This window comes from Carettochelys insculpta, chromosome 17 (genome assembly GCF_033958435.1).
Source record: "Carettochelys insculpta isolate YL-2023 chromosome 17, ASM3395843v1, whole genome shotgun sequence".
NCBI lineage: Eukaryota > Metazoa > Chordata > Testudines > Carettochelyidae > Carettochelys > Carettochelys insculpta.
In genome coordinates this window covers 12,326,205-12,398,293 of record NC_134153.1, presented here as the reverse complement: position 1 = coordinate 12,398,293, position 72,089 = coordinate 12,326,205, and the positions used below count along the sequence as shown (strand labels likewise).

The window sequence follows — 72,089 nt, the reverse complement described above, 5'->3', positions numbered from 1 at the left end:
ACAGCCCTTAAAATAAACACCCATTCAGCAGGGGAAGCAGCAAGAGAGGTGTTCTTCTCAGCCAGTTAAATCCTGGGGATGGGGGTGGTGGGTCTGGGGCTGATAGGGGTTAAGCCTGGGGATGGGGGGGCTGGTTTTGGGGATGGGGGTTAAAGTGTGGGGATAGGATGGCAGATTTGGGGCTGGAGCAGGTAAAGCCTGGAGACGGGGGTAACAACTTTCTAACTGGTACAAATCATTGTGTGTGGGCTGCTCTTAAAATAGGGGTAACAGAAATTATAGTTTGACATTATTAACGACTGTCTCGTATTTACGTGCATTGCAGCTCCTGAAGTATAGATTTTGTAACTGAATTTGAAAAAAATGGCTCTTCTTGCTATTTCAGTTGCAGACCACTGGTTTAGAGGGTACTACGGCTTACTTAGATGATGGTTTGACATAGGGGAAAACGGTAGAAGACCATAAAAAGAGGTTTTGAACAGCAAATAACATACCAGGGCCAGAAGTTAACACAGTGAAATCACAATAAGGTCAAGACAGTCAATAATATGCGTATCACCCAAAACAAAGAAGGGGGTGCAAAGATTCCTTGGAATTAACTCTGTAGGGAAACTGGCACTCAATCTAACTGTCTGAATCACCAATTTGAGAGCACTGGATGCTCTAGAGACAGCACTAGACGCGCAAAGATGCCCAGTGGAAATAAGATGCACATCTAAATCAAGGATCTGAGAAACTGAAGGAATTAAAGGTCCCTAGTAGTAGGCATCCTTCAGTCTGCCTATGGATATAGACTATGGATCACGCCCTTTATAGTTTCAATTGAGGACTTCATTTACAGTGTCTACTGTGACTACGAAGACCCACACAAGAGTGACAGTCCTTGCTGCATCTCTTGCAGATGTGGTGGGTGTCTGGCAAATCCTTAGTGTGCTTTCTGTGTGCTCGCTTCTCCTCTGCTAGCTGTCTGATCCTCATCTCACCCTTGTGAAGGCCTTTGTGTAACCCCTGCCTCCATCTGCTGCGGTCGTCTGCTAGTTCTTCCCAGTTGTCCAGCTCGATGTCTACCTCTCTGAGATCTCTCTTGCAGACATCTTTGTAGCGCAACTGGGGGCGTCCGGGAAGTCTTTTGCCAGAGGCTAGCTCACCGTACAGGATGTCTTTTGGAATCCTTCCATCATTCATCCTGTGGACATGGCCAAGCCAGCGGAGCCGACGCTGCCTGAGGAGGGTGTGCATGGTTGGGATTCCAGCTTGCTCGAGGATGGCAGTGTTGGTCACTCTGTCCTTCCACGATATTCCAAGGATGTGCCTGAGGCAGCGTAAGTGGAAGACGTTCAGCCTCTTTTCCTGGCGGGCATACAGGGTCCAAGTCTCGCTGCCACAAAGGAGAGTGCTGAGGATGCAGGCTCTGTAGACTTGCATTTTGGTGTGAGTGTACAGCTTGTTGTTATTCCACACTCTGTTGCTGAGTCTGGACAGAGTTGTGGCCGCTTTTCCGATCCTCCTATTTAGCTCAGTGTCCAATGACAGGATGTCAGTGATGGTGGACCCGAGGTACACAAACTCGTGGATGGCCTCTAATGTATAGTTGTCAATTCTGATTGATGGGGATTCAGCAATATCCTGACTGAGTATGTTTGTCTTCTTTAGGCTGACGGAAAGCCCAAAGTCCTTGCATGCCTTGGAGAACTGATCCAGCAGTTTTTGAAGCTGGTCTTCTGTGTGAGACACTACAGCAGCATCGTCTGCAAACAGCATGTCTCTGATGAGGACTTACCACACCTTAGACTTAGCTTTCAGCCTTGCAAGGTTAAACAGTTTCCCATCAGATCTTGTGTGCAGCAAGATGCCCTCTGTTGAAGATCCAAAGGCATGCTTCAGGAGGAGTGTGAAGAAGACCCCGAACAACGTCGGAGCAAGCATGCATCCTTGTTTGACGCCGCTCCTGATTCTGAAAGCGTCCGATAATGCGCCGTCATATTGGATGGTTCCTCTCATGTCTTCGTGGAACGACTGGATCATCTTGAGTAACCGTGGAGGACAGCCTATCTTGTGGAGCAGTTTGAACAGACCATCCCTGATGACCAAGTCAAAGGCCTTGGTCAAGTCGATGAAGGCTATGTAGAGTGGCTTCCTCTGCTCCCTGCACTTCTCCTGTAGCTGCCTTAGAGAGAAGACCATGTCAACGGTAGACCTCTTTGCACGGAATCCGCACTGCGATTCGGGGTACACCCTCTCAGCAATCTTCTGGAGTCTGCCAAGGATGACGCGAGCGAACAGTTTACCAGTGAAGCTTAGGAGGGAGCTTCCATGGTAGTTGTTGCAGTCGCTTCTGTCTCCTTTGTTCTTATACAACGTTACAATGTTAGCGTCGCGCATATCCTGTGGAACCTCACCCTCTTTCCAGCACAGGCACAGTAGCTAATGTAGGGGTTCCAGGAGTGTGTCCGCGGCACACTTGATTACCTCTGGTGGTATACCATCCTAGCCAGTGGCCTTTCCTGCTTCAATGCTGTCGATGGCTCTCTTTAGTTCATCCACAGTCGGTTCTTCATCCAGTTCGTCCATTACTGGTAGGAGCTCGACAGCATCGAGGGCTGCGTCAACCACAACGTTCTCGCGTGAGTATAGCTCAGAGTAGTGCTCAACCCAGTGCTCCATCTGTTTGGCTTTGTCAGTGATGACTTCACCAGATTTGGATTTCAGAGGTGCCATCTTGTTCTGGGTGGGTCCTAAAGCCTTTTTCATACCCTCGTACATTCCTCTCACATTACCAAAGTCAGCACAGGTCTGGATACTGCTGCATAGCTGGAGCCAGTGGTTGTTGGCACAGCACCTGGCTGTCTGTTGTACTGTTCTTCTGGCCGCTCTAAGTGCTTGCTGGGTACTCTGGCTCGGTGAGTGTTTGTACTCCAGGAGTGCAGCGCGCTTCTTTTCAATGACTGGAATCATCTCCTCAGAGTTAGCTTCAAATCAGTTGTTCACGTTTCTAGTTCTTCTTCCAAACACCGACAAGGTCGTGTTGTAAACTGTATCCCTCAGATGTTGCCATTTGGATGTCACATCGGCGCCCCCAGGACCACAGCGCAGATTTTCCTGGAGGGTCTCTCTGAACTTTTCAGCTTTCTCCGAGTTTGCTGTCTTTCTGGCGTCAATGAGGGGCCTTCCAGCAGGTTTAGAGCGGTACAGCTTCTTGGGTCTCAGCTTGAGCTTGGAGAAAACTAGTGATTGATCTGTATCACAGTCAGCATGATAGCTGCGCATCAGAAGGACGTTTTTGAGGTTATTATGCCTAGTAATGACCACGTCTAGTTGATGCCAGTGCTTTGAGCGTGGGTGTCTCCATGACACTCTGTGCTGTGGCTTCGTTTGGAAGAATGTGTTTGTGAGGCACAGATCGTGGTGCATGCACAGTTCAAGGAGACGTTGTCCACTGTCATTTATTTTTCCCACACCAAAGTGTCCTAAGCAGGAAGGCCATGAGGCCCAATCAGCTCCAACTCTTGCACTGAAGTCACCGAAGATGTACAGTTGTTCATGAGCAGGTATTTGCGCTATAGCAGCACTAAGCATGTCATAGAACTTGTCTTTTACTTCTGGTGTGGCGTACAAGGTTGGAGCATAAGCGCTGATCAGGTGGACAGGACCGGCACAAGTTTGAAGCGTGATCCGAAGAAGTCTTTCTGATCCGCCCATGACTAATTCCACCATTTGTAGAAGGGTGTTTCTGACAGCAAAGCCAACACCATACTCTCTGGGTTCTTCTTGGGCTTTACCCTGCCAGAAAAAGGTGTAGTCCTTTTCCTTTAGAGATCCCGAATCTGCGAGCCGCGTCTCTTGCAGTACAGCGATATCAACTCAGCCTCTTCAGTTCCTCATTGATGACAGCGGTCTTTCGGGTGTCACTGATGGCCTGAAGATCTTCAGTCAAGCCGGTCAGCATGGTCCGCACATTCCAGCAAGCAAGCTTAAATTGTTGAAGGGCCCTACTCCTGAAGTACTGTTACAGTAAACACAAAACTAGGCTGTCCACAGATGTGTCCAAGGTAGTGTGGCCAAACAGCATTGCCAAAACTGGAGACTGGTGGCTTATGCATCATGGGTGAGAACAAAAATGAGCTGTTAATGTGCTTAAATAGAGGAAAAAGCTTCGACCTGAGTTCATGGATCCAGGAAGTTTTGTGTCTTTATTTGTGGGAGGTCTACATTAGCTGAAATGGACAATAAACCACTTACAAGAATTGTCAAAAGAGGTCTAGCAAACACAATCCCTATGTAGGCTATTTTTTCAATTACAAATATGTGAGCTGCAAATTGAATACAAACTTGAGAGAGCTTTGGTGATTGCGAGCTATCTCTAGAGTAATTTGACAGAAGTCCAAAGTTAGATTTTTACAAGTCAACATGATAAAAAACCTGCTCAGGCTCAAGTCCAATGTGTCCTGAGACTGCCAGAGTGATTGCTTAGGATAAGACTGCAGAACTTAATTAAGGCTATTACACAGCGCCCAGGACAGTATGTTCCCTAACATAAGCGAGAGATCTCGGTACTAGGTTGCATATTGTTTAATGGCACCAGGATGGTGACGCCTCAGTTGGTACAGAAAAATGTTAAAAAGAACATATGAAAGTCATTTAAGGATTGAAAAATAAAATCAAAGAGAAGGGCTAAAGCCAATTTATATCGGCCTCAAACGAACAGCAACATTGAGGAAGCTCTTTAGGCTTGTTATTTATGTCAAAAATGCAGGCCAAATAAAACAAAAGATCCCATTTTGATGGCAAAAGAAAAATCATCCACTAGATCAAAGTAGCCATAAGTTTATTTACACAGGCTGGGAAAACTGTGTACTTGTCCTAGAAAGTTTGTCTCACTTCCCTGAGATACCTTTACTATAAGAAACTACAGCTAAACAGAGGTAATAATGCATGTCAAATCTGTTTTTGCTAGACGGAGTATACATGGCACCACAATGGTATATTTGACAATGGCTCAGAATTCAGGGGGCACATGTGGGTAGCAGTTTGCAGTGAAGTACTAATTTAAAATTGTAATTGTTACTCTCCATTATTCCCAGTCCAATGGCAGTATCAGAATCCAGAATCAGAATAAAGCACTTACTGAACCGAGTCAGACTTTGATCCATTTTTAAACACTGCTAGCCAGGCTAACTGGGGGAAAGAGGCAAGAAGAGCAAATGTGGCCCAGAGATTCAAAGGGGCCCAGAGCTCCTGGAAGTTGCTGCCCAGGCCCCTTTGAACTGCCACCTGAGCACTGCTCTCCACACAGCCTTGCTGGCTGGGGGCAGGGGAGCACTATGGTCTGTATGGTGCTGAGGGCTGACTGCCCTCACCCCAACCCCTTCTGCGGCTCCAGAGCCAGGCCCCCTGAGGGCCCCCGGTGGCTGTCAGCCCCACTGCTGTTAGCTTACAGAACAGTACCCCAGATGCACAGGCTGTTATCTGCTGACATTTCACTGAACAGAAAACTGAGAAAAAGGAATATCTGCATTGTTAGAGCCTGATGTCAGAGTACCTGGGGATTTGTAAATACGTAGGGAGAGAAAGCAAGAGAATCAACCCAACATGATCTGGAGTCATAGGAATGACCAACACAAGAGAAATGACATTGTGCCTCTCTATGATGGGAAAGAATGGCTGCAAATAGCAGTGATGTCACGTGGGATTTCTTATGGTCACACAGACACATACTTCAGAGGAATAAGCTAATCCTAGTAAGGAGGGAGATAAGAGGCACTGAGCTATGCATTTTGCTTGAGAGTTCTCAGGCAGGCAATAATCACAGCAAGCTGAGATAACAGAACTCTAAGCCACGAAACAGCCAGAACTAGTGAACTTTATGTCTCTTGATAGCAGTAGTGCCCAGGAAAGCCACATAGGTTCAAGAGACACTGAACATTTCTAGTTTAATTGTAGCCAGTACTTTTTTTGTGCTGGTACAAAGTAGCCCCAGCCACAGATCCAGAGCTGGGTGCTGGCTGGGGCGAAGAGTCCTGCCAGCAGCCCCAACCACAGGGACCCCGGCGGGAGGGCGGGGTGTTTGAGGCAGCTCTGTGGCAGGGAGCCACATGGGCCACTGAGTTCCGCTGGCAGCTCCAGCTGTGGGGACTCCAGCTGAGGGGTGGAGAGCTAGATGGGGCACTGAGCCAGGCTGGCAACCCCAGCCATGCGGACTCCTGCTGGGGGGCACAGAGACCCCAGCACCCCTGTGGTGAGGAGCTGGCTGGGACATGGAGCCCTGCCAGCAGCCCCAGCTGCTGGGACTCTGATGGGGGTGGGGGTGTCTCTGTGTAGCCAGACAAAGTCTCCCCCTTACAAGCCAGCTTGCTCGCTGCCACCCCCCCCCACTGAGGAGCACACAGGGCACGGAAACGGCTGCTGACAGCACAGTCTTTGATGCCCTCATTGAGGCCCAGATGTGCTAGCTTATCATGACCCTGAGAAGAAGAAAGTACAGATAGAAGGCTAACAGGCCAAACTGTCAACATGAGAGGGGGGGACCCTCAGGAAATCACCCCAGCTGGCATTGATGGATATGATGCACACACACAACCACCCCAGAAGGGGAAGTCCCCCACCCACACAAAAAGAATGTCCTGTACTCTCAAATTGCTTATCTCCTGTCTTACAAGTGCAAATTAAGTAAGAATTGCCCTTGTAACAAACTGGCGTCACAATAGACAGACCAGTATGATCTGGCATCTTAGATAAGAAAGAGAACACGTAACCCAAAAGGGGTATAAAAGATGGGTCCAGCAGAACTCTAACTTTGAGTGCATTCCACCAACTACCTGCTGGTCGGGTCAGGTGATTGCCTCCCGAGGTCCACAACTGGGGACGCCCAACCTCGTATTCGTCTTTCTGTGGAATTGAGTGACCGATCCGGCTTGGCTACGCTGGTATTGAGAGACGCAGAGAGGGTAAGATACACCCATGCTAGGTCTCCGACTTTTTTGTGCACAGCTAAAGAATTAGAGCTCTGTAACTAGATGTTGTTGTATCAAGATATCATTGTGTTAGATGGTAACAGATATCTTTGTACTGGATTGTAACGTAACTTGTTAACACCTGTACTTTGCTAGCATAGAAGAAGTAAGCAATAGCCTTTTGTAACCACACGCTTATAACTGTAGCTTAATAAACTTGTAACTAGTTGAGCTCTAAGCCTGACCTGGTTATCCTTTTGTCACTACAACACAGCCGGCACAACAAAAAGAACTTTAACCGTTTGGTTACTACAGCCTGGCCGTAGGAGTGCTAGCAGCTCCCTGCTCTAACAGTTAAAACTGGGTTGTTTAGGACCCAGGGGAAAACCTCACCGCACATTACCCAGCCACCGGCTAACACTCTGGCAGCTCTGCACTGGGTGGGCAGCTGCGTACTGGCTCCTCTTTTTTTTTTTTCCACAAAGAAGCACTGATTATAGCTGATCTCATAAGTATTTGCAATTATGTATTATGTTAATGTGGGGTGTTGTGAAGGGTAACTGTAACTATTATGTTTTGGCACAGCAGAGAAAATGTAGCTATTGGAGACGGTGCTTCTATGGGCTGAGCTCCACAGACAGAGAGTTTTTTGTCAGTGCACTGTGAAGCTCTTGGTTTTTATGCTTTTCCAATCACAATTAGACATAGTAAAAAGTAAGTCTCTTACGAGCACGTTAAGCACCAGGTACTAATCTAAAGCAATGTTGACAATGTTTGGAAGGAAAATAAAAGCCCAAATTTATTCCATTGCACTGCATGTAATGGTAGGAAGGAAAAGGAGGAACTACTGTTTTGCTTGTATTATACTTCTCTACTTCGAAAAGATGAAAAAAAGTTTTTTACAGGGGAAAAAAAGTTAAGTCAAGTGAAGAAAGAGTTGCCAACTTGATAGGAACTTCAATAACAAACAATGGATTTACAGATATTTTAAGAATTTTTTTCTACATTGGAAACAGCTGAAGATAACATAAATCCTGCTGGATTTCTGCCAAATGTTCTAACTCAATATATGTAACAACATATAGTGGAATTCCAGTATGGAAAATAGGGATTTATTTTGTATGTAATGGCATTTTCCCAGGGTGTTTTACATTTTGAAGGAAAGTATTGGGAAAATGTGCCATTTTAAAGATGAATTTAGCCTCTGGCCCAAACATTTTATGAACAGCAATCTTAATAGGCTCCCAGACATTCAAAAAATCACAAGAACTGTTTATTGAAAATGCCTCCAGATGCCAAGACAGTTTATTAAATGTGGAAAAATATGCCTAAAATGTAACCTCATTGAGTGGTGCACTAGTCAGTGACATCTGAATGGAGTCAGCCACCATCTAATTTGATAAATTGGGGATTAAAAATTAACACATGGTATTACTGTCTTGACACTTTTGACTAACATTCAGGGGGACTGGCTGCATTTGGTCTTGTTTCTGCAACCCCCACTCACATGAGGAATCAGCTGAATTCAATAGAGCTATTCAGATCATTGCAGTAAGGAGTAATGGCTCTTCCCTATTGTTTATTTGCATTCTGTATGGCATAGGTATGCCAGCACACAACCAGGCACCATAGGTACACAGGAATCACAAATACATTATAAATGTTTATTTTTCGCCTCTTCTATTGTGACAATGTGCATTGGGTTACTTGTGTTATTGCTTCATAACTTTTCTACTTCCCTGTCTTCACTTTCTCTCTGAAGAGCAATGTAAGAATTATTCAGAAAAATAGAAAAGCAAAAGAATTGCTGCTGAAAAGAGAGGATCATTGGAGATACTTAAGAGCAGGCTAGCTAAACATCTGCCAGGGATGATCTAGGTGGTACTTGGTCAAGCTGTGAATGCAGGAAGCTGGACTTCATAACTTTTCGAGTTCCTTCCGGTTCTAGTATTCTGTGAGTTTGTGAAAAAGTGAGCAATGCAAGGAAGCATCAAATACTACAGAAGCTCACAACCATATTAAAAGAATGAAAAGTCCTGTGGCACCTTAAAGACTATCAGATTTTTTTGGGAATAAGCTTCCATGGGCAAAGACCTACTCCATGAGTCTCATGCATCTCTCTTCTTTGCCTTTTAGAATCCTTAGAAGAAAAGACAGTTTTGAAAATTTGCTTTTGCTTCCATGTTGATTCTCAATAGTCTTTTAATTGTCTGCCATTGTGGAGTGCAATTTAAAAGAAAAAAATAGATTGTTAGGAGGAACATTATCAACAATCTCAAATTCCCCCCAACAATGTTCTGCAGGTCCATTGCCTGGAAATGTTTGTGGCTGAAAGATTTCTGTCACGGAAATAGTAGAACATCTTAAACCCCTAAATAAAAGCACACCTAGATGACTTAGTATTTTCTTATTAAGCATTTGTATTATTCCAGCTCAGGCTGGAGTGTAGGCTCTAAGGTCTAGTCTATGCTGCTGAAGGCAGTCGATCTAAGTTACACAACTTCAGCAGAAGTCGATACACTTATATCTACTTACACTGGTATCTTCATTATGGTAAGTTGGAGCTCTCCTGTCAACTCTGCCTATGTTTCTAATTTTGGTGGAGTTGTGGAGTTGAGGGGAGAGCATTATACTAGCTGCAATAAATCGACTGCTCGATCAGTTGCTGCCTGTTGATCTGGCAAATAGTGTAGCCATGACGTGGAGGGAGGAAGAAAGATCTCTGAGCTCAGGCTGCAGCCTGAGTGGGAAGCTATGTTTCCTCTAACTTCTTCCATGCTCATGCTGATTTCTTCCACCCACGCATGGATTTTTTTCCATCCATGTGCACAATACATTTTTTCTGTGCACTGAAAGCATGTGTCAATATGCACCACCAGCAGAAACAAAACCTAGATGTGAGTGCTCTGCTTATTAGCTGTGTGGCATTTGACTCTCTTCTGTATGGCTGCAGAAGCACACAGCTTCTACACAACACTGGTGGAAAGCCTACACTGCTATTTTTAGCTCCATAGTGCAAGGTCAAATAAATTACCTCAAGCTTTGACACTTGCTGCCCTGTTTTTGGCTTTTGCTGTGTAGACAACCCACGGGTGCTTGACTCAGACCTGTCTGTGTCTTCAGACATTTGAAGAAATGTGACTTCATCCAGTCTCCCCAAATATTTGTTTATAGGGAATTGAGACAGTCAATGGATAATACAATATATTCACAAATACAAAACCCATGGTGGAAGGCTCCTCCTCAACCAAAGTTCATCAGCAGATGAAATAGCTCTTTAGAGGGCTTAGGCATGAGCTGCACTTGCAGTTTGTCATGTCAGCCTGCTTATGTCATAGAGGTTTATTTGTCATTTTATTTTCCCTTTGACTAGTTCATGCCACCAGACACTTGTTTACTTCTCCCGGAAAATCTTTTCTTGGTGTAAAGATAAATTACATGGCAAGAGAAGAAGAGGTCACATATTCAAACACAGTGTCAGGTTTGTTGGTAGATTGATGGAACTTGGCTGTGGTTCCCGCCAGAAGAGCTGCCGTCGGAGATTAGAACTAGTCTTTCAAATTAATTCCCTGTACAGAACCCCTGGCAAAATACCAACTTCACTGTTATCTATCTGGTAACTCTGATATCAGCTTTTGTGCTCATGTACTAAACAATGACAGAGTATGAGCTTCTAACTTCAGCATTCCTGTATTGCTTATTAAGGATGGATCTGGACAGCAAATCTGCAAAGGAACGTGTTACAGACAGTGCTTTTTTTTTTTTTTGGTTAAAAAAAAAAAAAGGAGGCGCTTGCACACAGCTGGCTCCCCGCCCCCGCCCCACTTGCCAGGGTTCCTGTGGCTGGGGCTGGGGCTCCACACCCCAGCTGGCATCCTGCACAGAACTGTAAGTGACCCCTGTGCCCTGGCTGGGCCGTGAGGCTGGAGCTGCTGGTGGGGCTGCGTACCCTGGCTAGCTCCCACTCCTGGGACTGTGGGGGTTCCCCTTGCCCCGGCTGGGTCCCCAGGGCTGGAGCTGCCAGCAGGGATCCATGCCCCAGCTGGCTCCCGGCTGCTGAGCTGGAGGGGTCCCCCTGCCACCTCCAGCCAGGGATCCCAGCTGGATCTGCCTAGGTGCCGGTATGGGATACCATCCTGTACTGACACAAAAGAGGCCTGGTTATAGATGAGAAGAAGAAGATATGATCATTTAGTTCATTTTTCTATGAATAATTTCCACTTTAGTGCCTACCACACCAACAGCACAGAATGAAAAATAATGTTGTTCAGTTAGCAGTAGTAAAACATACCGGGATGGACTGTATTAAAGTTGCATACACAATATGCCAATCTGTTCCACAGTAGAATGCCCTCCTTTCACTGTAGGAAGATACATATTTTAATATAGTTTTTCAGAAATGTGTTTTCTACAGCAGAAGTTCTGCATGCATAATGTTGGTTTAATAGTGTTTCTTCAACTATCAACAGAGACAAAAGATCACAGTATTCTTCATGACTGAATACAAAAGAGGATGGACAGGCTCTGGCGACCAGACAGAAAGAAGACCAGGAAGAATTTCACACAGTTAGTGGTTTCCAATAAACACTAGATCCTTAAAATGGAAACTATGAAAGATACCTTCCAAAACCCAGCTTGGCCAGCTCAGTCTATCCTGTAGGAAAAACATGCTGGCCTATAGAGAGCTCTCTAACTGTTCAAAGAGGACAGAGAATTTTTGCTGGGATTTCAACACTCTGAAAAAATCAGAAGACCATTTTACAAGGGACAAGCAGACAACAAGAAGATGTGCTGTTTTCCTGCAGCCAAGACATGAGACAACATTCTAAGACTGGATAGGCTTCTGAAGTCAGTGGGCAAGGAACCTCTGGTGATGGTTCACAATAGAACTAATGACACTAATTGTGGGATGACTTGCACATGGTAGCTGACTTCATGGAATTCAGAAGACCAGTGAAAAAGATGCCCAAGACCACCCGCAAAGGAAGAATAAAGTCAGAAAGTTCTAGAAGTGAACCACTGGTTAGGTACATGGTATAGGATGGACAGTTTTGGTTTTGTGGAATATTGGTCTACCTTCGATGGGGAAAGGGGGCTATATAGTTTGAATGGCTTTCATCTCAACAGAAGTGGAGTCCCACCCCCTAGGGAACAAGCTGGGTAGAGTAGTTCAGAGGGCATTAAACTATAACAGAAAGAGAAAGTAAATAGAGAAGATCTGAACACTCACTTAGCACAAAATCAAGATGTTGAAAACAAAATTAATCATGAAACAAATGGCCTAAGAGAAGAAATTCTTTGATTGCCCATAAACACTAATGCTAGGAACCAGAGTAATAACACAAATTGGAATTTTATGAACACAAATTTGATCTAATTACATTAGTGAAACTTGGTGGGATGATCTGCATGATAAGAATGTTAAAAACAATAGTTATAAGCTATCTAGGCAAGGTAAAGTGGGAAAAGCGGGTGTGTGGGAGGGTACCACTCAACATCAAAACCAGAATTATCCATTTCCAAGTCACTGAAAACTTAGGAAAACATTCCCTTTGAGTCTCTCTATCGACCTACTGCCAAGGGCTCACTAAGGCCCTTAAGGTCATCTCGTTGCAGGTTAGGCCACAACACAGGACCAACCTCTAGATGGTGACTTGGTTGTCAATCCAGTCCAACCAGGAGTTTGGGTCCTAATTAAGGTCAACCAGAGGAAGGACTGCCTGCAGCCTTGGTGGAAGGGGCCTTTCCAGGTTCTGCTAACCATCCCAACTGCCATGAAGGTCGCCGAAGTTGCTGCCTGGGTGTATACCTTCCATTGCAAAAAGGTACTCACCCTGACGGAGTGAAAAGTCTTTCTCACCAGTGATACCTCCTTGAAAATCCAGAGGGTTCCAAGATAGTGAAGATTAGACAATGAAGTCTCAAAAACCAGAGGGTTCCTTGTGAGCGAAGATCAGACAACGAAATCTCAAAAAATAGCCTACACAGCTAGCCAAATTTCACCTAAAACCACAGACCTTGGGTATATGTGTTATACTGCTTTTAGTAACTTAATATGAATCACACTAACCCTTGGGAAGTCGCAGACAATTATGCAGATTTAGAAACTCCCCAGGGAGTAACACTGTTTTGCATTCTTGTAGTCATTATTTTGTTAGTGGTAGTGCGCTGGAAGCCAAGTTTTAAAGACAAACCACTATGCTGCTAATATTACTCGTGGTTATGAGTTCCCTGCAAGGAGGATGGGCACGGAATCTATTTGCAAACCTTTCTCAGGCAGTGGCATACGGGGGAAACTTAAGCACTTGCTGGATATGTGCACACGGCCCCACACACCTGGAACAGGGATTTCCCATGATTGGCATTCCCATATCTTCTGATGAGTGGAACAATACCAAGCCCAGGGTACTGGCTGGAGTCCAGTATAGTCTGGATAAGACCGCGGGACCCCAAGGGACATGGACCATATCCTCTGGGCTATCGGCCCCTACCTGTTATCAAGTTAATGGCATGCCTCCCAATGCCACTAACCTTGGCCATTATACACCCTGCAACCATACTAAGGTCATCAGTGCCACCAATACCAACTTTCTGGTAGGTGGCTGGCTGATTCACGCCAATCAAACTGGCGCTGGGCTATATTGGTTGTGTGGAAGCCAGGCTTATAAGACTCTACCTCCCCAGGGGGTGGGCACCTGTACTCTGGGATATATCGTACCTAGCATTCAAATCCTGCAGCAAGTAAACTGTGGGGATGCCAGGAACCTAAACCATCATCATGGCAAAAAGGTCTGTCAATTCCCTAGTCACCCGAAACATGGGTTTCCACCAATTTCCACACACCTTTCTACTGTGGCTAGGAATAAGTGCATTAGAAAAAGCCATTGTTAGTATCTCAGCCACAATTGAAGCCATGGGAAATGCAACCATGGATGCACTTCAGGCACTAAAGGAAGAAATTTCACAACTCTCCCAAATCACTATACAAGATTGTAGAGCCCTTGATTACTTGCTAGCCTCCCAAGGTGGGGCATATGCGCTAATTAACTCCAGTTGTTGTGTTTATGTCTCCCAGGATAAGTGCATTGAAACCAATATTCACAAACTTAAAAGTCAACTAACAGTTCTCCATCAGGTGGCCTCACAAAACAATGATTGGGGTTTTGGTTGTATCTGGGCCTGGTTAACCTCCTGGCTGCCTGACTTAGGTTTGCTTGTGAGAAAGTTATTGTATGGAATCTTGTTTGCTCTGATTGTCTTATTATTGTTATATGCATTTGTCCTGCTAGTATTGCGCTGCTTACATCTTTGCCTAACTAAAACCACTCGAACCGTCTCTGAGCTGTCTAGAACAGAACTACAAATGATGGTACTTAGAGAAGTAGCCTATGAGTGTGAGCATCAAGAAAATAATAAGGGTCTGATGAATATAGAGGTGTGAGCATAAGCGCTTACAAGGGGGGAATGATGAGGAATGGAAAAATACTGTAAGGTCAGTAGACTTGCCAGGGCAGGGAAAGGGGGGTGGGTGAAGGCCAAGTGAGAAAAATAAGGTGGCCTTTGAGGAAAGCTAATCAGAAAGCAGCCTGAGAAAGATATGCTTAGCTCATCATGACAATGTAACTGCAAGACTGGTTTAAGCCAGAAAATTCAGGTTTCCATATCTGTGCGACCCATAACAGAACAATTGTATGGGGTATATAAGAAGGTCTGTACTTTGTTCTTGTAGAGAACTGGTCGTCCCTTGCCTTTTCTCCCATGCCCATGTAAATAAAGTGCTTCTGTTAGTCAAACAATGATCCTGTCTGAATTTCTACATCAACTCCATATGTTCCTCTGCATCACACATTAGGATGCCTCACATAGTTTTTACACCTCTGCCTTAGTGTATGTAATCTTTGTAGCAATACACTGTCTGGACCATAGATGGAGCTCCACTCATTGTCTCAGATCAGCAACAGTAAATACAGGATGGGTTAGAAATAATGGTCTTGCTGTATGCTCCAGATTCTGCTCCTCTGGGCTCAAGAGGACAGGAGGTGAATGGTGACTGAGAGTTCAGGCTGATCTTGCTGTTGTGCCCAGGCATGACTGTGATGAGTTTCCCCACTGAAGAGTGTCTTCCCTGAACTGGGATTTAAAATTTGCTGTTGCCTTAACCCTCTGGCCAAACCAAAATCCTTTTCTTCCAAGGCAAACAAGAAGAGTCTCAGCAGAAAACAAGCAGGTCCTTTATGAGTGCTTTCCAGGCTAGAGGCAGGAATTTCTGCACCACCCCTCCAACGTACACCAGAATGGCTGTGGGCATCAACCTTATTTCCTATAGGCCCCAGAACAGCTCTATGAAGAAGTCTGATTTGCTCGACTACTTCCCAGGGCCATTTCCAGCATAGCCTGTTTCAGCGCTGGCTTCCTCCCCTCTTTAATGCACAAGGCTTCTCCAGGGGCCTTCTATAACTCAGCTCTAGGCCTCCTTCTTGGACCTTTTAAGTGGCCTTTTCCTGTGTTCCTAGAGCAGTGGTTCCCACCTGGGGGTCCATGAGTGTAGTGCAGGGGGCCAGTGGAAGAAAAAAGATAAATAACAATTATAATAGAAAATAAGTTTTAAATAAATTGCAAAGTTACAATGAATTATTATACTTAAGTATCTTCCAATAATGTTATTAATTGCTCACTAAAAATCTTTCTTTATCAATGAAATGTACATAGCGACTAGAATTGGTTTTGATGGAGGTCCACGAACAGCTGGGGGGATGATTGGGGTGTCCACACTAGCGAAAAGGTTGGTAACTACTGTTCTAGAGCATCTCCCAGGCCAGTTCTGCTCCTGCTAGTCCTTTCAGCCAAATGAGAAACAGTTGAGCCTTACATTTCCAAGCAGGCCATGCAGTCGGTCAGGTGGGCAATGGCAGAAAAAAGAAACTGAGCCCCAGGTCAGAGCAGAAACTGAGCCCTTAAAAGTACAGGTCATCCTTTCATCTCCTAAAGACTTGCCTATAACCAGGCAGGTTCTGTCTATTTACAGAGTCTTGGTTTTTCACATCTGCCCTGGATAACTTGCCTTGGCTTATGCAGTTCCTCCTGTGTACCGCAAAAATACGTAGTCTCTCCTATTAAATAACCTCTTCTTTTCTTCCTCATACACTTCAAGTTCTTCCCACAAGACAGCCATCTCAGCTCCCAATCTCCAGTTAATCTTTTCTGACTGTGGCCTTCACTCCCTCTTTAATGCAAGCAGTATTAATTGACTACCCATATTTTATCCTGGAATTCTGTTTTGTCAGTGCTGCCTCCCCCTTGAAGAAATTTCAAGTGAATAGACAGTCTCATCTAGGAGTGATTACTATTGTAAACATTATTCTTAATTCCTTCTATTAATTGTCCCAAAGTTTGAGGTTGTTTGGATCCAGGGATTAGGTCAGGGTTCAGATCTGGGGGAAGATGGACAGTATGAATAACAATAGCACTTAGTGTTTAGGTAGCACTTTGAATCCAAAGAAATGCGCTTTACCTGAAATAAATTATAACAGTAAGGATAATTATGTAGGAATATTTATATTGATGTACTGTTGTCCTGACGCTAAGAGGACTAAGAAGAAATAAAAGAAAGTAAAGGACTCCAGGGCTCTCTCTCCATGCTGTAAGCTCCTCAGAGTATCTCATCCTCATATTTATTTCATTAAGATTTTAGTTCACTTCTGATGCTGTATAAATAATATTAAAGAAAGGAAGAAAGAAAGAGACAGGCAGAGTTAAAGGCTCCTTTAGATGGGGGTGACCAAAGTGTTACATTTATCCTCCTAAAATACCGTCCATTAGTATAAATACCACCATGTGTCCAAATTTGGTTTAAGGGCCACAAAAGTAACTCTGATCCCTTCCATTCACTTCAAAGGCCTTTCAATCAGGCAACCAAAGTGGCAAGGGAAACGTGATCAGTTTGGGGATTTTATTGCTACGTATCAAGTAACCTAATAAATAATAATCATAACATTGTGTTTCTGGAGAACTTATTGATTTCACTGATATTGATGCATCTGAGGAAGTGAGTCTGTGCTCACGAAAGCTCATGCTCAAAACTTTTCTGTTAGTCTATAAGGTGCCACAGGACCCTTCGTTGCTGTGTCACAGAGTTTGTCTGTTACTACTTTTCAAACACTTACTATGCAATTCTAATACAATGTTTATTAACAGGGAATGTGTCCTGGAATGTTGCTTTTTTAATATTGCCCCTTAGTGGACTGCCTGGTTCAAAGAGTGCTGTAACTTTCAGTAACTCTTAACTATTTTGTGAAGCACTTCTTTGGAGACTATGGGATTATTGACAGAAAGTATCTAACTGAGTAATCAGTCCCACACATACAAGTATTTGTAAAATGGGAAGACCAGGACCAGACAAATGTGCTAAAACCAAACTATTTATTAGAGAAACCCACTGTCAAATTTTCAGATGCAGAATCTGAGAGTTTGCATTTTTTGGCAATTCCTACTGTCAGTCTGATTTGGTAACTCTAATACCAACCCTTTCAGCTGCTCCACATTCCAACACTCCTTAAGTCTCAGCCCTGTCTCTGTTTCAGATATATCTCTACTTTCAGTCAGTTACAAGTGAGGTTTTCTCAAATATTTACACTCAAGAACAAGACAGGTTCTCTGTTTTTCTTTGCTCCCTTTGAGCTGCTCATGTGGCCCAAAAGAAAGGGAGAATAGCTGAATCTCTCCAGCTGAGGATTGCATATGCACACACGCACACACAGACACAAAATAGTGTCAGTACAGCCAAGTCCTGGTACCACTTTCTCTGCAACCCACCAGCTCCAAGAGGCAGAAATAGGCATGTTAGAGGTGGTGAGAAGTGGGCAAGAGGGCAGAGAATATTAATGATACTTAGTATCTATGCAACAAACTGATCTCAAGATTTGGGAACTGAGGTATAGAGGAGGGAAAGTGACTTATCGAAGTCACACAACAATTTAAATAGTAACACAGAGATAGCCATGTTAGTCTGTAATCTATCAAAACAAAAAAGCCGTCATGTAGCACTTTAAAGACTAACAAAATAATTTATTAGGTGATGAGCTTTCGTGGGACAGACCCACTTCTTCACGAAAGCTCATCACCTAAAATTATTTTGTTTGTCTTTAAAGTGCTACAGAACTGCTTTTTTGTTTTAACAATTCAAATGTAAGGCTGTATTAGAGTGTAAATCAGGTCTCTTGACTGTCTGTCTGTTGAGCCATGCCGCCTCCCCATAAACACCTCCTGCTGGATTTATCTTAAAAAACATCACTAAGGACTATGTAATATTTCTAGTGCACCTTTTAGATTGTTTTGCTCTTAAATGGTCTCACAAATCCACTTTTATCATATGAAGAAGAAGAAGTTTACTGCCTAAACATCATTCAAATCATCATAGTAAAAGAATAGTACAATCATTCTTTTTTGTTCAAATTACTATTTAGGCATTCTTCAATCCCAGCAAATATGAAATTTATAGCAGTGTTCATTGATATGCTCTCTGGAACACTGGAACATTAGATCAGAGCTATCTACTTTGGGCCAGGTTTAGAAACAATGACTGAAAAAGCAGACGTTGTGGCACTGTTGAGTTCCAGATGTTTGTATCTGTACAGCCACAAAACGATCTGTAAAACAGTATTCCCCACACCCTTTCCACAAGTTAATGTGATTTGTTTGCACTAATCATACAAGATGGATGATGCAGATCTAAAATTAAATTATGTATCGAATTTTGCAATTCTCAAATGAATATTCCATACCAATGCAACAGTCATTCAAATTTTTGAATGTTTATGAGTAGTAATAAGTGATATTCGTGCTAATTATTGATGTGACAGTATGTTTTCAGATAATTTATGATTAGTGACTTATTTGTTTGTGTATTTACTTAACATGAAATTATAATAATACATGATAAAGGATCTGGTTTTGTTCCTATTTCCTCTCATGGAAATCAGGAATAATTCCATTAAAGTGAAAGTTACAGAGAAAAAGATCAGGCCACACAGAGTCCACAAATAATAATCTCATTGCTAAGGGTCTCTCTCTCTCTCTCTCTGCAATGGACGTTACAGCTAATCTTTTATTTCTTTGATAGCTCATTTGGTCCTCACCTTGTCCTGGGGTTCTTAATATCTAAACTCTGATTACAAATGCTAGGGATTTATTTTTTTACATTTTTTGTTTACACTGCACTCAGTTTGCTGAGACAGCATGCCTTGCTTTTCAGAGCAGAAACAGCACATGTAAGAAAGAGCAGAGTATGCTAAAGGAGATATTTAAAGAAATGGTAAGATTTTAAAAGCAGAAATACCTCCTTTCAGTAGCATTTGAGATTGGGGCTCTGTTGTTTCTATCATTGTCTTTGATGGCTGTTGTATTGCTAATCAGTCCCTAAGTATGCTAAAATCACGATACTGCTACATTGTGTCTTTCTTTCACTATTTCTTTTATTATTGTAAAATATTTCACTGTTATGGACAAGGAAAATTGTCATATTTCAATAACAGAAAACTGAGATAACACAAGAATTTCAAATCACATCATTTGGGAATGATTACACTCTCGATTTGTAAACAGAGTTCCCAATTCACTGCACTGGAGAGTTCTTACTGAGAAATAATGGCACAATATGTCTCTATAAACTTTCTCCTGCAGATAGGTGAAAATGCAATGTAGTGTTGTTGGTTTCGAGATATTCCAGACACATGGTAAATGAGGTAATATCTTTTATTGGACCAATTTGTGTTGCTGGCAAAGGTAAGGCTTTGATCCATACACAGCTTTTCTTGAAATCTGGGCAAGGTACTTCCAGAATCACAGCAAAATGTAACGTGGAACAGATTGGCTGTGTCTACACTCCCATTCACAGTGCTAAAATTTTAGACTTTCAGGCATGTAAAATAAAACCCTCCTGAGTAAGCAAAGTGTTAGTGCTGAAAAACACTGGGAGAAAGATTGTTTTACTGATGGGAGCTTCACTCCTGCACTACAGCTACTGCCCCTCATTTAGTATTTTTTCTTAATCACAGGGAGAATGCTCCTCCAGTGATATAGTGTGACTACACTGTTCATGTCACAGTACAGCTGCAGCAGCACTGCCGCAGTGCTGTGACAACTGCAGTGTACACACACACATTGTTTAGCGTAAGTAGTTAGCACATATTGTGAGCGACCATTCCAAAGGCTGGATTACAACAATCTGTAACCCACTAAATACCCTCTTTCTCTCCTATGTTGCCAAGCCACTCTACCTTGAATGTGAAAGGTGCCAGGCAAGTGACCGAACCATTGGGCTAAAAGTTATAAGGCATATGCTTAACTTTAAGCAGGGGAGGGTATTGAAATCTGTGGGACCACTCTCATCTTTAAAATTAAGCACTTGCTTTGCTGGATCCAGGCCAAACTTAAGTGTAGTGCTAGTGACATGAACTTCTTTAAGGCTCAATGTTGCTAGAAACTCTGATTTAATTAGCAATTCTAAGAACTTCCAGTGGTCCTGTCTTTTCAGCCTGGCTTTGGGTTTAGTGCCTTTTCACACTCCTGCTTCTGATATCTTGTAGTTATGTGTTATAAAGAGTTCTCTCTTTTGGAGGCATTATATATAAAGGCTGTTGTTTACAAAGAAATGTGTTCTGAGCACAGAACTGGGTGGCAGGAATTCCTGAACTATAATCACAGCCTGACACTCATCCTCTTGATGCTACTAGACAGGAACATAGTATTTTACACTCTCTGCTGAAGATTTTACATCTTTGAAAACAGACAAACAACACTGAGCTTCTTCATTAACGGAACCAGATATTTAAGTGAGCTTTTATATAAAGAATGGCTATGAAGTAACACAAACTCACCAGAAGCCGGGATTAATTTTTTTGGTGAGAGGGAAGGTGGGGAGAAGAATTACGTGTTTTCCTGGAAAAGGGGAAAAGTGCACTTATGAGATATCAGAAATTGAGCAAAATTATCTGTAGAGGTTTTCCCCATTAAAGAGAGCTTAGGGAATGCAAAGAATTAGAGTTGTGATTTTAAAGTAATTTTGATTGCAGCCCCACCTGTTGGAACTAAAATATATTTAAAAGAACCTTGGTTTGATTCCATTTAAGGTGCCATCAAAGAATTTTGCTAACCTTTGGCCATCAGCTGACTCATTATAATTACTTTATTCCTTTGCAATGCTTTAAACTGCACCAAGTGCAGTAAGGGAGGATTCACCCACTTCTCTTATGAATACCAGCCTGTTGTGCAAAGCTCCAACTGCATTTTTGCCATATGTAAATGATATAAAAACAGGAAACAGTCCAACTATAATGCTGTAACTATACACATGTAGTCAGAGGCCAATACTTGCCTTTCATTTGGTCCAGGAAAATACTGCTGTTTCCATCCGAATCTAACACATTCTTATTTTTAAACCCTCATATTGTTCCCACTGAATCCTTGCATTTTCTCCATCCCTAAACTGATTTTACTGCCAGCACAAAGACCTGTTATTATTTAATATTTTTACTGAAGTAGCATATGGAGGCCACAAACAAGATCACTACTTTAGGCTCAGTACAAAGAGTATGAAAGCCTCTCTCCCCTACAGAATTAGAAATCTAAATAGACCTGTCAGGCAAAGAAGTGTAGTAGACAGGAAGTAACTTTTTCCTAATTTCATAGATGGGGAGTGTCGGGCATGAAGAGATTAAGAATGGGCTTTGGAATCCATGAAGGACTCTAGGGATTCCAAGACTGAGCACAGGCACCTAATTTTTAGATGCCTAGAAAAATCACAGGAACAACATTGTGCTCCACAAAGCTGTTTTAGGTGCATAGGCTCCCTACAATGAAGGCTGAGAAACAGACTGCTTGCAGTTCAAACCACAAAAGTCAGCACATTTGTTGATTCAGCTAGCTCCCCGATGTTGTGTAAACTGATGTGTCCTAAACCCTGCTCCCCTCTTGGAGATAGACATCTACATGCAGTACTGTGTTTACAGTGGTGCCAGACCCACAATTTAGGAGAGGCCCTGGTGTTCTGCCTGTGACCCTTCCTCACCCCACTCTGCCTCTGCTCTGCCCCCAAGGTCCCACCCCTTCTTGGCCTCTTCTTCCTGAGGCCCCACCAGCTGCTTCTCTCTGTCTACACTTTCCCCACTCACCACTCACTCCTCTCTGACCTTTTCCCTGCACATTGCTCCTCTTCACCTCTGAACTCTCATGCAAATGGTGGATGGGGCCTACATGGGGAGGGCAGGAAGGGACAGGTCAAGGGGAACAGTGTCACAGACTGGGCACCAGCATCTGCAGAAGTTTAATCTGGCCCTACCTAAATGTAGGTTTCAGGGACACACCTATCCCTGCTAGCAACCCACGAAAAGGAATCAGCTGGCTGGAATCAGCTGGCTAGGTGCCCGAGTTGTTTCTTACAGGAATAATTTAGGCACCATTCCCTACTCCATATCAAATGGTGGAAGAGGCGTACACCTTATAACCTTTAGTCCAGTGGCTAGAGCAATCACTGGCAGTATGCAAGATCCAGATTCAATTCCCCATCTCTGCCACAGTTAAAAGTTATGGGTGGGAGGAGAGAAGTACCACCTCCTCTGCTTCAAGCTGGTATCCAATGAGGTAGACAGACAGATTGGGTGCTGCTCACAGTTTAGTCTGTCTTCCAGTGTTCCATGACTCATTTTGGCATGTGACAGGGAGATAGGCATCTGGATGCCAAGAGCAAGGCAGCCGGGCTTATGCTGAGGCAGAAAAATAGGCACCTAAGAAATTTTTACCCTGAAAATTTAGCCACTGAATGAATTTAGGTACCTACAGCATTCAGAGAGGGTTTTGTGGATCACGAGGGACTGGACCTAGCCACTTAAATCCAAACCATAGCATCCTGTATATTTGATGGATCTGGGGCCTAAATAACTTCCCCATGGTCACACTAAATATCAGTGGCAGAAACAAAGCACCAAGTACAAATTTAAGTCTCAATCTAGTGCTTTGACCAAAAAAACAACAACTGGCTCCTCTGCACAGAGTATCAGGACCAGCTCCTTTGAAAGTGATGGACTGAGCAGGACACAGCTAGCCAATACCATGAGGGAAGGAGGGGAGATGTTCAGGCAGCGGCTTGTGCCTCCTCCCTTTCTCTACCTGTGCAAGGGTGCAAGCCGTGGGAAACCACAAGGGGGTAAGTGACAGCAACTCTCAACCTACATATACACTGAGCAGTCAGCTGTCCTCTTGTGGGAGGCAACTGCCGCTTTAAAGCAGCAGCTCCAGTTTCTAATCGGATTGGGGGAGTGGGAAAAAGTGCAGCAATGGATCTTTTCTTCTTTTGACAACACTCTGCCCTGCAGGACTAATTCTGCGAGGTGGGTGGGCGGTGGCGGACCTAACAAAGCAGAAGCACCGATCACACCTCCGTGTGGGAACTAATTACTTGGGGGCAGACTGTGCCGCGAGACCTAGGATCTTCCCCTGCCAGCCTGAAGTGACGGCTCCTGGAAGAGAGTCATTTCCTCCCTTTGCCGGCGGTTGACAAGCGTGCCCGTTGGATTTCATGGAGCTGGGATTCCTGTTACTCTTTGGACTTACCGTGACATCGAGCGCAGGTAAACGGGGATTTCTTTGTCGGTGGCTCTGGCGCACAAAGTTGGAGCTGCGGCCACCTCTCCCCAAGGCAGCGGCGCCAGCAGCCCGTGCTGCTTGGGCAGCAAGGAGGCGCCCGACTCCGGGGCTACCTCTCGGTGGGGGTGACGGGGGGAGAGGAAGGGACACTAAACTGCCCTCGCAGCAGGGCGGCTGCCCACTCCTCCTGCGCTGGGCCGCTAACCTCGCACGGAACAATAGCGCTGCCCCAGTCAGTCAGGGGCGCATCGGCCCTGCCGCACACGGCGGTTGCCCTGCTCGCTCTCTGCTGGGGGCGGCCCAGCTCGGCAGCCGCCGCCGGATCTACCTTGCGCCGGGACCTCAGCCAAACTCAGCCCCGCGCCACCTCTGGGGCGGTGGTGGAAAGGACAATCCCCTGGCTGGGCGGAAGGGTTCCCCCAAGCCGGGGCGGGCGCGGGGTGAGGGGAAGTGGCTACTGCGCGGCTCAGCCTCGCTCCTCTTCCCGCCATGCAGGTTTGCCGCTGGCCGTGCCTCGCCCCCGCCACCCCTCGGACAGCGGCCGGGGCCCGAGGTCTCCCGCGCTCCGGGAGCGGGCCGGTGCGGAGAGCCGGGGCCGGGCCGCCGCAGGGGGGCTGCTGGCCCGCGTCGAGGCCGGCCGAGGAGCGAGGCCAGATGGCCAGGCCGCGGGAGCGCCGCGCCGCAGAGCCAAGCGGTGCACTTGCTACACCTACAAGGACAAAGAGTGCGTGTACTACTGCCACCTGGACATCATCTGGATCAACACCCCCGAGTGAGTGCGGCGCGGCCGCGCTGGGGTCGGGCAGTGCCTCAGAGAGGCCCTGCGGGGCGGAGGAGCCGCAGGCCGGGGTGGCGAGGGGAGAGAGAGCCCAACCCCGGGGATCGGGGGCAGCTGCACCGCACAGGGGGCTCCACAGAGAGACTCCCGGGCACGGGCAGCAGGAACTGCCCCTGGAGTTCCGGCAGCGCCCGGGAGCTGGACTGGAGGGAACGAAGGGCGGGAATTGGCCAGAGCGAGTGAGGCAGGGACGCCGTCCCTGCTCGGTCCCCAAGCCCTGAGGGGGTGAGAAGCGGAGTGATACTTGACCTCTGGGTGGTGACGGAGGGTTGGGCACGCGGAGTGAGCTGGCAGGGAAGGGGCTACTGGGATCAAGCCCCTTCAGAGAGGGAGGACATGCAGTGTCCCTGAGGAGTAAGCAGATTTCCCTTCCGGGGGAGCTGGGAACCAGTACACCAAGCGAGTATGGGGCTGCGGGTGCTGTCCCCTTCCCTCCTGGCACTGTTACAGGAGGGCCCTAGGATGATCCTTGCAAACCACAGCTGAAAGATGGGTTGCATTGAAGGCCAGGGCTTCCGACCCAGAAGAGGGGAGAGGCTCTAGGCAGCCGCACACCAAGTTCTTGCTGCCACCCTTGCGTGCATGACTTCCCTGGCTGCTCTTCGGCAGTGTCAGCAGTTACAAAGCCCCTAACTGTATGAATATGCACCAAAGTTACAGCAGCTCTTGTCCAGACAGCTGTTATTTCAATGCAGACACACACCACAGTGGCAGCTGTATTTTTAGATTGTGTGCTCTTGGGGACTGCTCTCAGAAAATGCCTAGCACTTCATAGGTAATACCATAGCCAGATTCCACATAGCAAACCTTTCCCTGTATTATTTAGAGCCCAGTGAAATATCCCTTTATGTCTTTTTACAAAGAGAAAAATATTTAAGTCCCACTCTGAAAAGTGACTCTCTGGAGAGTCTATGTTTGTTGTTTCTCAGTGACCCCAGGGCAAATCTGCTGAGCTTAACTAGGAAAAAGATGGCTTTTCTCGGTGCCAGCCCTGTCCAGTCAGTCTGGGGTCTGGGTCAAGTGGAATTCTTTTTGGTTCACGCTTCTGCCCAAGTTAGTTGGAATCTTTCTTTAGGAATTTGGTGCTGGATTTAGTGACTCCCTCTGATGCAAAGAACTCATGTGAATCATCCCATCAAAGGGACTATCTGTCACAAGGAAAGATAATTGAAGGCAGAATCAAGCTGTTAGTTAACAAATCTGTTAGTCAAACAAACCAGAATAGACTTCTCAACTGCATTAGCTTTGCACAGCTGTCTGAAGTATAAGTGTAGTAATATCCCATTTATCACTAAAACAAACAGGGGAAACTTAAGAGAACAGTTGAATTAGAATTTTCTGAACTTCCCTTTCTGTTCACAGCAGCACATTATCCATGTTGCACTATTTATATTGCTGACAGAGGCATGTCCTGAAGTTCCGGCATAATTATAATCTCTACTTTTCTCCACACCCTGACTCAGTGCAGTTTTTCCTCTCATAGCATCTCTTATCGCTTTGCTGAGGTGTTGACAAACTTATCAACAAGGTTATTGGAGAACACTGAAGAACATCTTATAACATGCATTGTCCCTGTAGGATTATGCCTGCTGATAAATTAAACTGAGTATCAGATGTTTATCTGAAGTTGCTTTTAACTGTATGTAGCACTTAATTTTCTGTTAAGTATAGTACCTTTTTTTTGTTATGATTAATGTTTGCAGTGTGATGCTTCACGTACTAGAACTCTGGCTGGATGGGGCTTGTACAGCAGGATCAGGTATCTAGACATATTGACAGAAAGACTCCAGCCAGGAGCAACACTGATCCTATAGCTTCAATTGCTGAGCCTCAGCTCCTGAATTTAGACTGGGCACATTCCTGTCTCTTGAAACAAGTTGTCACAGGGTCTTAAATATATTCTAAGGCCCTGATTCTCATGGGAAATTTTAACCACCCAGACATTTTTTGGGAGACCAATACAGCAGCACCCAGACAATCCAGGAAGTTTTTGAAGAATGTTGACGATAACTTCCAGGTACAAGTGCTGAAGGAACCGACCAGGGTCCACGCGCAGCTTGACCTGCTGCTCACAAACAGGGAAGAAATAGTAAGAAAAGTAGAAGTGGGTGGCAACTTGGGCTGCAGTTATCATGAGATGGTAGATTTCAAGATTCTGACAAAAGGAAGAGAGGCGAGCAATAAAATACAGACTCTTGATTTCAGAGCAGCAGACTTCAGCTCCCTGAGAGAACGGATGGGCAGGGTCCCCATGGAAGCTAATAGGAAGAGGGAAGGATTTCAGAAGAACTGGCAGTATTTTAAAGGGGTTTTATTGAAGGCACAGGAACAAACCATCCTGATAAGCAGTAAGAAAAGCAAATATGGTAGGCAACCAGCTTGGCTTGCAAAAGAACTCATTGGCGAGCTTAAACTCAAAAAGGATGCATATAAGAAGTGGATGACTAAGGAGGAATATAAATATATGGCTGGAGAATGGCAGAGGGTAATCAGGAAAGCAAAAGCACAATTGGAACTGCAGCTAGCAAGGAATGTGAAGGGCAACAAGAAGGGTTTCTACAGGCATGTTATTATCAGGGAGAGTGTGGGGCCATTACTGGATGAGGGAGGTTAACTGGTGATAGATGATATGGAAAGGCTGAAGTACTCAATGCTTTTTTTGCCTCAATCTTCACGGACCAGGTCAGCTCCTCGACTATGGCACTAGGCAATGCAGTATGGGATGGAGGTGGGCAGCCCTTGGTGGGGAAAGAATGGGTTAAGCGCTATTTAGAAAAGGTAGATGCGCACAAATCCATGGGTCTGGATTTAATGCATCTAAGGATACTATGGGAATTGGCAGATGTCATGGAGCCTTTGGCTGTTATCTTTGAAAACTCATGGAGATTGGGAGAGGTCCCAGATGACTGGAAAAAGGCAAATGTAGTGCCTATGTTTAAAAAAGAAAAGGAGGACAATTCAGGGAACTACAGACCAGTCAGCCTTACCTCAGTCCCTGGAAAAATTATGGAGGCGATCCTCGAGGATTCCATTTTGGAGCACTTCAAAGAGGGGAAAGTGATCAAGAGCAGTCAGCATGGATTCACCAAGGGTAAGTCGTGCCAGACCAACCTGATTAGCTTCTGTGGTGAGGTAACTGGATCTGTGAACACGTGGAAGTCAGCAGATGTGATACACCTTGACTTTAGCAAAGCTTTTGATTCGGTCTCCCACAACATTTTTGCCCGTAAGTTAAGGAAGTATGAATTGGGTACATGGACTGTAAGATGGATAGAAGACTGGCTTGATGGATGGGCCCAGTGAGTAGTGGTCAATGGTTTAGTGTCTGGTTGGCGGTCAGTTTCAAGTGGAGTGCCCCAAGGATCAGTTCTAGGGCCAGTAGTGTTCAACATCTTTATTAATGACCTTGATGAGGGGATAGCCTGCACCCTCAGCAAATTTGCAGGAGACACTAAGGTAGGGGGTCAACTAGATACATTGGAGGGTAGGAATAGTGTCCAGAGTGACCTAGACAAATTGGAGGATTGGGCCAAAAGAAATATAATGAAGTTCAAAAAGGAGAAGTGTAGAGTCCTGCACTTGGGACAGAAGAATCCCAAGATCTGTTAGAGGCTGGGGATGGACTGGCTAAGTAGCAGTGCAGCAGAAAAGGACCTGGGGATTACAATGGATGAGAAGCTGGATATGAGTCAACAGCGTGCCCTTGTAGCCAAGAAGACTAATGGCATATTGGGGTGCATTAGGAGAAGCATTTTCAGCAGATTTAGAGAAGTTATTATTCCCCTCTCTTCGGCACTGGTGAGGCCACATCTGGAGTATTACATCCAGTGCTGGGCCCCCCAGTATAGAAAGGATGTGGACGCATTGGAGAGGGTCCAGCAGAGGGCAAAGAAAATGATTAGAGGGCTGGAGCACATGACCCACGAGGAGAGGCTGAGATATTTGGGCTTATTTAGTTTGCAGAAAAGAAGACTGAGGGGCAATTTCATAGTAGCCTTCAACTTCCTGAAAGGGGACTCTAAAGAGGATGGAGAGAGACTGTTCTCAATGGTTGCAGATGGCAGAACAAGGAGCAATGGTCTGAAGTTACAGATGGCGAGGTATATGTTGGATATTAGGAAAAACTATTTCACCAGGAGAGTGGTGAAGCACTGGAATGCGTTACCAAGAGAGGTGGTGAAATCTCCATCCTTAGAGGTTTTCAAGTCCCGGCTTGCCATAGTCCTGGTTGGGATGATTTAGGCAGCGGGCTGGACTAGATGACCTCGTGGCGTCCCTTCCAGCCCTAGACTTCTATGATTCTAAGGCTATGTCTACAGTGTGAATTAGGAAGTGAGATTCCCTTGCTCATAAATACATTCTCACTATCTTAAGTATAAATAGCTGTGTAGCAGAGATCTGGCTTGGCTGTGCTGGGTATGTACCCATGAATTTCAAGTAGATTGGAACTTTGCACACCAAAACCATGCCTCCATTGCTATTTATATTTGCATAAGCTCAGTGAGAATTAGTATGAGTACGTGTATTTGAGCAGGGGAATCACAATCCTAGCTCTTAGTGTTGATGTGGCCTAAAGGAAAACATTTCATGGGGCCTACTCCTAGTAACCATATAACATCCCTGAGCTACCCACATCAATCATACCTTGAAAAAATAATTAGAAAAGAACTTAATGTATTTTTAGCTTCATTTAATGAACTTCAGAAGCTGGAAACAAAGCAGAGGAGACAGCCCAATGCGACCATCCAGCTTTCAATTGATCACCGGCAACTGTTCCATTAACCGCAGTTTGGGAACCTTTGCGCAAAATTAAACATGCCCTTTTAATTAACTATGAGTACTTTAATTGGTTCAAAATAACAACATTGAGGAAAATAAAGTAACCACAAAAATTAACGAGGCTACTGAGTCTTGACTTACCGACTATATCTAGCACTGCTTCCTTCATGAATTCACCAACAAATTCCAGATGGAGGTACTGTCAATCGATAAGTCTTTTGAACTCTGGCACACTATAACCAGCCACTCCATCACTGAAGTTCCATACTTCACCACCAGTTGGCTTAGTGAGGAGTAATCTTAGCATAATATTTATCTCTTGTTTTTAAACCAAGGCCTTTACTGGTGAAAGGTTTAATAACCGATAATTCCATTGTAAATGTTCCCCTCAACTAATCCAAAACTGATATGAATTTTTGGAGGGGTTAGATTCTACACCACTTACATCAGTGACAAAATTATCTTTTTACTCTACTGGAACTAGGATCGAGCCTTTGACTATATCAGCCTTCTTATGAATGCAGAGCTTGCCGTACCCATTTGTGGCCCTCATCAGTGACATGCAGAGCCCTCAGCTTACCATCAAATCTGGTCACAGGGCAATCATCAGTGGTGTGTAGCATTGTCTATCTTCACCTTCAATTGCATGTAGGAGCCTCATTTTGGACTCAGGTGTGCACCCTGTCTGCACCTTGACCCTGGCCCATTTGAATGAGCTCAAGAGGACCCTTGAGTGATGTGGCAAATCAAAACTGAGTACATGCATAGTTGGTTTAGGTATAAGAGATGGAGGGAGATGAGATAGATGAGGCTTTCTTCAGGCAGCTAAGTGAAGCTTCCAAATCACAGGCCCTGGTTCTCATGGGAGACTTTAATCATGTGGACATTTGTTGGGAGACCAATATATCAGCACACAGACAATACAGGAAGTTTTTGGAGAATGTTGGGGATAACTTCTTGGTACAAGTGCTGAAGGACCAGGGGCCATGTGCAACTTGACCTGCTGCTCACAAACAGGGAAGAACTAGTAGGAGAAATAGAAGTGGGAGGAAACCTGGGCTGCAACAACCATGAGATAGTAGATTTCAGGATCCGGACAAAAGGAAGAAAGGTGAGCAATAACATACAGGTCCTTGATTTCAGAAGAGCAGACTTCGACTGCCTGAGAGAACGGATGAGCAGGATCCCTTGGGAGACGAAGATGAAGGGGAAAAAGAGTTCAAGAGAACTGGCAGTATTTTGAAGAAGTCTTACTGAAGGCACAGGAACAAACCATCTTGCTGCATAATAAGAAACGCAAACATAGTAGGCAACCAGCTTGGCTTAACAGGGAAATCCCTAGTCAGCTTAAACTCAAAAAGGATACATAGAAGAAATGGAAACGTGGACAATTAACTAAGGAGGAGTATAAACGTATGGCTGGAGAATGCCAGGCAGTAATCAGGGAAGTGAAAAGCACAGTTGGAACTGCAGCTGGATAGGGATGTGAACGGTAACAGGAGGGGTTTTCTACAGGCATGTTAACAATAAAGGGGTTATCAGAGAAGGTGTGGGGTCGTTACTGGATGAGGGAGGTAACCTAGTGACAGATGAAGCAGGAAAAGCTGAAGTACTCAATGCTTTTTTTGCCTCAGTCTTCACAGACAAAGTCAAATTCTACATGATGGTCCTAGACAATGCAGTATGGGAAGGTGGAGGGCAGCCCTCTGTGGGAAGGAACAAGTTCTGAGCTATCCAGAAAAACTAGATGTACGCAAATCCATGGCTCTGGATTTAATGCACCCGAGGGTACTGAGGGAATTGGCAGAGGTCGTTGCTGAACCTTTGGCCATTATCCTTGAAGACTCTTGGAGATAGGGGGAGATACCGGGTGACTGGAAGAAGGCAAATGTAGTGCCCATCTTTAAAAAAGGAAAGAAGGACAATCCAGGGAGCTATAGACTGGTCAGCCTTACCTCAATCCCTGGGAAAATAATGGAGGGAATCCTTAAGGAATCCATTTTGGAGCACTTGGAAGAGGGGAAAGTGATCAAAAGTAGCCAACATGGATTCACCAGGGGCAAGTCCTGCCTAACCAATCTGATTAGCTTCTATGACCAGGTAACAAGCTCTGTGGACATGGGGAAGTCAGTGGATGCGATATACCTTGACTTCAGCAAAGCTTTTGATACTGTCTCCCACAACATTCTTGTCCATAAGTTAGAGAAATATGGATTGGATCCTTGGACTATAAGATGGATAGAAAGCTGGCTTGATGGTTGGGCCAACGGGTAGTGGTGAATGGCTCAATATCTGGATGGCGGTCAGTTATTAATGACCTGGATGAGGGACTGGATTGCACCCTCAGCAAATTTGCAGATGACACAAAACTAGGGGGAGAGGTAGATACGTTGTAGGGTAGAGGGAGAATCCAGAGTGACCTGGATAAATTGGAGGACTGGGCCAAAAGAAATCTAGTGCTGTTCAACAAGGAGAAATGTAGAGTCCTGCACCTGGGACAGAAGAATCCCAAGCATTGTTATAGGCGGGGGACCAACTGGCTCAGCAGCAGTATGATGGAAAGGGACATAGGGGTTATGGTGGGTGAAAGACTGGATATGAGTAAACAGTGTGCCCTTGTAGCCAAGAAGGCTAACAGCATACTAGGACGAGCATTTCAAGCAGATCTAGAGAAGTACTTATTCCCCTCTATTCGGCACTGGTGAGGCCACATGTGGAATATTGTGTCCAGTTTTGGGGCCCCCACTATAAAAAGGATGTGAATTTGCTGGAGCAGGTTCAGCAGAGGGCAACAAAAATGATTAAGGGTCTGGAACACAAGACCTAGAAGGAGAGGCTGAGGGATTTGGGCTTGTTTAGTTTACAGAAGAGAAGACTTAGGGGTGATTTAATAGCACCCTTCAACTTACTGAAGGGGAGCTCTAAAGAGGAAGGTGAGAAACTGTTCTCAGTGGTGTCAGATGGCAGAACAAGGAGTAATGGTCTGAAGTTGAAGAGAGAGAGGTGTAGGTTAGATATTAGGAAAAAATACTTCACCAGGAGGGTGGTGAAGCATTGGAGTGCGATGCCTAGAGAGGTGGTGGATTCTCCATCCCTCCAGGTTTTTAAGTCCCGGCTTGACAAGGTCCTGGCTGGGCTGACTTAGTGGGGGTTGATCCTGCTTGAGGCAGCGGGATGGACTGGATGACTTCCTGAGGTCCCTTCCAGCCCTGTGATTCTGTGAACATTACTTGTGTGTGGAAAGAGGTAAATGGAGGAAACATTTAGAATGGATGTTTGTATTTTGAAAAATCAAAGGATTTGTTTTATCATGCTAGGAAGTGTACAGTTTCATTGTAAACACTTATATTATGCTTTATTTGCATTGATTAACTAGTCCTTCAGGGTAGATTTTTTTTTAAATATACTCTTTTCAACTTACACTTCTTAAATTTCTAGCTGATACATTATTTTCAACTGAATAAATTAAAAATGTGCTAATTTGAAGTTCTCGTGAGCTCAGTGCTCCAGTGAAGTTTGGCTTGATACTTAGGAATATTTAACCTTAGAGTGCTTATTTTTAATCAGAATTTGGGTCATGTATCTATTGGCACTTTAGAACAAGTAGAAACTTTTAAAAGCTTCTATTATTCAATCTATTTAACTAGGTTATTTTTGTAAACCTAATCCCACAATCATCACTCACACAAGTAATCCCATGGAGCTCAATAGGACCCTTCATTGTGGATTTTCAGGCTCAAGTCCTTACTTTTGCCAGTAAACCAATCATATGGTTCTAATTTCAGAGTAGAGGAGAATTTACAGCAATGAGACAGGATTCCAACAGACCAATCTTCTGCAGTGAAAACAACAAGCATTTCCACTGTATTATTGTCCATACAGTAGACCTCCAAGTTACGCGGAGGTTGCATTCTTACAGAACCCTGCATAAGTCAAATATTGCATATCTCCCTAGATCCAGGAAACTGACCAGTGCTCGTCAGTTTCCTGTCTCCTGTGAATGGCTCTGGGCTGCCAGCACTCACAAGAGAGGGGAAACTGACCAGCTCTTGTCAGGGGCAGCAGCCAAGAGTTAGGCTGCTGCCCCTACAGGAGCTGTTAAACAGGTGCTGCACTGGTCAGTTTCCTAGCTCCCCTGAGAGGCGGGCAGTCTGGAGACAGGCACCAACTCCTCATCACTCAGAGTCACATTAACCCCGAGATTTGCGCAACCTGAGTGCGTGTATCTTGGGGTTCTACTGTATATTAAACATTGGACCAACTCTCCACTGTTACAGTGGTGTACAAAATGGTGAATTTCCATTCAAACGCATAGAATGGAAATCGAGTGGGAAAATGAGGCCTTTCATGTTTGTATTAAAAATGTCACAAAGTTCAAAAACACTGCTCAATATGGCTACAGTTACACTTGCAAGTTTTGCCATCAAAACCCTGGTTTTGTCAACAAAACTGGTGGAACGTCCACACACAAAATGCGTTTAGTTGACAGTTTGTCAACAAAACTCAGCACTTTCACCAGCAGTGTTCTGCCACTCAGCCATGATGCATAACACTAGTGTTGATAGAAAAGTTGCTTGGGGGGGCGGGGGCTTCTCTTGACAGGCACAGCATCCAGAACAATGGGCAGCCCTCTCTGCTGTGCTTCCAGGTGCTTGTTTTGTCAAGAGAGCAGCCGGGCAGTCTGGCCACTCTGTCAACAGAGTGCAATGCTTTTGTGTGTGGTTGCACTCTCTTGGCAGAGGTTTTGTCGGGAAATCTCTTCCAACAGTGATTTCTGTCAACAGATCACAGTAGTGTAATGGTAGCCTGTATGTATATATCACTTGTGGCATTCACTATGAAGGCTGATTTCCAATGTTAGCACAGCTGTCAAATTTTATGTATCTTGATATGTTTTGTGCAAATTAATGAGTTAACATGAACATTTTCAAATATTTATATATAAGCATAAACTTCAGCTTATGGTCAGCATGCTGCATGCCAGGAATTGGCAGCAGTAGGTCATGGTGCTGCCCAACACTTAACATCTGGAAGGTTGGACAGAAGGCGTAACTACAGCGCAGCTAAATGCCTGAGGCTCTTGCAAGTCTGCAGGGATGTGTAAGTGTCATACTGAGAGGCACAAGGTGGGTGAGGGAATATCTGTTGGGTCAATTTCTGGTGGTATAAGAGACAAGCTCTTAGGCTTTTGGGTCTGCTTTCACCTGTAAGCCTGAAATGCTTTTCTCTCTCACCAAAAGAAGTTGGTCCAGTAGCAGGTATGATCTCCCCCACATTGTCTCTTTAGTATCCTTGGACCAACAAAACTACAACACCGCATACATCAGAGATACATGACACATGGCCGCACTGCATAGGTATACCCAGGGTGCTTTCACAGAGACATTAATATATTTCTGAAAGCAAATGAAAGGAGTGTGCACGGAGACTTTGACCCTTCTTGAAAATGCACACATGCAGTAAGTACAACAACAACAGGGCTGGGTTTTAGTGTTAGACATTTAGGGCCTAATACTGTACTGAGTGTACAGCTGAGCAGCCAGCTTCCCTGAAATTAGTTGGATTGACCTGGAATGCAACTGAATAGAACGTGATCTGCAGTGAGTAATTTATAATCCCCTAGCTCTCAGACTACATTCTTTCTGAATAGGAGTAGCCACATTGTATACAGGAACATTATATATGTCATGTTTCTCGGTGGACCTCTTTTGTCACCTTTGCTGAGTGCATGCAGCTAAGACCATATTTGACAATGAAACAGTTAGCTGTTAAAGAAAGCTAGTCAGAAGTAGGCTTGGTATGGAACCCCGAGAAAGAGTGTCATTTAATTGTAAGAAGTAAAAGAACAGCAGCAGATACAAACAGATGGTTTGAAAACTAGTTGTGTTCAGACATCCTTCCCTTCTCCCGTTTACTCATTTTTCCACTATTTATACTTTTTAATTACATCTTTCCTCCATCACTTCTTATGCCCCTTAGACAGCCCTTTGTAAATTCTTGCCACACCCCCTGCCCAATGTGCTCGTATCTTTGCCTGCCTCTTACCACAGAAGATGCTTTTAATTATTGTTTTACCATATTCAAAACAGGCCTTGGTCTTTGGCATCTCCTCCTGCTCCTCAGTCCTTAGGGAGATAGTTAAGGTTTCAATAAAAACAGCACGGAGGTAGAGTGTCAGCCCTGGGCAGTTTTTACCATTTAATCTCCCTGCTGGCTGTGGTGAGAAGCAGCTTAGACCAGCAAGTAGGGAGGTATTGGAAGGCAGATAATCACAGCATTTCTAGAGTCTTACCCTGGAGACCCCCCATATTAAGAGAGTGTCTCTGTCTGTCCGAACTTGTTAGTGAACTTCTAGGGTCACTTCAACCCTTTGAGCAAGCTGAAGTCATTTTGATACGTTGTAGTTTTGTTTGTTGGAAATGGTAAGAGCATTAAAGGGAAGGGAGGGAGTCCCAAAGTCACAGCAGGATTCAGCAATTAATGTCCTTGTGGACCAAGGTTACATAGCAAAACTATTATGAAAAGCTAGTATATGCTGCATGCCAAGATGACCTGTTTCTAAGTAATAACCATAGAATTACTTTATGATTCTGTGCTATCAAATGATTAATTTTATCTTGCTCAGATTTATAATTAAAGATACTAAAAATCTCTGGACAAAATAACTACTTTTTGGCCACTCAAAGGCTCATTTATAAAAGATACCCTTGAAATAACTTGAGAAGAAACCAAAGCCTTTTTGAGGTTACATTTTTGAAATCTTGAATGGCCCTCTTTAGACAGGAGCTGAGCATGCACATTCAAAAGCAATGTGTGGTCCAATAAATAGATTTTATAGTGTTGTCTACAGAGTTATTTAAAGTCATAGAGGATATGCTGAATGGGGTATCAGTAAAAGAACAATAGGTAACTTGGTTAACTTGACAGTAAAAGTGCCTTAATGCAGGAAAAAATAGTAGGTCCCAAAAGGTTCATTATTATAGGAGAGAAATACCTAAGAAGTACCAATAGCTGGAAGTTAAAATCAGGCAAATTCAAATTAGAAATAAGCACATTTTTAAGAATGACGATTAGCCACTCAAACTCCCAAAAGAAGTGATGGATTTTTCATCACTTGAAGGTTTCAGATCCAGGTTGGATGTCTTCAGGAAGATTATGCATTATTCAAACAAAAGTTACTGGCTCAGTAACTTGATGAATTTCTCCAGATTGTGTTACATAGGAGGTCAGACTAGATGACCTAATTGTATCTTCAAGCTTTAAAATATGAATTTAAGAATTTACAGGATTGCCTGGGTGTCGTGAAGGCAGAATTTCTATGCTTGCTTCCCAGTTCTGTACTTAAGAGTGCGAACACAGTACAGTGGTCTATCTGTTTAGTGTTCAGGATGGGTTTGGCAGAGGATGAGGCCAGCACCATCTCAGAAACATGGCAAAACATTCTTGCCGGTTAATAATGAACACACATACTGATTCTCACACTATTAGTGAATCGGGTATTTCAGATTTTGACTACCATGTAAGAGTACCATCTGTGTTTGACTGACAGCCTCAGCCTGCTCTCCTATTAAACTATGCACTCCTGATTGCCATTTTGGCAGAACCTATCTCTAAGGGTGAGAAAGTGTAGTTAGGTATTTGCTTTTCCTGTGTGTTCAGGTTTTTCTCTCTTTGCTGTAACTCTCATCAGCCTGCTGTGGACTGAGCAATTACATACTAGGAGCCAGACTGACAACAACTGATTCTACCTACAATAGGCCACTACTAGCTATCACTACTCATATAGGAACTTCAGAATGGCAATTTAGAAATGCAGTGGGTCCATATCCTGTCACCTATCTATATAGCTATACCTGTTCCCTAGCTGTTGAATTTATTATTTCCCTTGGGCTGCCCAGCAGCTCTGGCTGGCCCCTTTCCTGTCCCACTGATGGCATTTGGGGGAGGGGTTAAATGCCACCTCATCCCCCTCCTCCATGCATCATCCTGACTGTACGACAGAAACAGAAAGATTAAACCAGAATAAATCTTGCAAGTTATTAAAAGTAAATAAGGAAGATCATGGACTCTGTGGTCATGCCCACTGGTAAAACTACAGGCAAAACAGAAAGCAGATAAGCCTTTCTGGAAGCCATTCGTTCCTTTTGACCTATTGGAGTGTGTCTCTTTTTTTTTGTTTTTCTTTTTGTCATTTTCAGTTAGAAATGGTTGAGAACAGCAGGTTAAATTACAAGTTTGACAGTTCTTTCTGTAAGACCCAAAGCACAAAAGGTACTACACTTTGAATGCATGAATTCAGAACAAATGTTCCCATTAAAGACAGGCATGTTTCAAATTAAGATAGATTTATTGAATAACTGGCTTCTAACCATTGCTATCTTTCATCGTGCACATACGTACCCATTTTTAGCACCTGTTTTTTAGCCACATCAGGTGAGCAATTGTACAGCTCAATTACAGTAGCAGCATGCAACATTGCACCTGCTTTTACTGCAATAGTCAGTGTCACTAGTTATGAACCTTTTTTTCTCTTTTGAGGCACAAGCAATTTTTCCCCTGCATATTTAAACTAAGCAGTGTTGGGAGATCTTATTTAAAAAAATCTGTGCTTGTTCAAAACCACGACTTAAAATTAATATTTACTGTAAGCTCTTCTTTATCCCTCCCACTGCTGGAAGATGTTTGACCTGTGTCTGTTTACAACTTTGCAATAACATGATTATGAGGCCCTTCGAAACAAGAATTAACTTTTCATGCCTTGATTTTGACCTGGCCTTTTAAATATCATTGAATGGTGGGTAGGAGACATAAAAGTTGGTTGATCTTTCTTGGTACACTGATATACAAGCTATAAGAAAACAAATGGATTTGAAATACGTTTATGTTTAGTACTTCTGTAATCCCTGACTAAGAAACTAAGATTTCTAAAGTGCATTTTAGTCTTTAGATTCAGACTCAGCTTTATCCAGTTTACACTTTTAGCATCTTCAGTCATGACAGTCTCTTCTTTAGCAAACTCTGTTCAGAGAAGATAATTTTACAGTGACATAACAAAGCTTCTAACACTTTGTAGGTCCCTCGACTGTAGACATAATGTTCAATGATTTTCCTTGTAAATCTGGATAGACTAACTGAATGGTTAGGCTGCCAGGTTTCAGAGACCACTACTGATCATACTTACCAGCATTGTCTCATTGTTTCCTTACACTCCCCCATCTGTTTATATCCATCTGTTGACTCTTATCTTATACAGTAAGGTCTCAGAGTACACAACCCTGCTCTTAGGTGGCTGACCCCCGATTCCTACAGTAAACTCTGGAAATGTGCGATTTCCAGTTGCGCTTAACTCGCTCCCCCGCAGGCCCTGGCTCAGCCCTCCCAGCTCAGGCCCCTCTCCCCCAGCGTGGCTCACCACCCATGCATAGCTCCTGCTCATCCTCCACCCCCACCTCTGGCTCCAGCTTCCCACTCCTCAGGCACGACTCCGGCTCAACCTCCCTGGCCCTGATTCAACCCCCTTGCTGGCTCAACACCCACACATGGCGCCCAGCTCTGGCTCATCACCCCTCTCACACAGCTCCAGCCCACCTCCACTCCGGTTCAGGCCCCTCACTTGCGGCCCTGGTTCCATCCTCCCACCCTGGTTTCAACCCCCTGTGGCCTGGCTCACCTCCCGAGCAGGGCATCGGCTCACCATCCCTCTCATGCAGCTCTGGCTCAACTCCATCCCTCGCCCCCCTGGAGCCCTAACCCACCCCAGGCTTAAACCTCCCCGCCTATCTCTCACAGCCCTAACCCACTGCCAGGCTTAGCCCTCCCCAACTGTCCCCCCACCCCAGGACTTACCTTTGTGCTGCATCCTTGGCTGCAGAACATGTGTTCCACCGGGGAAAAAGCCAGACCCCCACTTATGCAAAATCTGGGTTATGCAAGGGTGGATGGAACACAACCCTCACATAACTCAAGGGTCTACTGTACTCAGGTTGTAACTATAGGTAGTGGAACAGTGTTGTCGCTTCATATGGTTTCCATTTTATACAAAATATACTGTTTAGTTCAATGGGGAAAATTGTTCCAGCATCTTGGACTATAACAGGGTCCATCTTTTTATTCTGTGTTTGTACAGCATTAGCAGTGAGCACAATGAGGTCTTGATTCATTACTAAAACTCTTAGGCACTATGGTAATACAAATTAGAAAAAGTAACAACATAAACAGTTTTTTCTCATTTACTAATTGTAATGGCAAAGAATGGCCAAGTCAAAGATGCCTTTCAATTCTTATTGACACATGTACTGCCATTTGTTACCACCAGGGGCCTTGCATGCGTATTTTCAGGATTAGGTGCCAGAAAACCAATGAGATACATAAAAAAGCACAGTAGAATTTCAGAGTTACAACGCATCAGGAATGGAAATTGTTCATAACTCCTAACAAAACGTTATGGTTGTTCTTTCAAAAGTTTACAACTGAACAGTGACTTAATACAGCTTTGAAACTTTACTATGTGAAAGAAAAATGCTTTATTCCTAATTGTTGCCATTTAACAAAGTAGCGTACTTTATTTTTACCTCTGCTGCTGCTCAATTACATACTTTGTGTTGCAAATAAGATGTGTGGTTGACTGGCCCATTCTTAACTCTGGTGTTTAACTCTGAGGTTTTACTATAAACACATGTACATGCACACGCACCCAACCCCAATCACCCAACAGCTTGAAAGTGTTTCAGTTACTGAGTTTAAATTGCTAATCCTTTGAGATGTCAAATATAGTCCCTTTAGGCTGAGATACAGACTTTGTTTTTCCCATGTCTATGCTCATTTTTAAAATATGAATGCTGATAGAGGGTGGAATGAATCAGATTTAATGTCACTATCCCTAGCCTGTGTGAAATGCATTGATATTCTCTGACTGTAGTGAACATCTGCCTGTCACTTCAAGTTCAAACTCCTTCATCCTCAGGGTACGACTACACTTACCAGGAGATGGGTCGATAAAAACACATAAAATCAATCTCTCTGGGGTCCGCAGTCAACCCCTTGTATTCCTGCTCTTGTGAGCAGTAAGGGTGGTCGATGGGACAAACACCCATTGATAACCTTCAGTGAAGATCAGCCTTACAGTCAACTGCAGATACTTGGATTCTAGCTATGCAGTTGCCATATCTAGAATTGCCTACCTGCAGTCAACTGTAAGGTCTAGTGTAGCCTATGCCTCAGACCAGTAGTTTTGCCTTGATTTCACACCAGAACTCCTGTTTTTCCCGGTCTCCTTGTAATTTCTTCACAACTATCCCTGGTCTTTATCTCCTGGTTTCTGTGCATATCCTTTTTCATATCTCCTCTGAAGCGTGGAGCACAGCCTCTCACATCCCATGCAGGGGTTATCCCCACTGCTTTTTAAAGCCCTCTTCTTGCCTGAAGCTTTCCTGCACTGATGCTCACCAAGTTTTGACACAGAACCTTACGCCATCAGACTGTGTATCGCCCCTTTCCCTCTTTGATCTAGCTAGACTGTAATCTCAGGATCTTTTGTGTTTTGCTGTAAAGCACTGAATTCCTTTCTAGTGCTCTTGACATTAGTATCATACGAATTCAGAAAGGTCTGGAACTGAATTGGTCTGGAAGGGTGAACTTCCTTCCATATGTAAGGCGCTCCTTCAGGGAAGGAGCACGGGGAGGGGACTGAGGCACTCAGATAGGACACTGTATGAGCACTTCATTGGTGCCCTACATGCTGTCCTAATTCCGAGAATAAACAGAAGATTTCAATCTCCAGGACCAGCACCTTTCACATGTATTAACACTTCACAGTTATTCCTCCCTTCTCTCCCTAGCCTTTAGATTCTGTGTCCCCCCTTCTAGCTTTTTGCAAGTTTGAATTACACATATTGTGAGTGTAGTGAAGATCTGGCTGGGAGAACTTGTTTTAATTAATCATATACACACCAACGTGGCCAGTTCAAAATGTGTCCACAGAACACTTTGATTTCTGTTTTGGGCCAGCTATTCTGTGGCTGCCTATCTCCACCCAATCCCCTTCATTTTCCAGCTGCTCCTTCCTTTCAGGGGCTCATTCACTCTTCTTTACACTGGGCCCACCCCATCTCCTGCTTCTAATCCCCAGAAAGTTCTGTTCTTGTCAGTCATGGGAGAGAATAATAGTGGGAGCTGAAAGGCATCTGTCTTTTACCCCGTAATTTACTGTGCCAGGAAGCTGAAGCTAGGTGAGGATCTTGAGGGAAATGCTGTTTTCCAAGAAGCAGGTTTCTCTGGTTGTGTGAAGCAGTGTGTAAGAGAGTTTTGGGTATATTTTTGAAATTGAAGGTTATGGCCTTTTTGGAAAAAAAACACCTGTATTCTGAAGGGGTATATCATCCTAAACACTACTATAGTGCAATTACTGTGGAGTCCTATAGCAGGTTTTTGTTTGGGGAATTCTATTCCCTATGACAAATGTGCTAGTTGATATCTCTAAACATATTGGCGATGGTTAGTTCCACACTCAGTTGCTGTGAACACACTCCCCCTCAAAATCATTGAGCTGGCCCACAGCCAGATTCCCAGAGAATGAAAAATGAGGGGGCAGGAACGGAAGTGTTTATTTTCCCCTCAGTGTTTTCCCTTTTGGATACTGGTTCTGATACTTATATTCTCATCCTGCTATTACACTTGTATGTTGCATTCCTGTTTCTCAATGTTGCTCTGTCTCGTCTGTTTGGATCTTACACCCTTTAAGACAGGGACTCTCTTAATACGTGTATTGCATCTAGCACAATGGGTGACTTCTACTCTTGATTACCATTAAGTGTTGTTATACAGTATTAGAATATCTAGTGGGATTTTAGTGGAGTCAATTAAGCTTCATGGGTGCAAACAAAAGCCGAATGTGGTTAAATATTTTCTAGATGCAGAAGTAAATTAATTAATATGGTTTGGGTGCCTAGCCCCTCTGATTTGTTGTTGCCTTCTAAGGAAATAACATGTAATCTCTCAGCCTGTTATATTTTTAGATGCTAGCCTACATAACACATACTTTTGTATAACTTGGGGAAGCCCCGGTGACTATTCTTACAATATCTAATTTAGGAAACATACCTATGCCAGCGGACCTGCTATAGATTGTTGTTTTACTTGAATACATTTTTGCAAGAATGTTTAAAAATATATTGGCAGTATAGTCCACTTCTGTATTGGGTTATGGGATCCTGTCCTTCTCCTGCTTCATTTCAGGAGGGAGAGGGAGAGAAGGGAAGCTCTCTGTTTAAGAATATACATTGAATGCTAGTGGCAGGATGGTTGCTGGTGGAGAAATTACTTAATTTGTGAACTGAGTAACTTCTTTTCATTAAAAAAAAAAAACAAGTAATTTGACTTTGGCTTGGTCTACGCTTGCCCCCAACTTCGAACGGGGCATGTTAATCAAGGCGATGGGAGATTACTGATAAAGTGCTGTGGTGAGGTCGCAGCACTTCTTTAGGCTAATTCTCCCCCATGGCAACTTCAAAGTGTCAAACTTTGAAGTGCTGGCATGCGTGTAGCCGCGGGCACTTCAAAGTGCCCACGCTACTTAGAAGTGCCTTTATTCAAAATTTTGGGGAGTAAAGGCACTTCAAAGTAGTGTGGGCACTTCGAAGTGTCAAACTGTGAAGTGCTGGCATGCATGTAGCTGCAGGCACTTCCAAGTAGCTGTGGGGGAGAATTAGCCTAATAAAGTGCTGCATATTCACCGTAGCACTTCATTAGTAATCTCCCATCGCCCTGATTAACATACCCCCTTCGAAGTTGGGGGAAAGTGTAGACAAGCCCTTTGCCACTCATTTTGGGGCTAGCTGAAACTAAGATTTATTTAAGATCTTTTCTACACTACAAAGTTAAGCTGATGTGAGTCTGAACTATGGCGGACTACACGCTCTCTCTCCTCCTGCCTCTCTCCGCTTCCCTACTTTGCTGACTTACCAAAATCATGTCTATGTGAGGCCTACTGCTTAGAGTGATGTAGTTAGATTAGAGCAATTCAGTGTCAGTGTAGACCAATGTACCCTCTTTATTTTTAATCCATGGGCAGAATAAATTTTTGTTATGTGCACTCGGGCATGTGCAGATGTGCATCACCAATAAAAACACATGCTGCCAGCTGTGGGCTCTGCAAATCAGCTAAGTGGCACTTGAGTCTCTCCTGGGCAGCTGCCCAAATGCTCAGCTTGCAGGGAACACTGTTTACATCACCCTAAGTGGCCAGCACAGGGCAGCAAATGGACTTGCCAAGCCCCAGGAAAGGTGTATGTGTGTGTGTGCTGGAGGTGCAGGGCTGGTTCTGTGCTCCCTGAAAGGACTGGGCCTCTGATGAAAGGCTGGGCTGGTTGCAGCCAGCTCTCTACTTCCTGAACCTACACCATGCCCCTCCCCCTGGCAGCCCTCAGCACCATCAGGCACATGCCACCTGGCGCTCTCCCCTGCATGTATAAAGTTTACCTTAGCACTATATAGATAAGTTTGCATGGGTGTGGAATAAATTCTGTTTTCACAAGTAGATTATTATCTTTATTACTCTCCATCATATGGTGGCTGCTGGTCACATTCACTGACAAAAGCAATAGGTGCATGTGCACTGCTATAGTCAGGCACATACAGCAGTCATTGGAAGGTTCATAGCACAGTGCAAGCAAGCAGTGCCAGGCACAGCAGACTATAGCAACACACATTATAATGACTGTTAAAAAGCTCCCTTAGCTGAATAGTCTCCCCCAACATTTAGCTCCTCTTCCAGCCTTGAATCATAAGGCACAGCACAATACTGAGGAGCAGGGCAGGATCCAGGCTTTCAGGTTGCCAGGTTGGTTGAAAAGTGGCTAGAAACCAAGTTGGCTGGTCATAGAATGATGAGATGAGAAATTTGCATCATGTGGTGCTGAACTTGCCTTTGTGAATAGTCACAGAGAGGTAACCTTATTAGTCTGTATCGTCACAAAACAAAACAGTAGGTCCTGTAGCACTTTAAAGACTAACAAAATAATTTATTAGGTGATGAGCTTTCATGAGCTAGATCCACTTCTTCAGATCTGGAAAATCTGAGGCTTTACAATCCTTCCTAAAAATACCCTGTGGCAAGCTGCACAGTGTGAGGGCTAACCATAGTGCACGAATATAGACAAGGCGTACATCTCAATTTCTGTTACTGAGCTGGCTATTATTAATAGTCCAAGCCAGCAGGGTACAGGCATCCAGGTATTTTCACTATAAGCATACACAGAAGAAAAAATAACTCAGTTGAGCCTGATGTTGCACTTCTTATGAAGTCAATGCTTTGCTTGGATGTCACAGTTAAAGGTGATTTACAGGGAAAAAAAACCCAAAAATTTTAGCACATGCTAAGTTGTTAGTCAAAGGACTTAAGTATGTCTTTAAAGGTAGCACCTTTCAGTGTTTTGCTGAATCAGGATCTAAATGACTTAATCAAGGCTACCATGGAATAAAAGGTCAAACTGGGATTTCCAGTGTCACAGTTCCACGTTCAGACCCCACTGCCGCTCCTGTTACCGCTGAACAGAAATCATGTTTCTTCTAAAGTAGCTCTTGTCCTCTTTCAAGAAATGTCAGGGAGCAATGTGTAGAAGAGCGGTGCTGAAAGAGTTTAGTGACTTTTGAGCCCAGAGTGAACCACTGTGATTATATGCCCTAACTTCCTGTGTACAGGACTGTACCTTACCAGTGCTGATGCCCTATGCAACCCAACACTGCTCCCAACCCTGCAGGAAGAGTGGTCACTCTGCAGAATGGGGAGGCTGGAGGGCAGAAGCTTTGGGCTTGGGGGCAGCAGTAGGGCTGCCAATTTTCCTAGGCCAGACGAGATTGCTGCAAATGGCATCCATCTGGTTGATCCAGTTGGGAGAATTGGCAACCAAAGGCAGAAGCAGGGTAGAGAGGGAAGCTCACCTGCAGCCTCAGGGGAGCAGGTGGGAGGTATTAGTGGCAGTGAGCGGTATGAACGTGAGCTGGAGGAACAGATGATGGCCACACAGCCACTTGGAGAGAAGTAGTGCTTTCAAGGGGAAACTGATGCTTTTCTCCAGCTCATGGCTGTCCTCTGCTCCTCCTGAGTGCTCTGGCCTGCTCTGCTCACAACCTCCTGGTAAGTTGGGGCTGGGTGCAGCCTGCAACAGTGGAGAACAGGACTGGGACTTGGACAAGGGATGGGGCTGTCTGCAGGAGCTGGCGCAGAGACCATGGGGGCCATCTGGGGCTGCTAGAGCCCATAAACAGCACCCACAGCATAGGCACTATGGGCAGCTGACAACACACACCCAGAACCACCCATGGCGCTTTTTTGTCCTGTCATACACTGGGAACTTAACCCACAATGTAAGAAGGCAGCGCTAACTCTGGATAGGTACCCACCATGCGTTGCTGACAAAGTCTAAGCTGCCAAACCTAATGGGGATGCATTCCATCGACTTCATATGCCAGTGTGGACATGCACCCTTGACTTTATAAAATTGGGTGTTAAAAAATGATCTTAAGAATTTGACCTAATTTCCTAGTGCAGACATACCTCTGATCAGGGTTCACCTGTTTCTATGACCTGTGAGCGACTGATTATTCATGACTCCAAGATTTTTTCAAATTCCATACCTATTGGCGTGCATTCCTTACTTCTAGATTTGTAACTATCTATTTGGCTGTCTCGAAATGTTTATTGAATGCTTGTGCCCAGGTTATCAAGTGATCCAGATAACACTGTATCAATTATCTGTTTTTCCATTGTTTGTCCTATCTGAACTTTTATAACATATGCAAACTTTATCAATAATGACTTTGGTTTTTTTTCAAGTCACTGATAAAAATATTAAATAGCATAGGGCCATGAAAATAATCCCAGCACGGCTCCATTAGCTTACAGAAGTCTATGTACGTTACAGCAGCACCTTTATCTTTACGAATCAATCTCATAATCAAAAATATCAAATTAATTTGACAAAATTTATTTTCTATAAATCTGTCTTGGATGGTACTAATTTCATTATTCTCCTTTATTTTATTTTATTTTTTTAACTAAAGTAGTCATATATTAAATGTTCCATTACTTTGCCTGGGATTGATGTCAGGCTGTCAGGCCTACAGGTATCCAGGTGATCCAATTTATCTTTCTTTTTAAATTGTGGCATAATATTAGATTTCTCTCAGGCCTCTGAAATTTCCCCAGTGTTCCAGGACTTACTGAAAATCGACATGAATGTTGTAGAGAGCTGCTCACAAAGCTCTTTTAAAACTCTTGAATCTAGTTTCTATAGACCTGCTGATTTAAAGATATTTAACTTTAGTAGCTGCTGTTTAACATTATTCTTAGTTAGTAATGGAGTGAAAAGTATTTAATCACCATCTTATAATATGGATGTAGCATGTCTTATTTTCCTAAATACAGGACAGAATTATTCATTGATCACATCAGTCTTTTCTGCATTACTATTGATAATTCTACCATGACCAACACCATTTTAAGAGTATTTTTGTTATTAATAGACTTACATTTCTTTTAATGTTCTTTAATTTAGCTGGCCACAGACTACTCCTTGTGCCATTTTGGTTATCTTATCAATTCTTTTCATACTTAACATCTGATTTTTATTCATCAGTATCAGCTTCTCACCAGCCCACCCCTTTATTTTGTATAGCTGCTTTCACTTCCCTAATAAGCCAGGGTGGTAGTCACTGTACATATACTTGTCAATTAACATTTCTAAATGAGCAGAGCCAAAATGCTCAGAACATTTCTGTCAGATGACAAAACATGCCAACGATAGTTAGGGACCTTTTTTTCAGCCCACACTTCTCCTCAAAATAATATTTCCAACATTGACCCAAAAGGCTTTCCTTATGCTAAAGGAATGTACAGGGCAGTGACTGCCTTTGACCTCACCACCTGCCAACAGAATGTTCCATAATGGTTGCCAAATGAAAATATGAATGTAAACATCTCAGAAACCAAAACTAGCATTAAGTGTTCCCCAGTCGTTCCTTCTTGTCTGGATTTTGGCATAATGGGATCTGATTTTCAGATGGTATATTCAGTACTTTCTGAAAAATTAGGCCTCCAAGGTGTCTCAAGAAGAGCTAGTCAGGATTTTTTTCCAATTAATTTTTTCTTTTCTTTTCTTTTTTGTTAAAAATGCCAATTTGTTGAAATGAAAACTGTTCAAAACAGTTAGGTGTGATGAATTTCCCAGCTCCATCTGAAACATTTTGATTAATCTGTGATGCACAATTTTCTGTCTTTTGATTTGCAAATATTTCTGTGGTTTTAGCTTTTTGTTCCAACACAAGACTAGAAAACACTGCAAACCTCCAAATATCATGGGATCTTTTCCAATCCAGTTCTAGTATGAAGAAGTGCTCTCAAAAACAGGCAACCAAAAATCACTGGTCATGTTTAAAAAACCTGGGCTAGTATAATACTTGATACATCTTCTGCAAGGTAAGATGCATTCTCATAACGCAAGGAGTAACTTGAATGCATCTTTCCCATTTTCAAAGGATGATGATATGCAGCATTTATACATAGTCCTGTCAATTATGGTGTTGCAACAAAGTCGGGACACTGTGTATGAAGCACGCGGGAGGATTTATTACACACAGCACTGGTGGAGTGCCACTTTGCCCATCAGGACTCAGTGAAGCACTGCCAGAGAATAGATTACAACTGAATATATACATTATTGATGAGTGGAGGGAAACTATGACGTGGACAGGTTCTAGCAGCAAGATGAAATGAGCACAATAAACCAATAATCTAAAAAGGTTACAGAGTATCTCCACGCATAGTTTATAGAACATCTTATCTCTAGTACAGGTGGTTTCCTCTACATGCTACATAAAACAGATACACAATGATGGGTTCATGTCAAGATAGGATAGAGGATGTGGTGATGCCTCAATACTGGTGAATCTGAGGGGTTTAATCTAGAAGATTTAAAGCACAAGACATTAACAGCATACAGCACTAACAATTGGTTTCCACATGCAGGGCCTCTCCTTGGAATGTGGTTGCTGAGGCAGCTATTCCTCCCTTCAGACTTCAACGCCCTTCCTGCCTGAGCTGGGATGTCCTTCTCTGGGTCTTGTGAGAGGGAGAGGGGGGCCCAGTGAGGTATCCTTCCACTCATGCTAGCTGGGTCTCTACATTATAGGCCTACTTCAGACTTTAAGTATTGACTAGGGGGTCTTTAGCACAAACCATGGCCTGCCTGAGGAATTTTCACCCTCCAATAGCACAAACCCAGGCATTCTTCCCCATTTAGCAGCATATTTAAAAGCAGACAGAGCATATGAGGGTTCTAAGCTACCTCAGGAATGAAAGATAGTGAAAACAACACAAACTACAATCCTTAATACAGTACCTGGAAGAGAAGAAAGAACAGTAGTCAGTCGTTTGAACTGGCCATTTTAGGGGTGCACAGCTATTAAAGGCTAGAGAATAGCATGCTGGGAAAAGCCCTTTTAAAAGGGTGAAACTCCAGTGATAAGCAGGCCACTAAAGAGGCAGCACATCCAGCTAATGGGCCCAAAAGGAGTTAAATTCCCAGATCTCAAGACCTAGGAGAAGATGAGACACACTGCAACTGTGTTAAACAAGGTCACCTCTTTTATTTTTCTGGGACATTTTACAGAATTTTTATTTTTGTTGTCCTCACCACAAAAAAAAATCTGGATTCCTTTTTGACATTCTGCGCTGCCTATGATTGAATTATCCTACCATATCCTTATACCCTCTTGCCTAGGTCACTTTGGTGTGGGAAAAATGAATGAGAACAGACAGCGTCTCCTCGAACTTTGCACGTACCACAATCTGTGCATCACAAACACATTTTTCTGAACCAAGCCACAGCATAGAGTGTCATGGAGACACCCACGCTCAGAACACTGGCACCAATTAGACTTGGTCATCACCAGATGTGACAACCTCAAAAACGTCCTCCTGAGACGCAGCTACCATTGTGCCGACTGCAATACAGATCATTCCCGAGTCTGCTCCAAGCTCAAGCTGAGACCCAAGAAGCTGCACCATTCTAAACCAACTGGAAGGCCCCACATTGATGCCAGAAAGATGGCAAACTCAGAAAAAACTGAAATGTTCAGAGAGACCCTTGAGGAGAATCTGTGCAGCAGCCCTGGGGGTGCTGATGCGACATCCAGATGGCAGCATCTGAGGGACACAATCTACAATACGGCCTTGTCAGTGTTTGGAAGAAGAGCTGGAAACACAAACGACTGGTTCGAAGATATCTCCGATGAGATGCTGTCAGTCATCGAAAAGAAGCGCGCTGCACTTCTGGAGTATAAACACTCACCAAGTCAGAGTACCCAGCAAGCACTCAGAGTGGTCAGAAAAATAGTACAGCAGACAGCCAGGCGCTGTGCCAACAACTACTGGCTTAAGCTATGCAGCAGTATCCAGACGTGTGCTGACTCTGGTAATCTCAGGGGAATGTACAAGGGCATAAAGAAGGCAATGGGACCAATCCAGAACAAGACGGCACCTCTGGAATCCAAATCTGGTGAAGTCATCACTGACAAAGCCAAACAGATGGAGCGATGGGTCGAGCACTACTCCGAGCTGTACTCATGCGAGAGCACTGTGGTTGATACAGCCTTCAACGCTGTCGAGCTCCTGTCAGTCATGGACGAGCTGGACCAGGAACCAACTGTGGTCGGATTGAAGAAAGCTATTGACAGCATTGCAGTAGGAAAGGCCCCAGGCCAGGATGGTATACTATCAGAGGTAATCAAGTGTGCCTTGGACACACTCCTGGAACCCCTAAGCTGCTCTGCCTGTGCTGGAGAGAGGGTGAGGTTCCACAGGATATGCGGGACGCCAACACTGTAACCTTGTATGAGAACAAAGGAGACAGAAGTGACTGCAACAATTACCGTGGAATCTCCGTCCTAAGTATCACTGGTAAATTGTTCGCTCGTGTCATCCTCGGCAGACTCCAGAAGCTCACTGAGAGGGTGTATCCTGAATCCCAGTGTGGATTCTGCACCAAGAGATCTATCATTGACACGATCTTCTCCCTGAGGCAGCTGCAGAAGAAATGCAAGGAGCACAGGAAGCCACTCTGTGTTGCCTTCATCGATCTGACCAAGGCTTTTGACTTGGTCAGTAGGGATGGACTGTTTAAATTGCTCCACAAGATAGGCTGTCCACCATGGCTACTCAAGATGATCCAGTCTTTCCACGAAGACACGAGAGGAACCATCCAATATGATGGCACATCATCGGATGCCTTCAGCATCAGGAGTGGAGTCAAACAAGGATGTGTCCTTGCTCCGACGTTGTTTGGGATCTTCTTCGCACTCCTCCTGAATCATGCCTTTGGATCCTCAACAGAGGGCATCTTTTTGCACACAAGATCTGATGGGAAACTGTTTAATCTTGCAAGGCTGAAGGCTAAATCTAAGGTGCGGTAAGAGCTCATTAGTGACATGCTGTTCGCAGACGATGCTGCTGTAGTGATACACACAGAGGGCCAGCTTCAAAAACTGCTGGATCGGTTCTCCAAAGCATGCAAGGACTTCGGGCTTACCATCAGCCTAAAGAAGACAAAGGTACTTGGTCAGGACGTTGCTGAACCTCTGGATCAGCATTGACAATTACGCTTTAGAGGTCGTCCATGAGTTTACTTACCTCAGATCCACCATCACCGACACCCTGTCGCTGGAGTCTGAGCTAAACAGGAGGATTGGAAAAGCAGCCACAACTCTGTTCAGACTTAGCAAGAGAGTGTGGAACAACAACAAGCTGCACACTCACACCAAAATGCAAGTCTACAGAGCCTGCCTCCTCAGCACCTTCCTCTACGGCAGCGAGTCTTGGACCTTGTACGCCCGCCAGGAAAAGAGGCTGAATGTCTTCCACTTGCGCTGCCTCAGGCGCATTCTTGGGATATCATGGAAGAAGAGTGCCTAACAACGCTGTCCTCGAGCAAGCTGGAATTCCAACCAGGCATATTCTCCTCAGGCAGCAGCAGCTCCGCTGGCTTGGCCACGTCCGCAGGATGAATGATGGAAGGATCCCAAAAGAGATCCTGTATGGCGAGCTAGCCCCTGGCAAAAGACCTCCCGGACACCCCCAATTGCGCTACAAAGATGTCTGTAAGAAGGACTTCAAGGAGGTAGACATCGACCCAGATAGTTGGGAAGAGCTGGCAGACGACCGCAGCAGCTGGAAGCAGGAACTACACAAGGGCCTTCAGAAGGGCAAGATGAAGATCAGACAGCTGGCAGAGGAGAAGCGAGCCCATAGAAAGGACAGCAAGGACCTGCCAGACACCCACTACATATGCAGCAGATGTAGCAAGGACTGTCACTCTCATGTGGGCCTCCACAGTCAGAGTCAACGGTGCAAATCACGATCTTAAATGGAGTTACGAAGGGCGTGATCCACAGTCTGCGCAGACTGAAGGATGCCTTGGACCTTGAAATGAATATTTGTCAGGACTTTGGTGTGTTTACAATAGAGTCTACTGAATTGGTTAGCCTACATCACAACAACTCAGCTCTCTTGTCAGAATAAGTGCCTATAGCACATTTTGTAGTGCAGAAGCCTCAATATTTGTATTTTATTTTACAGAGCTGATGTAATTATTAAAAACGGGAATCCCACTGCATCCTAGAGTCCAGCCATGGGAACCTTTCCTTTTAGCTGTCTGTAGAAACCCGAGGTTTATTTATGTCCATCAAAGTATCAGCAGAGAGATGTGCAATTGTTTGTGATGGAGGTGACCAGTCAGTTTACCTGAGACATGAATCACACCAAAAGTGTTTCACTTTGCACCTAGGAACAAGTAAAGCAGGAGAAGAAAGGATAGAGTGTTTAGGATTATAAAAAGAACTGCCCCTCTCCTGCTCTAGGGCATATTCAGATACAGGGCTGAGACAAATCAATGTACTTAGTAACCTGAGCTCTGTGTCAACCCTCTTGTTCCCTGGGGAGCATTAATGTGTTACTTGTGCCACATTCTCACCTTGGCTACATAGACAAATGGAGTTACCCTGGTGTAACTGGATTATTGCATTAATTGTGGTTTGAACTCATTGGGATATAGAATGGAAGAAAACCTTTATTTCATGACGTTTTGGAGGGATGGGCTGTGGCTGTGTGTGTTATGAACAATATAGGCCAAATCCCTAAGTCATTGTGTCCAGCCCAAAGAAATGAGCGTGGACTGGGAAATTGTTGGCTAGTCAGGCAGGCTACAAATAAGAGTAGTGGGGCTGCTCTGAATATTCTGTGGTTGCTGTGCCTTCTCTCTTTGTGAGTCATGTGGGAGAGTCCTGGGAAGGCCGTGTAACACCTGTCTGGTTGCAGATCCACTAGTCCTTAGTATCTCCCTCTCTCCTGGGCATATGGAGTTTCACCAGCATACAGCTCCAAGACACAGGCTTCATTCAAGGCCTTCAGTGACTAGAGGTGTCCCTCCCCACTACCTGGTGAACTGTGTGACTCTTTCCCCATTTACCTTGGTACAGACAATGCTTTGCCAAGCTTCCAGAGCCAGTAGCTTTGGCCAAACTGTGCTGTAAGCCAGGATGACATGAATGGGGTTGGTTAGTCAAATGGGTGTCACTCTAATGTTTGGACTATTACCTAAATTAGATACAAGTGTTTGGATCAGCTTTAAGATAAGTGTAAATTAGGGTCCTGGAGTTGTTATAGGAAATCAAAAAAAAACACCTACCAATTTCTGCCCCATGATTCTACACCTGTAAGGCTCTTTGTTGCACGGAAAGGAGTTTTAAGAATTATTCTTGCTTCCCTCCCATTATATATTCTCCTGCACATTGTAGGGATCTCACAGATTTCACGATTACACTCAAAGTTTTGGGAACCCCCATGTATCATCTGTCTGGCCTGGACTTTTGCTAGAAAATATTGTCTAACACTGAATTCATTGGAGCTTAAATGAATGCAGGAGGTTTCATTCTCTCATGCCCCCTGCCCCTTTTTTTTTTTTTGCTGGAACTCAGATTTGCATTCAAGCTTCTATTATATTTAAGTGGCTGGGAAAGTGGAAAATGGCAGCTGCTTCTGAAGTAATTATAGCATCACAAGCATCATTCTGTTATAAAATGGAAAGTAAACTTGTTGCATTCTGTCTGTGTGGATACAGAACATGCACTATAATGTGACTGGCAGGGAGCTATAAAATTAGCCAAATCATTCATTCTTTCAGTCATGAACAAATCCTGCATCTGTGTATGTTATGTTTTGTTTGTCAGCATGATCATGCAGTTTTTGCTTGGGCAAAACTTTCATTGATGTCACCAGTTTAAAATTGATGTTTCATTATTCCCATGCATGGATGTTTTTTGAACATACACCAATGGGGCACATGTCAATAATTTCATGAGGGAGAGAAAAGAGTGTTTTTAGAGCCTGACTTTTAAGTGATCCTCTTGTTATGCCTGGGACGTCTGGACATACAAACAATCAAGGTCTTTTAGGTATCTGAGGACCTGAATTGCAGCTGCAGTTTTTGATGTGCAGAACTCTAGGGCTACTTGCACAGGAGAATTGGTCGGAAAATTTCTGATCCACTCTAGTTAGCACATCAGCTTGCTTATTCTCACCTTGAAGAAATATAAAAGATTTGCATGCAAGTGACACATCTAGCCCCTGATCCAGCACCACGCTTAAATACGAGTAGTCTCACTGCAGTCTGTACGCATGCTTAAAGTTATTTATATGCTTAAGTGTTTTACTGAATTGTTTCATTTGGTATTTGGAAAATCCTGCATTTCCTTTTCAAGGCACTGTATGCAATGAAACTTATCCAAGAGTATGAAGCCAGAAGCCTCGGCATGCTCGTGTGCTGCTGGTGCTGCCTTGGACAGATTTCCAGCATGGGTCAGTGACTGGCAACTACACAGATCCATCCACCATTCCTCCTTTAGAGGAGAGGAATGTAGTAACTATACAGGTTACGGTAGCTGCTGCAGAATGTCTCTGTTACTGGTCCATTGCCTGGTTGGAGGATTCCAGCTCCCACACACCCATACAATTATTCAGACTCTATGCTTAGAAAAGAAACCATCGCTAAACATGTAAGCAATATTTGTTAACCCAAGTTTGACAATCTGATTATCAACACCCTTGAAACCCTTTTCTCACTTTGTCAGTTACAGACAGGAGAAATCTAATTTGTTCAGTAGATCTCCATTAGCAATTAGCTGGATACGCTGCAGTTACTAGAAAGACTGATTCTCTCTCAGAAAAACACTTTCACCAGTGTCCCCAGTGCTGCACAATTAAAACTCAGTGCTGTCCTTGCTTGTGTTTGACACTGAGAATAACTGGCACTAGTTCAGTTTCCCCCGTCTTTACTGCTTTGAAACAAAGCTGCCCTGCCTATAACAACAATCAGATGTTTCGATGAAAGATGATAAAATATAGAGATACTGTCATTAGCTATTGGTATGCACAGTACCTAACAAAATGGCCCCAGACCAGGTTGGCAACTAGACACAGCTGCAATATAAATGTTAAAGTGATGACAGACTTAATTACCACCTTGCATCTTGAATATATTTCCACTTCCCTGCTTTTGAACTTGAGCATTACATCTCTACAAAAGCCTGCAATTGATTACTCTAGTGTAACAATTTAAGAGTAAGCATGCTGCAAGGCAAATGCTTCTGCTATCTACTCATCTGGATTGCTCAGGGCTTGTTTGCAGAGGGTAATAGACAGCAGTAACTATTTCACAATGGCTCCCCTTGTGGACACGCTTATACTGCACCAAGAGTCCTTTTGTGCGCTTTAGTTTAATCTCAAAAAGTCTTGTGGCACCTTATAGACTAACAGATATTTCAGAGCATAAGCTTTTGTGGGCAAAGACCTGCTTCATCAGATGCATGAGTTTAATGTGTTTTGGAAGAGGGGTGCACTAATATTCTCACTCTAGCTTATGTTAAAGAGCTTCCTCATATGGAAAAGCCTTCCACCATGCTATTTTTCTCACTTCTAAAGGAGGTGTGCACTGCCCTGAAACATGATCACATACTAGAATTAGATATATAGGCACAGGCTAAAATTTTCTTCAAGTTCTCACAGCCAAAATGTACTCTGTTGCATGGGTGACTACGAATGCAGTAGTGTTATACTTAGGGTAACCATATTTCACTATTGCCAAATATGGGACACTGGGGGGCAGTCAATCTGTGCTCCTCACTCTCCTGAAGAGTAAGGAAGGTCAGTGGGAGAAACAGTCCCATCAACATTCCATAGTGAAGACTGCAGGGCATGGGGCAGCCACCCTCCACAGCCAGGAAGCCCCCCCCCCCAGCAGGATGGCAGCACCATTCCTGGTGCATGGAGGAGTGGGGAGGCCAGGAGTGCCCCCCCACCAGGGCAGCAGCCACGGCTGGAGCAGGGAGCATTCCTGCAGCATTCCCAAAGCCTAGTGGCATCTGGCAACCCCAGCCTTCCGCAGGGCAACCACACCAGCAACTGGGCAGCCCCATTCTGGCACCCCAGATGGCATGGGATGGTCAGGGAGCTGCACTTGATTTACCAGATGTGCAAAATCAAACTCTAGAAGCTCAAGCCTCAACTGTATGTTGTGCATAAGATAAGAGATACATACATACCTCAGAGATGGAAGGGAGCTTGAGAGGTCTTCCCTGGCAGGACCAAGCACCATCCCTAGCACTTTTTTTTTCCTCCAATCTATTTGCCCCAGACCCCTAAATGGCCTCCACAAGGATTAAACGCACAACTCTTGGTTTAAAAGAGTAACACTCAAACCACTGAGCTATCGCTCCTGCCTGCCTCAGTCTTCCCAGAAGTATAGATGTGCTCTTAGCCAGCAAGGCTGACAGCCATCACAAGCCCCAGGGCAAGCTCTTAGCACTGCCCACACCCCACGTCCCCAGTGCCACACAGAGCAGCATTCTGGTGGCAAATTCAGAGGGGCCTGGGGATTACAGAATGGATGCATGAACCCAGAATAAAGAGGAAGTGGCAGAAGGAGAATAAGGGCACTGAGGACGGAGGAGACTATTTGGTTAGAGGGAGTCCTGACTTTTTCAAAATGTCAAAAGCCTGAGGTAATAGGGTATGGGAAAACATGTGCAAGTCCTGGACCACTGGGGCCTTTGAAACTGGGGGCTGTAGCTAACAAGCACATGAACTAGGCAAAAGGATGTGACCCATAGCAGGAAGTCAAAAATAACATTTCCTGACTCTTAACCAAGGGTACATATAGGACCTCCAAAGTTAAGAAAACCCTAGTGTGGGACCCACAGTAGTATTCGGGAAGGAATAGAAATTTCTTTGTCAGTTGATTGAAGTGGGACAGGCCTTGAGTTGGTATTATGCAATACTCTGAGTTACCTCTGTTTTGCTTTGAATTTGTGCTTTAGAAGCAAACGAAGATCTGAAGACAGAGATCTGAAGAGAACTTCAGTTGAGTTGTAATTTTTCTATCCCTCACTAGCTGGTCTTCACATTGGCTTACATACAGTAAATTGTTTCATATCCATACCCATGAGTGGTAGGTTGCTGGATATTCAGATATTCTGGATAATAGATAAGTATACTTAGCAATGCATAACCCTAAAGAAAAACAAGATTAGATATGAAGAAATAAACAAAAATGTATGCAGAGTACTTTATTTACCAACAACAGTAGTACTGTACATTGTAAATTTATACTGTATTTGCTGTATTTATTTGTATTTATTTTCACTATACTGTACTTATAGAAAACATAACTAAAATTTACTTATGGTAAAAATTCTGGTTATTTGAGAGTCCTGGATGATAGAATGGCAGATATGAAAGAGTTTACTGTATAAACATTCACTTACATTTACAGCAATTACATTTTCTCAAATTGTCACTGACCTTGGCCCTGTTTACAGGGCATTTATTGGTCCTTATGGAGGAAGTACACTCGAATACATTCTCAGATCCCTGAATACTTGACATGAAGCATAGACACCAGTTTCTCCTTTACATAGTGTAGGAAATAACCAAGCTAACTTTTGGAAGATGTTGACTTTTTCATGGCAACTAGTTTAACCAATGTGAGGAACACTTTACTGTACATTTCTGTTGGCATTTTTCTATTCTGTTCAGCATGTGATGCAATTATAGCTGCAGGAGCACTTTAAAAAATTCCTTGAACACAGGAGCCAGAAATTAGAGTTTTCAGTTTCACATTACTCCAAAATCCACACCATGGTTTGTGCATTATCATCATGCATAAGCACATCTAACATTATAAATATACAATGCTCTCTGTACAAATGGGCTTTTCTCTTACTTTGAAGATCTCACAGTCTTGTGAGTATGTGCTCATCGGCATGAGTAAAGAGCTCCAAAATCTAGCTCTAAATAGGATGAAACTTTATAACTAACTTTCATGTGCCAGGTCAGCCTCAGTTTCAAGGTCTAGGTAGGACGAAAGTACTGTATCTCTGGAACAGAACTAGCCAGACGATGTGGATAGGGCAGAGTAGACCCTGTGGGTTGCAATGCTTTCCCTTCCCCATGAACAGGGGATGTTCCATTTGAGAGTTTATGCCCAAGGGGTTTCCAAGACTGAGGTGGGAGTGGAGCTACGTACAGCTGCTCTGTTGACCACTCTCTCTTGGAAAACTTGACTCCCTGAGGAGATTCCCACAGGAGCTTAATACTGCTAGTTTAAGCATCAGTTTCTGCTCTGTTGTTCCTAGGTCCTTCAGATGAGGTAAATACATATATGTGTAAGAGCAGGTAGGAGAGGAGCTAGTCACACACAGCACAGCTCCTATGAACTCCTACTGGAGAGAGAAGGAATGTCTCTTTCCTTCCAAGGCATTTCCCTGCTTGGATATGATTTCACATCAGGAGGGGATGTTTTTACTTACTGCCTGGAAAGTGCACTGCAGCTCTAGCAGCAAAAGCTGTGAAAACACCACACACATATAATGTGTTAAAAGTGGGTAACTCTGAATAAATAACTTGCATTTCCCTTGTCAGTAACATTCAAAATCTTCAGAGCTGTGTGGTCTTGCAGACAGCAGGAAGATATTTTTCTACACTTTGTTTCCCTCCCACTTCCCTGAAGTGTGGCATAGAAAACTTGTGAAGATCTACTAGTGCCAGCCTAATGGGATTTAATGAGGACAAATTAAACTGTGCATTCCAACCATGCAATGTTCATCTCCCTTAAATAGTTATTTACTCACAGCAGTCAGGCTTTGTTTTGCAGCTCTGTAAAAATGATATTCCTTTGTTCTTCCCTCATCCTGTTTCTGTTAACAATAAGATCAGTTTTTCTCCTAATTTCAGCTTTGTGGGTTGGCTAGATTGGCCTGACCCTTGCCTAAATTCAAGCTATCTTGTGGGTTTTCGAAAGTACCATGTGGTAGCCACATGGTGGTAAGAGAGGCTCTAATAATTTTCATGATAATTTGATTTATCACACCAGCTGCCAGTAGGCGTGTACACTGGGATATTATGGGCATCTACTCAGAAAAACCTTTTCCCTTCCAGGTGGCAATCAGCAAAGCTATTACACATCCATTGTTAAGGGTGAAGTGGGCAGATTGTTTGGGATTAAGGAGGATTGTTTTTCCTGATGTGGTGCATTGAATATAGTCTTTAGCAGATGAGCAGTAGTGGAGCCATTTCGCAGTCACTGTGCTTTAGCAGCTGGGCTGCAGTCATCTCCACAATTGTTGACTTACAATCAGGGGGTTTGTTCATTTCATTGCAATATTTATGGATTTGGGGCTATGTCCCAAGCACTGCCGAGTGAACAGAACATACAGGTAATGGTTCTGGTGAAAGTCATGAAGTGTCAGTTTTATCTATGAGCCAGCTATTCAGATGGTGTATATTATCGCAAGCCCTGAATGTGTAATATCACTACAAACATTCTAGATAGAGGATGGCGATTGGTGCAGATATAAGAATAAGGACTAGCGAGACTTAAAATGATCCACAACTGATGGTATTTCTATTCAGATCTGAGGTAGTTGGTATATTGTGACTATCAAGTAGGACTGCAGAATCCAGATTGTATTTTCCATGCTGGTATTTTCTGCTACTAAGAGTTAATTTTCATTTATGACATTTTATTTGCCTTTTTCCAAATATGCGGGTTCAACTTGGAGAAGCTGCATTCTGGTTTGGGAAAGGCTTTCTGTGCAAATACTGGCTTCAACTGAATTTTGTGACACAAATGATTTGTCCAGGAGCTGAGCGCAATAAAGCATTTTATTAAATGAGAACATATAAATGATCAGAAATAGATACTTAGCTGTAACCAAACCAGTTTCTAAAATTGTATAGTGTCTCTGTTTTTCTCATTACAGGAGGATTGTACCATATGGGTTGTCTAACTATCGAGGCAGTTTCAGAAGCAAAAGGTCTACAGGACAGCTTTGCAGGAGCACAGAGTCTTTAGATTGGTCCTTATCACGGTGCTCTTGTTTGGACATACATGACAAGCAATGCATGTTGTTTTGCACAAGAACCCAGGAGAGCAGATGGTGAGGGTTTTTGATTTCCTGTTTTAAAAATAATTAAGTGAATTTTGAACATCTCTGAGCATATGTATAGTTACTTCATTCAAATGAATAAAGCTGCATACAACAAATGTAATTGACCAACACATTCGTAAATTCTAAATGAAATTCTCATAGATGGATGGTAGCTCAATGTTGCTTTCTAGATTTTTTTTTTTTTAATGACATGGCATCTCTGAAATAGCAGAGATCCTGTCCATTTGGGATAATAAATAGCATGATTTGGTGCATGTGTAATCCTGCATATTTTTCAGACAAAAGGAAAAAAATCCATGGGATATGCCTGTTTTAATCTTTTGTAAGAAAAGTATGTTATTTGATATTTTAAAAATAGCTGTGTATTGATTGACAAAATCTGAAGTAGCAACACTAAAATAATCTTAAAATTATTGTCTTTCCCATAGTAATCAGGGATCACAGAAAAAGACAACAGGCAAAGACCAACACAGCAACATTCATTAACACAGATGATTAAGCAGTTTCGGACCTCAGAGGTACAGTATATATGTGCAAGCTTTACTTTGCGCTGGATGGAAACATTAATTTGGATTCTAGTGCATACAAAAATCTAAATCTTGCCATTCAGATCAGTGAAAAATCATGAGCCTAAATGAGATCAGAATTTGGCTAAGATCTTTGTTTTGTAACTCTATTACATTGCAGACTTATTTAAGGTGCTCTCACAGGAATGGCCTCATTGTATGATGAGGAATCAGTTAGGACATCTAAGGATCTTGTGTCTCACGCATTAAGACAACAAATTTATTGGCACTGGTCACATGTTTCGTGGTTTTAGTGGCTGTTTACTTATGTTTGATTTTGTTCAATTTGCCTTGGAGCAACTTTGGATACATCTATTCATATATTGTTCCAGTAAAACTTAAGTTGCCAAGACGCAGAAAGTGGAACAAGCTGGGTGGAGAAAATATTTAGAAGGAACAGTAAATCTGGTTCATTGCCAGGTGCAGCGAGGTAAATTTGACCTAGATTCTGTTTTCTGTTAAACCTCTCCAGTTGCACTCCCCAATCCATTCTTAATACTAATCTCACTTGACATCAGAATTGAGGCAAAATGCTTTCACTTCTGAGATGCACTGCAGCAGCCACTGGAACTAGACAGACCAGATCTAGAACTTCATATCTGCAGTTTTCAAGGGAAGTGTTTGGATTATAAAATCCTGATTGGAATTTATCCATATGATATTGCTTCAAAATCAGATGTAATCATAATTCCAAGTGATATTCACTGCACACACAAATCTTGTTGAGGTCACAAGAAGGTTGATCTCAAAAATCAGGTCCATGCAGTGCAGTATAATCCACTAATTTTTATTCAAATTTATTTCTTAAAGGTTTAATGTTTGTTTCCTGAAGCTCAGAAGCAAGAACCTAAGCTACACATCTCCCATGAGATGGACATACTGGAATGCTTCAGGCTTGCGCCAATAGATAATCCAGCAATATGCAACGCCTTTATTGCATTGATGCCAGTTTGAGGGCACATGAACCTGTGTGAAGAATGTTGCATTCGTTTATACTTGTCCGACAAGACTCTCAAACTATCAAGTACAAGATGAGTATTTGCATGTACTCTGGAGATGGGGGTGGGGCGGTGGGAATAAGCAACACAAACAGACTCAACAATGACTTTTTTTTACATGTTTTCAACAATAATACTGTTGCACTTAGTGCTTAATGTCTGCGTCAAGTACACAGGTCCAGCTTTATGCAGGCAATTATGATCAGAGAATCTAGTAAATTAGAGAATTTGCATTAAGGATAAAGGGAAAAATATGGCTCTTGCTAATAGATGCAAACCTGAATCATCATATTGTAACTTTGTTGGCAGATGTTTAAATGACAATATCTATGCAGAATAAATATGAATGGTTAATATTTATATCATTATAAAATATAGCAAGATAGCAGTATACAGTAAGTATTCAATAGGTTACCTAATTAAAGCACAAATTATTTCTGTGCTAGAAAGTTCAATCCAGAAATGCAATGTAGTTGATGAATGGAACTCTAATTAACTACCAGCAAGAATCTGCTGAGGATGAAAATAAGACTGAGATACAAAATCATTATCTAAACTTCATACATTCAAAATAATTCACTGTATTAGAAAATTTCTTTCTCCTAATTCCATCTGTGCTGTGCCATACATACCCAGTGTATAGATTTCTATTTGCTGATGTTTCAAACATGTTTTTAACCCTTGAGTCAAACACTGAGGTGCTGAAGGATTGTAGAAATGTCAAGAAAATGGGAACAAGTACAGTTATGATCCCTGGAAATTCATCATCAGAAGTGATTTCATCAGCAAGTATGGGCTGGCCAGTTTTGGGGGGAACAAAAGAACATGCAAGAGGAAGAGTCACTTCCAAATGATATGATTTAAAATGTAACAGAGGAATTTCCTAATGTGTGGCATTACTGATTCCTTTGTTAGATCATCATACAAATCCTGCTAGGTTAAATTATGAGCAAGTTACATTCTTACTTTATTAAAAGATGGTTAGACACCAAAACAAAAACTGTAAATTGAATAGAACTGAACTTTGATTTCATAGTACAAATGGATATATAGGTTAAATAGTGGCAATAGACATTGAAACAAGAATGCCTAAGGTCTCTGCCAAATTTTTTATATATATTATATATATGGATATATTTCATAAATAAATTATTAGAGTTATAAAGTGAATATATCTTTCAATTATCACATTTGTATCACTATTTTTTACTTGCTGGCTTGATTTTATATGTTTATAGAAAAGTAGATTATTTATTGTTAAAACACTTCACCTATGGCTTTCTGTTTTGTTTTTTTTTTTAAATAATGTAACAGGGAATCTGTGCGTGTACATATGTTTATATATTTTAAATAACTAACCTTCTGATATGAAGGTAATAATGTTCATTTATAATCATGAATGACTTTTTCTGGTATATGTATGTACCATTGCTCCCTGTAAACTGAGCACTTGGGTGGCCACCCAGGAGGATTCAGGTGTTGCACAGCTAATCAGCAGAGTACCCACAGCTCTTTCTCCTGGTGGTGCACATCCGTACATGCCTCATTGCACAACAAAATTTATTCTGAACATGGATGGAAAAATTACAACATTGGTATGCACAATTAGGATTTTGAGAATTTGCTATCTTCAGAAGAGAGTGGTAGCTCTCCTAATTGTCTGTGAATTAAGGAAAATGAAAATCACAATAAAATAGCTCTTTCATACAACCACACATTAAAAAGTGATAATTTAATATTCTGTCTCTTGCATGGTGTGATGGGGTTTGGGGTCTCCCAAGATCTGCACCCCATCTGCAGGCAGGACTCTCACTCAGCAGGAGAACAGCAGGTTTATTAGCCGGCAGGACACAGCATTGTACAGAGGAGTCAGTACAGCAGGCAGAGACAGCTAGTCCAATCCATGTTGGGGAGAGGAGTCCCCGAGGGGCCCCCAGAGCCGGGGCCTTGCCCCCTCCTTGGTCTCGCTCTCTCTCAGCCCAGACTAACTGCTTCCAACTCCCAGTTCCAATTCAAACCCCTCAGGCTCCACCTCCTCCTGTCTCCAGTACAAAGGTGTCATCTGGTCGTCAAGGTTACCCTCAGCAGGAGACCCACACCCTCTGTGAGCCACTCACGTACACCCAGGTATCATCCCCCACTCCATCACACATGGTTAAACAGATATTTTGGTATAACCCATATGTGGTCTCATTGATGGTGTTGGATGAATGCAGAAGCAGATGATCCAGGCTAATTATGAACTTTGTACTCTTACTTCAGCCAGAAGTTTCACTGATTTCCGAATCAGACAGTAAGGATAACCAAGGTGGCTAGCACCCTACTAACTCGGTGCTACCTTCACTGACACAGTTAGCAAGTTGAAGTGGTCAATATATTCTGGATTCCTACTATCTCCCATGTGAGAGCTGGTGCAATTTATATTTTGTATCCCTACATGGAATCTCACCTCACCTCACCCTAAGCCCCTCTTGTGCCCCACCCCCTTTTTTTTTTTTTTGCAAGGATGGAGTGTAAAATTTACTGAGATTTTATGCCATCTTATAGTGATGTAAACTTACAGTTGCATTTGCCAGCTTTGTGCCACTTGCCTGTACCAGCACTGTACACTGGAGTGTTGGACTACTGTGCTTTCATATTAGAAGTAAATTCCAGTAGTTTTCTATCTGAATGCTCCATTAAAATGGTTTGCTTTTGGGGTGCCCACAGAGTACAATATGTACTGGTGTAATCTATGTGAAAATTAGTTCATCATTAGGTCCTCCAAGTGGAGACAGCATGCATGGTAAATGAAAGATTTCCCAAGCCCAGGAGAGGCAAAGAGACCTCTTTTGCTGAATCTTCACTAATGAGGCCCACGGCTTTAGTATTACTTAAGTGGGAACTGGAGTTACTCTATTTGAGAAAAAGTTAACAGACTTCACAGTCCATTAATAATCTTATATAGTTATAGCAAGCTGCACCCTGGAAGGTCCCAAGGGAGTTAGGGAAAAGTTTTCAAAACTGCTCAGTTGCGCTACTTGTTCTTGATGGGAAGTGCTGGATAAGTCCTTTTGAAGATCTGCTTATTTCAGCTGAGAACCTAGATGGGAGCTTAATTCTTTAGAAAGGTTGACTTCAAGAAAATGACATCCAGAATTTATTTTACATGTCACGGAAAAGCTGCATTTGTTGCTATGTAAGTTAAGCTAAACCTTATAAAATCTGATGGCTTGGGGCATAAAATGATCATTTGCAGATCTCAGAAAAGAATTTTCCTCCACAAGCAGTATTGACATGTCTGGGTAGGTGCATTATATTTTGTATTGATTAGCCTTCTCAAATATTGTCTGTGACTCTGATGAAAACATGTGTCTGGACTTGGTAGATCTCCTGTCCTGGGATAGCAAATCCTATATTGAGTCTGATTATAATTTAAAAATATTGGTACATGATACAGAACAACCACAAAACATAGGCCTATTTTAGCTTGAAAGAATTCCAGCTAAGTTATCCAGATGGAGATGACAAAACTGGTGGTTATGGTTTGAATTTACAGGTTAAAGTTAGTGGGACACAGTCATTATTTATGTATTTAACTGGAAAGATCATCTCATCACTGTAAAGACATCCCAACAAAATGGCTGTGGCCACACTTGGCCAAAACTTTGAAATGGCCATGCTAATGGACAAATTGAAGAATACTAATGAGGCACTGAACTGAATATTCAGCGGCTCATTAGCATTCGCATGCTGCCAGCCACGGCACTTCGAAAGTACCGCTTTCAAACTCGCATGGCTCGGCGCGGCTACATGGGGGTCCTTTTCGAAAGGACCCCGCACATTTCGAAATCCCCTTATCCCTCTCAGCTGAGAGAAATAAGGGGATTTTGAAAAGAGAAATAAGGGAATTTCAAAATGTGCAGGGTCCTTTCGAAAAGGACCCCCGTGGAGCCGCACACGTTCGAAAGCAGCACTTTCAAAGCACTGTGTCCGGCAGCACATGAACGCTAATGAGACGCTGAATATTCAATTCAGTGCCTCATTAGTATTCTTCGATGTGGCCATTAGCATGGCCATTTTGAACTTTGTACTAAGTGTAGACATGGCCAATGAGAATAAGCTTCAAGAAATTCAGTTCAATATCACTGCTCTTACTAAATGCAGTATCTACAACACTAGAATTAATAAGTTACGTGGTTCACGGATGTGATAAAATCATATTGTTAGTTTGTGTATGGACAGACAGAATTAATTTTCTATTGGCTAAAATTATAACTGCTGAGATATTCATTTGATTTAGAAGTATGTGCTGAGTTGGAACTTTATGATTTCCTGAAACTGTTCATTAAATACAGAAGAATTGACAGTCTTTTCCCCAGGGATATAATGCATACATGACTGACAGTAAACAGGGTACAGTGTTTTCCAGTGATGCTAAACAAAGATATATTTTGAGTTATGTCTGGCTGTGTTAATTAAGGACTAGCCCCCAGACTAGTCCTTCAGCTGCTTTAAATAATGTAGCTGAAGCAAATGCTTCCAATAAAGAACAACAACCTTTCAACAACAAACTACCACATCCCTAAATGTTCCAGAGCTGTAGAAATGAATTAGCATGGTTAATTTCTCTTGTTGGAGTGGAAGGTTGGGGGGTATGTCTAGACAGTGAATGGCAAGCAAGTGCTACAGCCTGGGTCAACAGTCTTGGGACTGTGCTACAAATAACTCATTGGAAATTGTGGCTCAAGCTGGAGCTCAGGTGCGGAAGATGGGGATTCAGAGCTCAAACCACAACATCTCCTCAGCTGTTTCTAGTACCACAGACTGACCGTGCTAATCCAAATTGCTGCTGTGTAGACATATCCCAGTCACACATACAAGGATGTTGTTTTAGGACTCCTCTCAGCCATGATTATACACACAGTGGCCCCAATACTGCCCTTGATGTATGAGTACATCAGGGAGGAGTTGTGGGTAGGAGGTGTTCAGTACACTGGTCTGGCTGCAGTGAAGGTAGCGGAAGAAAGACTCATGGCAAGGTCCATGCAAGCCCCTCAGACCAATCCAGAACATTGTTGCCCCAAAATAGCAAAGGACCCCTACCCTTAATTCAGAACTGCTCCTGTCTCAGACCTCAGGCCTCTGGCTGTGCTCCTTACGTTCTCTGCCCCATTGTGTGGAGAGTTCAGAAGGTCCAAACAAGCTGTTAGGATGTTTCTGCAACTCAAAAAAAAAAGTCCCTGCCCTCTGGGAAGCCAAAGAAAAAGAAGAAAAGGGAGGAGTATGGCTCTTTCCTTTTCTGAGAGCACTCAGGAGGCCATGACACACTAGCTGTTCCCCAGACAGTAACCCATTATTCCAGAGGCTGAAGCACTGAGTTGGAATCCTGCTCCTTCAGAATGTTATCTGCCCTGAGAAGGGAGACTCCTTTTCAGGAACCTGCCCAGCGTGAACGAGCTTTATAAGTGACCTGAGATGAGGGTGATCGTGCCCATAAAATCATCTTTAACCTTCTCCTGACTAGTGAGGGGATCTTCCTCAACACAGAGCTACATATACAAAAGCCCCTACCAGTCAGATCGATTAACATTAACATATAATCTGTTTGCAATGGAGTGCTGGAAGTCACTGAGAGTTCCAGTTACTCAGCGTCTTCAAGAGTATTTTTAAAATTGCACTGTAAAAATGGACATGAGAAACACACTGAGCCAGATTCTGAGCTCTGAATGATCGCGATCAGCATTTGGTCCATGAGCTTTTCATTGTGAAGAAAAGTCCATGAGCTTTTCAATGTAAAATATTTAGCAGACTTTTCTTAATCATTAGTAAACACATTATTAGGTCTTTTTATATTATGATAATGCAAAGCAGCTGCAGTTCGAGGCTCCACTCATATATAACAAAAAGACAGTTTCTCCATTTAAGAGCTCCCTGTCTATTGTCAGAGTAGTCAATTATTTTTTTTGTATGTGTTTTTGTCAAGGTCCACATTTCTTGGTCAGGGCATAGACAAGGTTGAGACTCCACAAAAACATTTTTCACACTACAACAATAATAATGCTAGTAAGCAAATACAGATTTTCGGAACTGTTCAAAAGTGTGTGGTGCTCTGGATTTAGCCTGCTGTCCACCTACTAAATATAGGGTGAGAAACAATTCATCCACAAAAGTGAGGACACTGAAAAGGGTGAGGTGACAATGAGTAGTGGAAGTAGCAGCAGTCCTGACAGAGCTACTCCTGTGCTGCTCATCCTTAAAGCACCATGCATTCTGCAGGAGAGATGGTTACAGGCTTGTCCCAGGTCAAGACTGATGCACATTAACACAACTTCCATTGCAAAGACAGCGGTCTTTGTATTATGCACCTCAGCATTAGCCAGTGCTGTGCCTCACATTCAAGAGCCAGAAATAAGCCTGACTCTATTATAACATTGTGCAATGATTCATTGAAGCAGGGCGAAATGCTATCTTTATTTAAGGCCCCACATTTTCAGAAATTACCTTGATTTTGGGGACCCCAGCTTTTAACACCTAGCATCAGCCTCACAAGGTCTTGAGCACCATGGTTCCCACGGGCAGCACTCAGCAGCTTGCATCCATGCTCACTTCACCACCTTTCAAGAGTGTGTCTCTAGGACAGTGGTGGGCAAAATCCAGCCTGACATGATATTCTGGGCTGCCAATGTGCCAAGCCCCAGCAGCGTCCTTGAGCACGTTCCCTGCGTGCAACAACCCTACATAATGCTCAAAGCATTCGTCTGCTGGCGCCACATGTGACTTTGCACCTCATGCCCCACTGGCAGGGCTCCATGTACTGTCCCCACTCCCAGCACAATCCTCACAGCTCCCAAAGGCCAGTTTCTGGCCAATGTGAGCAGCCTAGGCTGTGCTTGTCGCACTGCCAGTATGCAAAGCCCTCTTCCTTCCATGGTGTGCAAAGCACAGACACACACGTCCCAGCAAATGACTGCTTGGAGTGGAACGCGGAGTTGTGGCGGGTAAGAAGCCTTCCTGCTGGTCCTGCTCAGCTGCTGGCCAGGAGCTGTCTACCAAGGTAAGCACCTCCCAGTCAAAGCCTGCACCTGGCACCTCACCTGCTCCCCCCCAATTCCTTGTCCTAGGTCACAACTCATACCCTCTGCATCCTTCCTGTATCCCTACTCCAGATCACAACCCCCTTCCACATTCTGCACAAGTTCATACACCCCCTCATGCCAGAATCTTCCACAGCAGTGCCCCCCACATGCCCTCCTGTATCCCAATCCCTTTCCCCAAGTCGCAACTCTCTCCTTCATCCAACCACCATCCCAGATCCTGCACCTCCTTCATTAATATCATAGAACAGTGGTGTCCAACGGGAATTCATAGCTCGCCACACTTGTGGTTGTTGCCTTTCCACATTCACCACGTTATATTATAGAAAACTTTATTATTTGCCACATTATATTATAGAAAACTTTATTAAGTAATACTAAAAAATAAATACCGTCTAGCCTTTGAATTCACATGAAACTGAGATGGCATAATAATCACAGACAAAAATACGGCAACACAACTCATTGCAGCAAAGAAAGGCTAACTACAGAAAGGCTTTGAACTCCACGTAGCCTCCAACAATCACCCCCTGGGACAGCTGGGAGTGGCACAACTCCTGCTATTCCCTGCGAGTAGCATGCAGACAGCGGTGCTGACCTCCTGTGTTAAAAGGCATGATACCAAACCCCCATCCTTGCCCTGCCCTGCAATGCTCCCTTTCAGCACAAGCAGTATCAGTGCCCACAGGGCTTCCCTGCTGGTTGGTAGGCTGTCTGTCATGTTGCACCTGTGCTAATTGTCTTGAGCACGTGTGATGAATTCAAAGAATAATTATTTCTTATGAATTAGGTAAGCATGCATTTGCCCCAATGTAGTGTCCTATGTGCTGTATGTGGCGAGCAGTGAACGTATTGGACACTGAGGTCATTTATTAAATTCATGGAGTGACCCTCCATCAAAAATTATTGCCCACCCTTGCTTGAGGAGCTGCTTTGCAGAGGCTCTGAACATGAGCTACTCCAGGTGAAATGAATGGTGGTGAAAGTGCTCAGCCAGCAGGAAAATTAGGTGATGCTCAGAGGGGACACCACCTGACAAAGTCTAATCTTGGACGATTCAAGGAGAAAAGAATGTTCCCAGATCTAAGTGTGATAGGTAGGATATGGGTAAAGCATTAAAATGAAACAGAAGGCTATCATGAAAAAACAGAAGAGACTCCAACCATGGGAACCGGAAATTTTTAAATCCCTGGTGTGGAACCCATTCAAACATTAGTCAACAAAATTTTAAACAGATGAGATTGAAAACAATGTTGACTTTTGACATTTTAATTTTCAGAAATGGTACACGTCATTTATCCTACTGCCGAGGGGTTGACAGAACAGAAAAATCCCATATAATTAAAAAGCTCACAATACATCTGACAATTTGAATGAAGAATATTGATCTGTTCTGTTTGCAGTACAACAGTATCTTGAACTTTAAAAGAAATTCTGCCCATAAAATATGGTGGTGGTGGTGGTTTGTTGCGTTTTTGTTTGTTTTGCCTTTTGTCTCTTGGTTTCCAAGATTTTCTAAATGACTTTGGAACTCATCAAGAGGGTAAAGCCTAAATTTATGTTCTGAATTACTCACGCTGAAGGATAGTAAGAGGGCTCAGCAACTCTCATGAGAGAGAAAATGAGACACTGTTTATGGAACTAGCCTGGATTAGGAGACCAACGTTCTATTCGCTGCTGAGCCACAGACTTCCTGTGTGTCCTTATGTGAGTCACTTAGGGCTAGGTTTTTAAACTAGTTAGGCTGGCTTTTGAAATCCCACTCACCTGTATTTTAGGCTACTAAATACTTGTATTCAGCTGCCTCAGTAGATGGGAAATAAACTGCCTTTACCTCATAGGAGTGTTGTAAGAATAACTCCATTCAAAGTAGGGAGGAGCTCAGATACTATGGTAACAACTGTCTTTGTAAGTGGCTGGTTAGTTACGCTTCAGTATAGACTTGCCATATGCAACCAACTGTCATTTAGTAAAGGACAGAATGAGTCAGCTGATAGGAATAAGAGGATTTTGACATTTGCGGGGTCCTTTTGAAAAGGGCGCCGTGTTGACGAGCCGCACGTGATCGAAACGCAGCACTTTCGAAGTGCCGTGACCGGCAGCAACTAACGAGGCGCTGAATATTCATTTCAGCACCTCATTAGTATTCTCCAATTTGGCCATTAACATGGCCCTTTTGAAATTTTGGCCAACTGTAGACACAGCCATAGAGTGACCTGGCAGAACTCTGATGATTTCATTGGAGTTATGCTACTTCACAAGCGCAGAGGATCTGGCCTTACAGCTTTCAGTTCATCACGTTTTTGCATTTTGCCATTTATCTGGAGTTCAGGGTTCTAACTCTCATTTTCCCTGGGACCGTTCATAGTAACCACATGGAAACAATCAGTTTGGCCCTTGAAAAGGACAGTACTTTAGATGACATTTTAATGCTGGACTATTTGGGGAACACAGTTTATCTGAACGGTAGACTCAGAGTATATACAGTGATTAACGCTGTGTCAGTGGACATCAAATTACCATTTACTTTCTAACTGCTTTCAAAGCTGTGCTCTAACAGTCAGCTCAAATGTCTATTTAAGTCGATGGCAGTTGGCTGAGACTCACAGCAGTTGGGACTAGTTACCTAAAAGTATGACTTGTTCTGTTGTGTTCAGCTAAATTGCTTCTGTTAAGCAATAACATATGACTTTTTCACTGGCATTTGTTTTGATTTTGTTTGTACTTATTAGATTTGTAAACAGCAATTCTAGGAGATTTTATTTAACTTTCTCCCTCACATAAACAACCAACTATCCAATTTTTTAAAATATCAGGCTCAAAATGTTTCTCAAAGAATAAAAACCAAAATAAGACAGTACACAAGAGAGAAAAGTATACAAAAAGGGATGAAAGAAAAGAAACAGTTTGAGATGAAACCAACATTTTAAAATAAAACTATTATTTCCATATGCAAAATAGAGCAAAATACTGCAGATACAACAGGGTGTGTATGTTTCTTAAAAATAGATATTGATAGGGTGATGTTTTTCTGGGCATTTAAAAGTTGTGCAAAACATAGTTGCTCTACAGAATTGTTAGGTAAGATGAAGTCAACAGCTTTCAGCTCTTTGCAGTGTTATAGACCAGCAGTTTTCAAGCAGAGATAATTGTACCTCTGGGGTATGCAGAGGTGTTTCAAGGGCTACTTCAACTCATTTGCCTAGATTCACAACAAGCTACATAAAAAGCACTAGCAAAGTCATCACAAGCTAAAGTTTCATACAGAAAATGACTTGTTCATTTGGCTCTATATGGTATGCATGGAAATGCAAACTCCGTGGTCCCTCACCCTCAGGACCTAACTGCATTGCTGGACCAGTGGAGGTCAATTCTCACCCCTCTGGTGATGGACTCTCCACCAAGCTCCATGTCTCCAGCCCAACTAAGCTGCCAGACCTGACCACCAGTCCAACTCTCCACCTGGCCACCAGCTGGACTCTGCTGTTGGTTCTGGCCAGCTGGCCCCTATCACTGGGCTTTGCTATCCTGCAGGAGGGTAACATGGTGTCCCCTACCTGTCTTCAGGCTTCCTTGGACTCGGGGGATGCTGTAGCATGAGCTATTGCTTCAGGCATCACTATGCATCAAGTGGCCTGGTTACAGCCATCTGGTCACCAAGCAGAGGTCCAGCAAAGTATCCAAGACCTCTC

At 43.4% G+C, this 72,089-nt stretch overlaps 1 protein-coding gene across 1 annotated transcript; it reads left to right on the top strand.

The window, feature by feature from the left end:
- The first annotated feature begins 23,240 nt into the window (after positions 1 to 23,240).
- On the top strand, positions 23,241 to 64,005 carry EDN3 (endothelin 3). The gene is made up of 5 exons (XM_075011866.1): positions 23,241 to 23,572; positions 24,084 to 24,360; positions 59,569 to 59,745; positions 60,186 to 60,275; positions 61,134 to 64,005. The coding sequence occupies exons 1-4, from the start codon at positions 23,521 to 23,523 to the stop codon at positions 60,241 to 60,243; spliced, it is 564 nt and encodes a 187-aa protein (XP_074867967.1). The 5' UTR covers positions 23,241 to 23,520; the 3' UTR covers positions 60,244 to 60,275; positions 61,134 to 64,005.
- The last annotated feature ends 8,084 nt before the right edge of the window (positions 64,006 to 72,089 follow it).

Excerpts from the sequence above, each read along its gene's own strand:
- EDN3 (XM_075011866.1), top strand. The coding sequence starts at position 23,521 with ATGGAGCTGGGATTCCTGTTACTCTTTGGACTTACCGTGACATCGAGC. Across the intron at positions 23,573-24,083 it reads TACCGTGACATCGAGCGCAG|GTTTGCCGCTGGCCGTGCCT; the intron begins GTAAACGGGGAT and ends CCCGCCATGCAG. Across the intron at positions 24,361-59,568 it reads ATCTGGATCAACACCCCCGA|GAGGATTGTACCATATGGGT; the intron begins GTGAGTGCGGCG and ends TTCTCATTACAG.